Source organism: Camelina sativa, chromosome 15 (genome assembly GCF_000633955.1).
Source record: "Camelina sativa cultivar DH55 chromosome 15, Cs, whole genome shotgun sequence".
NCBI classification, from domain to species: domain Eukaryota; kingdom Viridiplantae; phylum Streptophyta; class Magnoliopsida; order Brassicales; family Brassicaceae; genus Camelina; species Camelina sativa.
Window position 1 is genome coordinate 23,051,006 of NC_025699.1, and position 57,497 is coordinate 23,108,502.

The window sequence follows — 57,497 nt, forward strand, 5'->3', positions numbered from 1 at the left end:
TCTACACAAGCAGGAATTAAGCAATACATCTCATACCAAACAAGACCTCTAATCTATTAGCTAGCCTAATGGTAAGCTCTAGATCTAGCCTTATCTATGCTCCTTAAACATTGGTGTGATGCTAAGATGCTTGAAATCAAACCCTAACCTCTCAGTTCAGGATTAGCATTAAGAACATCTAGCCTAGAAGAGATTCTACCACAATCAAGCTTGACCAAAGCAAACAAACCTCAAACACAGCCCAGCCTAACCCATCCCCAATATCCTAAGCTACTACTCACAAGAACACATGATGAACATCAAAGTCATAAACCCAGAAAATACTGAAACTTGCATCAATTGAAAGATAAAACAAAGATCCATAACATTCAAGAAGGAACCAAACACGAATTCTTAATATCTTGAAAGTTATGAAACCAACAAAATCCAAGAATCTTATGTTTTCTCTCTTAAAAGAGTACAGGATCTAAGGAAAATAAAAGTGCAAAAAGAATAATTCCCCAAAAGGGTAAAAACTAGGTTTCTGACCATTCTAAAAAGTTGGACTCTTTGGTGGCTGCAGGTACAAGGCTTTATATAGGAGAGGGGGTGGAAGCCCTAAAAATACTAAAAGACAAAATAGTCAACGAGTTGGTCAACTCGACCCTGTGCTCGGTCGAGTGGCTGGTCGAGTTGGCTTTTCTTCTGTTTCCTCCACTCGGTCGAGTCCTCCTCTGCACACGGTCGAGTTTCTGGTCGAGTGTGGGGTCGAGTTGGACTCTGGACCTTGGTTCTTCAGCCTTAACTTTCTTGCTTTCCCTTCATGATTGCCTCACTTCTCCTTAGCATTGCTTTCATGATCCTTAAGCTCCAAAATCACCTGATTATGCATGAAAAGATGCAAATGCAATGCAACTAAACTCTAATGCAAGATTAGTCCTAAAGCTATGCAATAATGGTATAAATGGATAGCAAAAGATGCAAAAGATGTGAATAAACTAAGGGAAAACATGGTAAAATATATGAACATCAGTATTGTTATCCATTGACTACGTATGAAACTCTTGGAGCTCGGCCCTCTAAGATATCATCAAACACCGGTGAGCGGTCAAAAACATTGATATCATTTAACGTACCCGGTGGTCCGAAAAATGCGTGCCAAATCCATAAATCTTGGGATGCCACTGCCTCTAGTACGATTGTCGGTTTTCCAAATCCACGTGAATATTGTCCTTTCCATGCAGTTAGACAATTCTTCCACTCCCAATGCATACAATTCATGCTACCCACCATTCCGGGGAAACAGCAATGTTCTCCAATATTCAGTAATCTTTGGAGGTCTTCCACTGTAGGTCGTCTGAGATAGACGTCTCCAAATAGATTGATGACTTCGTCTACAAAATTTTCAAGGCATTTGTGTGCGATTGTTTCAGCTAGTCATAAATATTCATCCATCGCATCTGTCGAACATCCGTATGCCATCATACGGATAGCTGCAGAACATTTTTAAAGTGCAGAAAGACCGAGCCTTCCAGTAGCATCTCGTCTTTGTCTGAAGTACGGGACTCCATTTTTAATAGTACTGACTATGCGTTCGAACAATGGTTTGTTCATTCTAAAGTGACGGCGGAACATAGCAGGAGTGTAAGTCGGATTCTCACCAAAATAATCATTCCATAGTCGACTGTGGCCTTCTTCGCGGTTTCTATTTATGTGCACTCTTCGGAATATTGGAGCTGGTGGTTCTTCCTCTTGAGTGTAGTTGTACTGAATCCCTTCCACTATACTATCAACTTCCTCTTCTACCATTTCATCAACTTCATGATCAGAACTCCAATTAGACATTATTAGTCAAATTGGTTTAGTTGTGAGGCTTATTGGAAGTTGGGTTTTTTTTTTTAAGGTTTATGGTTTTGAGTATTTAACAAGAAGAAATGAGAACAAGAAATGAGAAGAAGAAATGAGAACAAGAAATTAGAAGAAGAAATGATAAGATAAATGATCAGAAGCGGATAATAAGATAAATGTTTGTTTTGTTTTAAGGAGGAAGAAATGAAAAGAAGAAATGAGAACGAAGCGGATGAAGTCGCAAATGAAATTGAACATGAACCTTTAATATATAGACCTTACAAACACAATCAATACCCATCCACGGGTTACAAACATAAATACAACAACCCAAAACACATTCACGGGTTGCAAACAGTCTGTTCAACAAACAAAAGCCGACCACACTTAAACAAAAGAGACACCCGTGAATGGCACTAAAAAACAACCAACACATTCACGGGTTCCAAACAGAACACATCAATACAAAAAAAAGACAGCTTCCATTCGCTTGACTACCAACATGATTCACTTTAGATGGCAACAAGACAGCTTCATATGTCATCCCAAAACCTAAAACAAAAGAAGAACACAAGTTAAACAATAGTTAAACAATTGTTAAACAATAGTTAAAACAAAACCTGCCAACCAAGACTTAAACGGGTGTTAGTTCTGAAACATAAATGTTTGTCAACATTTGATCAACAAGTTTGTCTCTAAGTAGGACTTCAGCAGGTGTTAGTTCATTCTTGTTAAGCAGGCTGTCTAGCAATCTCATTTTGCCGTGCCTCTCTTTAGCCGCCTGTTCTTGATCCTTCATTGCTACTATATTATCCAACTTACTGACAGAACCATCATCCACATCAATACTAACTGCATGTTTGTTTCCTTTTTTCTTGGCAGCTTTAACCCTCGGAGGCCTCATCTCGTCTCCACCATTGCTCGAAGGAGCTGAGAAATCTCCTTTAGAAGCAAGCTTAGTCCGCTTATTGCTACATTCTTCATGTTGTTCTGTGATCCATTTCTGATCATTCTTCAGTTCTCTCCAACAATGTCCAAGCATAAACGGCTTGTTCATGTCATTCTTGTAAAAATCATACGCCATGCTCACAATATCATCTTCTGATTCTCCACTCTTCCTTCTTGTACTCGCTTGTGAGTAACACCCAACAAACTTGTTGACTTGGTGGTTTATCTTACTCCACCTTGCCTTACATTGTGAAGGCCCTCTTGCGTTTGAATCGGTTCCTCCATCATGAGCTTTGTAATAGTCTGCAACCCTCTTCCAGAAACTTTGTTTCTGCTGCTCGTTGCTCACCACTGGATCTTTGCTTGTGTTTAACCAAGCGCTTATGAGATGAACATCCTCCTCTGCACTCCACCGCTTCCTAATTCCTCTGATCTCATCTGCTGTAACCTCGATACAATCTTCAAATTCAGATGTCGGGGTTATGTTAAGAGGCTGATAAGAGAATCCAGGGCTAAAGTTTGAAGGCTGAGAAGAGAATGGATTACTAAACTCAATAGGCTGAGAGGATTGGGTGGAAATAGGAGGAATAGGATTATCTGAACAGTTGGGTTTTTGAGAATTCAAAAGACCAACAAAATTTTGATCCCAAAAACGATAAGGGTTTCTAGGATCCATTGCTTGTGTGAGTGTAAGCTGAGAGTTTAGGTTAGTGAAAGCTGAGAGTTTAGATTTGTGAAAACGAAAGGGTTTGGAGAGATAAACGTTAAGAGTTTGGGTTAGTGTTAACAATGGTCGTTTATATTGACATCAAGGTTTATGTGAGCTTTAATACTAAAGGTTAGACAAAGAGAAATAAAGGTTTATTTAGGTAAAGACTAATGAGTGTTTTAGTACTAAAGAGATATACTTTTCAGTATATCTCTATGAATAGACCGATTGAAACACTTTTCAGTAAATCTTCTTGGGTAAAAGTTTTCAGAAAGCTGATCTTTAAAGTCAATACTAAATTCAAACTCAATCATATAGGTTTTGGATAATTTTACACACAAACTCAAACTTAAACAATTGATCAAATAAGACAACAGCACATGGAGAAAATATAAAACCGAAAATCAAACTCAACCACTTGATCAACAGCATAACAACACTTGAGTAAATTTAAGACACACACGGTTTTGGAAAATTTTAAACCCTTGAGCAAATTTTTAAACACACATGGTTCATCACTTATCAAATACAAAAACACACGATTTGATGTATAATTATTTTTACCGAACCTCAAACATTCTCATCATCAAATACAAACATAACACATCAAGAGAAAGACAAACATAACACTTCAATCATTCTTACAATCTATAACACATAGACAAACATAACACTTAAAGAATATAAAAAAGCTACACATCCATCACAAACACAAACTCAAACAAAACCAAACAACAACAAAATAAAAGCTAGAGTATCATACCTTTACAAGTAAGAGAATCCAACCGTGTGTCCACTTCACCTTAACCAATCTTCACCATTTAACAGCTACACACAGTTTATGAAGCACCACGCACAAAACATGACAACCGGATCAACATTGATCACACAATTACTTATACAAGACATAAACTAAAACATTGTACTCCTAATATTGAGAACAAAACAAGGATTCAATCAACAATCTATAACAAAACAGACAAACATAAGATAACAAGAACATAAAAATGTATTAATTCTTGAAAAAACTATCAGACAATAACTCGATTAAAACATAAACCCGATCACCCTCCAAAAAAATTCTCAAAACCGATTGAACATCCAACTAATCTCATAATCTACGACTAATAAGTCAAATCGAAATAAAACATTTACCAATCTAACAATCAATCAATTAATCTGAAACCCTAACTATTATAGACAACCAAAGATTAATTTCAAATACATGCAATAAATCGGAAAGGAGAAGACGAACCTTCTATCTCCGATTCGGTAGCCAATGGACCTCACTGTTCCTTGTAGGCCACCAGAAGAATCCTCCGCCGTTGTTATCCCATTAAAAGGAACCACCGCCGTCGGTTGCCGTGAGAACCGAACCGTCAACTCTTACGATTGAGCCGATCTGGAAGCCATCGCCTCTGGGTGACCAACTATCCTCCAGTTTAAGTCGGAAAAATCAAAGGATTCGACCTGAAGCCATTGAGTTTTCCGATTCGGGATGAATCGCCTCTTCAATCGCCTGACTTCTACGAAATAGAAGAGAGAGAGACAGTCGGGAGAAAGAGAGAAGAAATGGGAAAGAAAAAAAAAACATTTTATATTTTCGCTCCAACCTACCACAGGATGCCACGTAGCATTCTTAACCTGTTGCTAAAATTGCTTCCCACAACAACGATCCTCACCTTCGTGACCCAGAATTGGTTTTTTTAATATTGTTTTGGGGCCCAAAAACATGAGTACCCATGAGAGTAGTACCCATGAGTGGAGACGCTCTAATAGTGAGCAGCAAAAAGGTTTGTGAGTGGCTAAGAGGAGACTTGTAATTATTAAGAGGATTTTGATATACGATCATTGTCCCTTGTCTTCCTATTAACACTTAACATCTTGCATGAATTTTGGATATGGTGCAAAACAGTGTCAAGACATTGATAGTTTATTTGTTCCTTCTTGTTCTTGTTTTTCTCGTTCCTTCACATGTTCTGCAGTTTTTGATATGTTCTTTGTCCATTTGTAACAGTTGATAATAAGGATTAAGTAAATGCATAGTTTACAAACCTTATCACAAAAGAATGGGTCTCCTCTTGATCTAATGTTGTCGAAGATGATTGTTATTTTTTGACAAATACAAATGCTCTGATGAGATCATATAAATTGCTGCTATGTCGTGGATCGAGCCTTCTATTTATCATATCAATTACTCCTCTTTGCAATCTCACTGTTTATTGATGTCTTTAATTTAATGTTTTGTGAAAGATTTACAATTCGTAAAAGGATTAAGAAACTACTTCACACTTGTTAATGCTCTCATGTTTTATAAACCAAAACACATAATTTTCAAATATTTAAACTTTAAGAACCCTACCATTGGAGTAAGTAAAAAATAATTACTCATAAGGGTATCTTAACTTTTGATTTTGCAATATTTAAATTATAAATATGGTTAAGAAGAACTCATGGACTCTTAACCAATGGAGATGCAATTACGGTCTTGGGCTAGTGCTAAACACTATTGAATAATTTCCTTTACATTACCTCGGAGAAAATTAAGTTCCAAAATAATATTAGAAGTTGTATTAAAATTAATCCATGTTGAGAAAATTATGCGAATGCAAGTACTAAACTTGAGAAGCCTAAAAAGAAGAAGAATCTCTCTCGACGTCTCTCTCTGCCTCCCTCCGCTCTTTGCTCCACTAGTTAGGGTTCTTCTTCTGATCTACAAAAACTTATGTAGCTGCACGAGAAAGCACACGAAAGTGGAGCCTCGAAGCAAAACGATCCCAAAATAGTCCAATTTCGTCTCCTTTTCTCAAACCTCTCCTACGGACAAAGTACATACGCCATCCACCGTTTAAAACATAACTATGCAACGTGGTCCATCTCTTTAGAAGCAGCTCGTACGTAGAGTCAGTGTCGTGGTCATACACATCGACCGTGATTCCTAACCCTTCCTGCACGTTAATCTTGTCACCCTTGTTGAGATATTTGATGATGTGGTCCTCAATGGGGACAGTGTGAAGAAGAAGACGGCTAAGCTGGCCAAGATCGCTAGTGGTTAATACCTTCTTGATGATCCATGGATCTTTGAAGAGTGTCAGTTCTGTTGAAACATCGCACCAGTCGTCCTTTGCCCTTTCTTCATTCGTGATTGTGACGTTCCTCAATTGCTTAATCTTTCTTTCTTCTTTAGTTAATCTGTTTTCGCTTGGTGTGCAAGAAACCATGGCTGAATCATCAGGGTTCCTCTTCTTGGAGTTTTCACAAGACGACAAACACAGAATCGTGGAGACCGTAGGATTTTCCGATGAATTACCGTAGACCAAGTATTGAGTATTCGAAGCAGCAGAGGGAAGAACCATCTTCATTGCCGATGATTGAAGGTCTTGTGGTGTTTTTTCCTGATTTTGCATCATTCTCGTTCGACTCAATTTGAGACTGTAACGTAGATGTATATAATGTATGTTAAACCCACCTTTGCCTTAACTTTTTCCCTTTTTTTTTTTCAGGTATTTTCCTGTTTCAAAAAAGGATATTTATGTGTTATAGGAAAAGGAAAGATTTATATTTTAGTTTTGCAGATTTATGTAAAACGTACATTTTAATTTATTCATTAATTTTCAATTTCTGCGTCGGAATTTTGAGTGTAAAAAAAAAAAAAAAAAAAATTGCAGAACTCTACCTGTCATCTCTAAAATTAAAATCAGTCATACTGAATAAAAAAAAAATTTAGAAAATGTTTAAAAAATAATATCAAATTGAAGGTTGCCATGAAAACATTTAAAACATACGTATAAAATTTATGTTTTGTATTATTTTGAATTTTGTAGGATTAGTTTGCATTTTTTAAGATATAAAAGGTAAAATTGCAAAAATTGGTGATTTCGACTTTTCGAGTGTTTTATTTTTATTTTTGCACTTTTTTTTTTTTTTACTTTTAGAGAAATATATTATACCATTAATTATAGTAACAGTGAGATTGGTTTTTTTCCTTGTTTTTTTGTTGTGTGTAAAAAACAAAAAGAGAGTGAATGGTAAAATATCAATATTCATAGGGCATAAGAAAAAGACGAGTGCTCCCTTGAGGAAACATCAAAGAGAGCAAAAACGGAAAAAAAATCTCTCTGAATCGCTTCTGCTTTGGTAGGTTCTCTTCTCTCTTTCGTTTTCTTCAATCTAGGTTTCGAATTTTGGGATTCAATTGTTCCTTCCAGAGAGCTCCAATTTCGGATCCTCTCAGTTTCTTCTTCTTCTTAGTCCCCTGATCTGATTATTGAATCCCAGAATATCTTCCGACGAGCTCAGCTTTTCTCCGATCTCTAATTTCTCTCCGTCTTCTTATTCTGTGTGATCCTTAATCAACAGCCGAGGACCTTAAGCTTGTTTCGATTGCGGGAGTGCGATCTAATCCTCTGAGCTCTCTCTCTCAGCCGGGGATCATTGTCCCTTCGCAATGGTGGTCTGCAAATGCAGAAAGGTATTTTTCATCTACTGATTTCTTAGACTGGATAGCTTATCAATTGATGATCTGTGGGATGCGTTTCTTGTCGAATGATGACTGTTAGCGATTTCTGATCTTGCATCTGAGTTTTTCGAATTTTATGTTTGCATGTGATTTTCCCCAACATTGTCGCATTTGGTTTGATCTGGATTTGTGTTTTCTTTGGTGGAAAGAAATTGGTTGTTTCTGTTTGGATTCTCTTGTAAAGCTCGTTAATGTTTCCGTTTCTCTTTGTGTTGTTTTGTTTTCAGGCTACGAAGCTGTATTGCTTTGTTCACAAGGTCCCTGTTTGCGGAGAATGTATTTGCTTCCCGGAGCATCAAACTTGTGTGGTATGATTTATCAAAATCATATACTATTTGGTGTTACATGGCGAGCTGATAGTTTTCTAGGAGAGTTAGTCTCTTGTTGTTTGGAATGTGGTATCCTCGTAGAAATAGAAGAAGAAAAAAACTATGTGGAAGATCTTCTACTATTGGAAATAATTGCTGCTTTTGGGAACAGAAGCGTTTGGTTTGGTCTGGTTTAGTTGTTGACTGTTTTTTCGTGAATTTGAATGGATAATCTGGATATATGGTGCCAAATTGGTTATCTAGTGATATGATTGTCATTTTAAAGAACTCCATACTTTCAAGAGTAGAAACTCCGTCTCTGATCTGTCTTTGGAGCTGTATAGACATTTTATTGATATTAATTTCACACTTGTCCGTCATGACCTACGCAAGATTAACGTTAGTGGCAGCAAGATCTATTTCTCGGGCATATCTAGCTTGTTTTTCCTGATCTGTGTGCACAAGCAGTCATCTGCTCTATTTTATAATCTCTCTACAGCCATTTTCCTCTCTCTTTGGTTGAGCAGTGTTCAGATTTTTTTTTTGTTTTCTTTATGCTGCTTTATGTTTGACATGGAGAAACGAGACTGAAAGATGTTTTTATCATGTTGTAATCGATAGGTCCGGACTTATTCAGAATGGGTGATAGATGGAGAGTATGATCAGCCAAAGTGTTGTCAATGCCAAGCAACATTTGATGAGGGGGCAGGTCATCAAGTCACTCGGTTGGGTTGCTTGCGTATGTTATCTGAATTTTACCACTGTTGGATTCGATTTTTATTTCTGAGTGTCTTCTGCAACTAAATAATTGGAATTATCTCTATCTTCTATTTGTATCAGATGCTTTACATACAAATTGCTTGGTTTCGCATATCAAGAGTTTTCCTCCTCATACTGCACCTGCTGGTTATGTGTGTCCATCATGTAACACGCCTGTAAGTCCAATTGATACATATGAATGTAGTAGAAAAGGTTCTTTTGTGCTCTTCCTGTTTTTTTATTGCATTGTTTTTCTTGAGTATAACTCCTCACGGGAGCTATTGGTTGGTGTCTCATATTGATACCTGGATTTAGAGAAATATTTGAGTTAGAGTGATCTCCAGTGATTCTTTTTAGCAATAATGAGCACTTGATAAGTGCTGTTCTGGCTTTCTATCAATGTGTTCGTTTTTTGTGGATACTTGGGTGACTTGTTTTGGACCTAACGTTGTATACTAAATGTTGTATTTTTTTTATTATTAGGGGATTGGTAGTCCATGATTTTCTGTTTTAGTTAACTTCTTCAAGTCAGTAGCAACCTTTGTTTGTAATGTAGCAGATGAGTGCCAATCAATCAATATTACGCCTAGACACACAAATCTTCGAAAAGTAATTAAAATTAGAGTAATTAATGATAGATAATTCATGTTCTCTTGACTCTTTTCTATCAAATATCGGATGACTTTTAGCTGCTTCCTGTGTTCTGGTATGTAATACTTTACTCTATGATGTGATATACTGGAGGTAGTTATCTTGATTAATTTGGTCCACCAAGGTTTGAGCTAATAGAGTAATAGCCATCCCGATTGTATGACATTCCTGTCTGTCCTTTTTTTTTTTTACTTTAAAAACAATTTGTATGGGAGAGTGCCATATTATAGTTCTCATATGGTTTTATCTTACGTCGACGTGTTGTTTCGTTCTTGGGAGAGTGCCATATTATAGTTCTCATATGGTTTCAATTGCAGATATGGCCTCCCAAGATGGTAAAAGATGCAGGATCTCGGCTTCATGCACTCTTAAGGGAAGTGATTACGCAGGTCAGTTTTATCTTTTAGCTCAATTGTTATTGTTGATTATCCAACTTTTCATCTTGAAAGAAGTTAAGATCTCCAAAGTATTACCTTTTTGAGTGTTACCCTCACTTCAGACATCTCTCAATGTGAGCATATATTATCCCCCAGTAATATGGCAGAGTATCGTATTGTCACATAGTTTTGTGTTGACTAGTGAACACTATAACATGTCGTGAAATGATTACTGGTTTAGTTTGATATAATTCTCCGCTTTCTATATGGCAGACTGGTCTTGAGAAGAATTTACTTGGGAACCATCCGGTTTCTCGATCCACTGAATCTCGTAGCCCACCCCCTGCATTTGCTTCAGATGCATTAATTAATTTATCATCATCTTCTCATGCACAAGAAGGAAAAAAGCTGCCTGATAGTTATTCAGTAGCCGGAAATGGAGAATATTCCAAACCTGCGGTTTCAGAGATAGTTGAGATAGATGTTCCTGCTTCAGCTGGGAATTACATGAAAAGCTCAAGCCCTGGAGTAAGATTCTCTTTGTTTTTTCGCAAAAACTAGTAGCAATATCTGTTTCCCCTCTTATCAATTGTCACAAATTTATGTATTTGTTGATATTGTATATAGCTTGCTGCTGCTGCACGGAAAGGAGTACCCGCTGTGGACAGGCAGAACTCCGAGACTCTATATTATGCGGACGATGAAGACGGAGATCGTAAAAAGTACTCAAGAAGAGGTGGGAGAAAGACCGTATCTTTTTTACCGCTCTTGTCTGAAATGATGTTTTGGTTTTGCGTTAGTAGAAGACTTAGGCTGAGGATATGCATCTGGTTTTTGTTTCTGAGATGCATAGTATTTACTTCAAGCTGCAAGTGTCTGCCTTCCAGTAGACGAACTCCATTTTCATTACGAATCAGTGACGATGACTTTGACTGATTTTCATTTTCTTTATCCATGTAAGGTCCTCTTCGTCACAAGTTTCTACGGGCTTTACTACCTTTCTGGTCTACTGCATTACCAACTCTGCCCGTGACAGCACCACCTCGTAAGGATGCAACGAAAGCAGATGATGGTTCTGAAGGTCGTGTAAGGCATCAACGATCATCAAGAATGGATATAAGGAAAATACTAATTCTCATAGCTCTCATGTAAGACCTTGTTTACGGTGTAACTCTTTCTTCACCTGCTCGTTATATGTCAAATATCTGGTGCAAAATAAGTTAGTATTATCAGTTGTGGCCTAAATCTGTGTGACCAATGTGCAGAGCCTGTATGGCAACAATGGGGATTTTATACTACAGACTTGCGCTACAGGCAATTGGTCAAGAAATACCCGATGAGGAGCAGCGATGAGGTAAAATCCTATCAGACAGGGGAATAAGGCTGGCTCAACATATATCATATACATTGCTGGCTTAACCAAATCAATTTGCCCCTGGTGTAGATCCTTTTGGACGACTAGAAAATGTTTTTTCATGATTCTGAGAATTGTGGCCTGCGGTTTATTTGTTAGAACGTTACAAATCATGTTCCTTGTGTCAGTATCCTTGGTTTGTTGCTGGTCAAAAGTATCTGTTTCAGATCGACATGTTTTAGTTGTAGCTATTGTTTTTTGGTAGACGAAAACACATTTTATGGACGCTTCAATGTTCAACATTTCATGGCCTGTTGAGTAGTTTCTCTCGTTATTTCGGGGTAAAATAGATGGTTCTAAATGTTTAGATATCGATCTGAATCTTTTATATATTGATTAAGAAGGAAATTACGTTTTTGCTCATGTGTCTGTCTATTGAAATGGAAGGAATTTATTAGGGAAAATTATTAATTATTTTGCTCAGAGACCAAAAATAACTGTAAGTTTCTAAAAAAAAAAATAACTGCATTATTGCACTCTTGTAATCTTATATTATGAAGGAGTTTTAGTTTCATTTTGCAAAGGTTCTCATTTTCACATTCTCCTTCTTTCTCACACATCCTCTCTCTCTACCATATTCTCTCGTCTCTTGTAATCCTAAAACATTGTTACCACTTACAATTATCTATGTTCTTATTGGGGTAAGATTATTATGGTATCTATGTTCTTATTGGGGTAAGATTATTACTGAAGCAGAAATTATCGAGAACACTAGCTTCACTTTTCATAAAGACTATTGTGTCCTGCAAAAACTATTTATAAAATTGCGAGTACTAATTTGTAAAATTTATTTATCGGACCATAACTTTAAAAGATTATTAAAATCATAATTTTTAACCACAAAAAAAATTTTGTTTCTTCCTTGCTATTAGTTTATTAATAAGGATAAGTAGTTGAATCTAAATCTATAGGACATACTCGAATACATACTTATACTTCACAAGCAATGCAAAATGGATTCGACCGCGGAAACGTTCTGATATTATTAATTGAAAAATTGCTCAAATACCTGTGAGTAAGGCTTATTTTTTCTTTAGGTTAACTAATCTATTATGAAACGGAAAAAGGGTAAAGTAACTTGACGTTAATTGTTCTCCCACAACCGGCCCAAAAGGGAAGGACTTTTCCCTCCGGAGGAAAAAAAGAATTTTAAGACACTATTGCTGATTTTCAGAGTATCCATTCACGCTAAACTGATCCGCTTCCGTTTCTAATAATAGTTATGGACCTTATGGTTACAAATTTGTTAACCATAAGTGCATCAAAACCATCGGTTCACCCATTTAGAAATTTAAAATGTTTAATTAACGGCATTACACACGAACTAATGTTACTGATTTATGTTGTTGTCGCTATTCATATTTAAATTTCGTATGTCATATGCTCTTAACCAAATAAAACAAAAATTTACATATATTTTCTATCTGCATTTATAATAAGTTTTATTTTCCGCATTTAACAAAAGTCATTCATAACTTTGACTATAATTTATTACTAGATTTTAACTCGTGATGCTAGAATTTAATCCGCGGTAAACCATGGGACAATTTTTAAAAATTTAATAACATTCTAATTTTTATTTGTTTTTTATATTTAGTTTATTTTGTTTAGTTAAAAATATCTTTTTTTGGATTGTCAATTATTAAAAAAATAATAGGGGAAATAAATACATAAATATGTAATTTATAAGCTATTGTCGGATTAAGTCATAATTTTACCAGTGATTTAACTGTTTTACAAAATTTTAGTTAAATTACCCTGATTTAATATGTCTAAAATTCTAATATTAGTGGTATTGATCAAATAATTAAATGAATATTTAATCCGTGCTTCAAAACCGAATTAATAATATTTTATATTTATACTAATGTTAATTCAAACCGTCATGTTAATTACAACATGTCCCGCCATATAACAACAAACCGTCATATTAGTGGTTTAACCTGTATTTCAAAACCGTCATATTAGTGGTTTTGGTTGTGGGTGTTGTGTTTCGTTTGTGAAGTTAATATATATACATGGAAAATGCTTGATGAGCAAGGAGTTTACGATCTGTAGCAATAAAAGAGAGATTTTAGTGTTTTCCTATTTGAGTTGATAACATTATCGCAAAATAATATTTAGTTTCTTAACGTGATATATACTATATTAAATGTATTTCTTGATGCTAAATTTATAAATACCCGATTATTGAGTTTCTAAATTTGGGTTTCCGTTTTTATGAACTTTATTAACGTTATGATAATTACTGCAATTTTAATAATTTGTTACTCAAATTCGGCTGTGTCATTTAAATTTAAGAGATCATAGAGTCTCTAAAGATCTATTCAAATAGTTTTGAAGATTTTTATGGGATTAAAAATTTAATGCGTAGAGTTGTTTTTGGAAAAATCGAAATGTATAGATGTTGTCAATTTATTTATGGCAATAAACATATCAAATTAGGTCAATTTAAATAGTTCCATTAATTGATTTTCTACGAAATATTATTTTAGGAAAATCATTAGGGGTTACTGTTGTAAATAAAACAAATTAAATAAGCAAAACTTAAAGGGCGTAAACCAAAATATACTTCAAAAATATTAATATAGATTTTATAGCTTAATAAATATAGCTTAATAGATATTCGTCCAAGACCAGCGAATGGTTGGGGGAGGGTGTGGTTGCCAGTTTGATGGTTAAATCATTTAATTAATCCAATAACGAAGGAATGGCATTTGCCTACTCTTGAGGAGTTTTTTGACCCAGTGGATATTACTCTCATTCAGAGTATGCCGGTTAGTAAAACTTCTCAACCGGATAGATTATTATGGCATTTTACTAAGTCAGAGAAGTATACGGTCAAATCAGGACATCGGTTGGCCCGTGAACTAATTGAGGATGTTGAGTATGGGCCGACCTGTGTGTCCTTGCGGGCGCAGACGTGGAAATTGGATGTACCCTCGAGGATTCAACATTTTTTCTGGCAGATTGGGTCGAGTACCCTCCCCGTGTTAGAACGGCTTGCGTATCGAGGTGTTCAGTGTGAGGCTTTTTGTAAGCGGTGTGATTCTGCAATAGAGACTATAAACCATGCGCTCTTTGAGTGTCCACGGTCGCGATGCATTTGGGAAATGTCCCCAGTGGCACTAGATCCGGGAGGCTTTCCATATAACTCGATCTATGCGAATCTAGACTTCATATTCTGGCGAGCATCTTCCCAATCCGGGGTTTCTGATATAGCGCTTCATCTCCCATGGATTATCTGGTTAATTTGGAAAGATAGGAACAAAAAGGTTTTCCAAGGTATCGAGGTAGAGCCAACTGAAATCTTGAATCAAGCGGCCAATGATAAAATATTGTGGCATGAGGCCAAATCATTCTCGGCCAGTTTTCTGGATTCTCCGCCTTTATTGGAGGACATGGATTTCTTTTCCACGCTGTCAGATTGATGATTCTTGGAAAAGTACAGATCCTTTACAGGGTTTGGGTTGGTGGTGCTGCAGTGGAGAAGATTCAACGCTCCTTTTGGGAGCATGGAGTCAACGACGAGGGTTTACTCCCTTACATGCGGAATTACAAGCACTGATCTAGGCTATGGATGCTTTACTGGCGGCTGGAGTTGTTTGTCAGGCTTTTGAGATGGACTGTGCTGAGTTAGTTGCGATGGTGCAGACGCCGGACGATTGGCCTGCTTTCTCGAATTTGCTGGAGGATTTTGCATTACTCCGATCTTCTTACCCCTCCTTCACTCTAATCAGGATCCCTCGAGACGTCAACGGTAGGGCGGATTGTCTGGCTCGATCTTCAAGATGTTTAATTTCTGAATATACTTTTGTAAACTCTTTTCCTCCGGTTTGGGCAACCAATCTTGGAGTTCTTTTTTAATTATTAATGTTTGGTTGAAAAAAAAAATATATATACTATTTTGTTTGTTTATTTACTTTCCAAAACCATTATATTAGTAACTAATCTTTGAATAATTACACTTGCATATTGCAAACATTACTCCATCTATTCTACATATCTAGCTTTGTGACCCTAAATATCTCAAAATCAAAATCAAAATCAAAATCAAAATCAAAATCAAAATCAAAATCAAAATCAAAATCAAAATCAAAATCAAAATCAAAATCAAAATCAAAATCAAAATCAAAATCAAAATCAAAATCAAAATCAAAATCAAAATCAAAATCAAAATCAAAATCAAAATCAAAATCAAAATCAAAATCAAAATCAAAATCAAAATCAAAATCAAAATCAAAATCAAAATCAAAATCAAAATCAAAATCAAAATCAAAATCAAAATCAAAATCAAAATCAAAATCAAAATCAAAATCAAAATCAAAATCAAAATCAAAATCAAAATCAAAATCAAAATCAAAATCAAAATCAAAATCAAAATCAAAATCAAAATCAAAATCAAAATCAAAATCACAATCACAATCACAATCACAATCACAATCCCAATCCCAATCACAATCACAATCAAAATCAAAAATCAAAAATCAAAAGCACTATAACGGAAAAATACGGTATTAGAATTAAATAGGAGCTTGACCGGCCATGAGTTCTTCTAGCTTTTCATGTGCCGTCGCAATTCGCTGCTGGCTATTCTGATGGTGCTTTAGAGGATGATGATGGACATGCGAGGTATGAAGAAGATCAAATCTTAGATACCATCACGGACTACTACCGCAACCTCTTTAAATCTACTGGAACCGTTAATACTGCAACTGTTGATGAAGCCATAAACCATCGAATTTCAGAGGAAACAAATGCAGATCTAATCACCATACATTTGCCTGAGGAAATCAGATCAGCCTGCTTCTCTATCCACCCGGACAAAGCACCAGGCCTAGATGCTTCTCAGCCAGTTTCTTTCAATCCAACTGGAGCACAGTAGGCCCTCAGATCATCTCAGAAATTCAAAGTTTCTTTATCTTGGGTATCCTGCCGAACAACATCAATAACACTCATGTTAGATTGATACCAAAGATAAAGAGCCCTAAGAGGATGGCAGACTACAGACCAATAGCCCTATGCACAGTCTACTACAAAATCATATCTAAAATCCTCACCAAAAGATTACAACCCATCCTGCATACAATGGTTGCAGAGAATCAATCGGCCTTTGTTCCCCAACGAGTGATCTCTGACAATGACCTCATTACGCATGAAGTACTCCACTACCTTCACTCCTCGTCTGCAAAACAAAGATGCTACATGGATGTGAAAACAGACATAAGTAAAGCATATGACAGAATCGAATGGCAGTTTATCAATGCAGTCCTCGAAAGGATGGGTTTTCATGCAACGTGGATTAACTGGATCCTACAATGTGTCACAACTGTAAGATATTCCTACCTCATGAATGAATCTGCTCAAGGACTGGTGACCCCTCAGAGAGGAATACGACAGGGAGATCCACTCTCCCCGTATCTATTCATTCTCTGCAGTGAAATATTGATGGGACTCTGCCAAAAAGCACAAAGAGAGAATAAACTCACAGGTATAAAGGTTGGGAAACAGAGCCTGAGAATCAACCACTTACTTTTTGCTGATGACACCATGTTCTTCTGCAAGACCGATGAGCTTAACTGCCATATGCTGATGCAAATCCTTCAACAGTACGAAGCAGCCTCAAGACAGAAGATCAATGCCGATAAGTCAGCCATAACATTCTCTGTAAAAACTCCAATGGAGACAAAAGAGAGCATCAAAACCCAACTGGGCATCCAAAGGAAGGTGGTTTAGGTAAATATCTTGGATTACCTGAACTCTTTGACAGGAAGAAGAAAGATCTATTCACTAGCATAGTGGATAGAATTCGACAACAAGCTTGCAGTTGGTCAACCCATTATCTCTCAGCAGCTGGGAAGACAACCTTACTAAAATATGTCCTAGCAGCCCTGCCAATCTATTCAATGTCGTGTTTCAAACTCCCCAATTCCCTGTACAGGCGTATACAGTCGGTGTGAGAACTGAAACCAGAACTCTCCTTCCGAAGTGTTTTTCGAGTGGAGGAGCTCACCACCGTTAAAGTTCCGAACTTAAACTGAGAGTTTCTGAGTGATAAAAGTGTATATTATTACTTGAGTGTAAAAGTTTTTGACCCCCATACAATGACTCCCCCTTTACGTATTTATACTAGTTTATTATACACAATCAATGCCTAATTAATTATTTACGCTAATCTCGCACCCTAATCAATCTGATTGAATGCGGAAATCTTTGACCGAGCCCGAACTGCGAGCTGATTCGTGGGACACCTCTCCGCATTCCAGCCTTTTCTTTGGGCCTGATGGGCCGACCAATACTACGCCCTTGGCCCGTTTAGCTTGTCTGGCCTAGGCCCCTTGCTTGTTATCCGAGCTGACGAATTGTGGGTACAACAGTTGCCCCCCAAGTCTCCCGAACTGATTAGCTTGGGGCACTTTTTGATTTCCAAACGACCAATTTCGAGAAACTGAATATTCCCCATATCTCATGATTTGATCGTGGTAATGATGGGATTTTCCTTCCCGAACAAACTCTGGGGCCCACTAGGTAGCTTACACGCTACAAGAGAGAAGACAAGCGGACCGAGACCTCTCGCTTCCCTAGGCAATCATTACTTCCTGGTTCTGTGTCTAAAGGTAAACTTATCCGACTTCTCCCTTCTACTCTTAAACTTTAGTTTGCTTTTTGTTGTCTTCCGTGTTTTTCTCTCGTTTCCTATGTTCCTTGCTATTCGCTAGAAATTTCTTCAACTCTCCTTTGTCTAGATCAATCCCTTTCACTTTTACCCAGAAAGCATGTCACCTCCGAAATCTACACCGGGTAAAGCCGCAAAACTTCTTATTCCGGGCGTTTACGTTCCCCATCAGCCGTCGATTCTCTCTGCGGAGAACATGGCTGAGATTTTGGGATCCACCGAGATTCTGCCGGAAATCAAGATCAGATTCCCAGAAGCTCATGAGTCCCTAGAGAATCCTCCTCCTGGCTACTGTTGCGCGTTTGAAATCTTTTTCTCTGCGTGCGGATTGTCATTCCCCCTTCCTGAACTAATTGTAAAGATGATGTTCGAGTTGGGCTTCGCACTTCCCCAGATGTGCCCGAATTCTGTTTGGACCGTCCTTTGTCTTCAGACTTTGGGAGAGGAGTTCGATTACAAGCTGTCCTTGGTCGACTTCCTTCAAATTTACACAGTGAAAACAGGTCGCACCAAGGGCACTCATTACGTAAGTCCGCTCTCTGCACTGAAGGTCTTTGACGACTTCCCCGAGAAGGATGAGAAATGGCGAAAGTCTTATTTCTATTTTCCAGTTAACAAGCTCACCTTCGGACACCTCTCAAGTTCGCTTCTTACCTTTTTCTTGTTTCTATTTCAGATTACTTCGAGCGCGGTCTGCTTTGCCCCACGTTCGCGGAGTTCTTCTCGCGGTTCTGTAGCTAAGGTCAGATTGCCTGGGATTCCTTTTCGTGTGAAAGGATTAGAGAGTCCGGAGTCAGACTTAGAGGACGTTCTCTCGTTTGCTCCGACCCTATAAGCACCTCGGAGATGAACTACAGAGAAGAAAGAGCTTGCAGGGCTGCTGAGAAGGAAGCGAAGAGGCAAATGGCTGCAGCTCTTGCTGAAGGCAAAGCTCGCATCCCTGCCAAGAACTCCGGCTCTTCAGTTCCTGAGATGAGCGAGATTTCCGTGTCCCCAGCTTGCCCTTCGAGCTCCCTGCTGATTCTTTCGGACCTTCATTCGGTCCATCCGAGCCTCCTAAGATTGTCATTGCTGATTCTAGCGATGAACCACGGGAGGTCATGGCTCCCCCTCCACCAACAAGAAAAACCTCCGTCGAGGTCAGCTCCCAGCGGGTTGATTCATCTAAGAAGAGGAAGGAACATGAGACTTCCACCTCTTCCCGCGAGAAGAGCCGTGCCCGGACTAGTTCGTCGGGAGACAAGCGAAGTAGATCCAGTTCGAAAGATGGGGGTCCCTCCTCGGAGAAGAGATCTAGGGAGTTTCCTCCCACTAAAGAGTCTGGGGGTTCCTCCGTGAAGCTACCTTCGAAGGAACAGCGTCCTTCTCCTCGAGGTAAGAATGACCTGAGGTGTTTTCGCTTCAAGTTTTTATTATTCCAAATATTTAGAGTAAAATAACATTGCTCATACCATGCAGCTCCCCCCGCTTCTCCAGCTGATCTGATGAGGAGCTACACACGGCCTGGAGTTCGGATTCCGGCGTTCGCCGACATGTCCGAAGTCAACCGTGCGAACTTTTTCTGCTTCGCGGATAAGATTGACGAGGTTAGCGACATATACATCTTTGTTTCTCTTTTACTTTATTATTATCTTTTTCGTCTTTAACAAGCCAACTTTCCCAGCTGATGATCGAGTTTAACACCTTGGTGGCATCCTACGAGGATCAGCTGTTTGCTTCCCCCTCGTCCTCCGAGGTGAGCCTTCTCAAAGAGAGAGTTGCTGACCTAGAAGCCCAAGTGGCAGAATATTCTAGGCTGGAGGCCGAGAATGCCAAAACCATGGAGAAGGCCGAACAGATCCGAGCTCGGATGAAGAAAGCAGAGGTAGAGGTGCTTGATCTCGGGGTTGCCAATGAGGACCTCCGAAACAAACTGAAGAGAGCGGGTGACCTTTACTATGAGGCCACAGAGAGTGAGAAGGTGGCAAAGAATAAGTTGCACGAGGTCGAACTCTGCAATCAGCTTCTGGAAGCCGGTAACAGCTGCGAGATCAAGAAGGTGCGGAGGGAGGAGAGACAAACAATGATGCGGACTCTCCGTCCGTTGATCGAGGAGGTGAAGGTTCAATTTGAGGAAAGGGAGAAGTTAGTTCCAGCCGAGATTAGGGCTAACCGGATGCTGATTGAAGAAATCTCAAGGGGGGAGATTCAGGATATCGAAGCTGAGCTTGGAATTTTGCGAGCTGATGAAGAGAAAGCCAACGAGGAGGTCTCCAAGATAACCCTCCGCGATTTCGACCCCTCTGCCTTTTCAGACCTTTTGATAGATACGCCAGAGCTGTTATGCAACGAGCACCCCTTGAGTATTACCATTGATGAGTCTGGAACTAACTTCGAGCGACTGTCGAACCATGGGATGGACGCCTTTCAAACGAATACCAGATCGGAAGTGGAGATCGCAGAGATGAGCCTGGTCATTCCCGAAGTGGCATCGGATCCTACCCTCCCTTCTGATACTCAGTAGAACTTTCTCGGAGTTGTTTGGCACGAGCTGCCCCCCAGTTGTTGTTTTTTTTTTCTTTTTGAACCTAATTCGGAGTTTTTTTTTTTTTTTTGGTCGCGGTGACCACTCCGTACGCGAATATTTCCCTTGAAATCGAAAAACTCTTTTATCTTTATATCTCCCCAACTTCCGTGATACGAAGTAAGACTTCGGTTTAACCGACTACGAAGTAAGACTTCGGTTTTGTTTGAAAGTTGCGAAGTTAGGCTTTGGCCTTAACTGAAATTTGCGAAGCTAAACTTCGGCCCTTTCTTTTAAAATAGGAAGTAAAGATATTTTTACTTGCTGAATACGAAGTGAGACTTCGGTTTTAATTGAAATATGCGAAGTTAAACTTCGGCTTTTTAGTAATTTGCGAAGTTAGACTTTGGCTTGTTTGTTTGTAAATAGGAAGTAATGAAACTTTTATTTACTGAATACGAAGTGAGACTTCGGTTTTAATTGAAATATGCGAAGTTAGACTTTGGCTTTTTAGTAATTTGCGAAGTTAGACTTCGGCTTGTTTGTTTGTTTTGCTGGTCAACCATTATTAATAAAAAATTGAGAACTTTTGATTTTATTAAAATGGATAGCTGGACCCTAAGTGGGCTGCCTACGTACCCTTATCTGGATCAAGCCAACCGTAGTTCGATACAAGAATATTAACTATAGAATAGTTTGAGATGCAAGGAATTCCAGGACCTCGGGACTGGTTTCCCCTTCGAATCTTCCAGCTGGTAAACTCCATTGCGCACTTCGCGAGTGATTATGTGCGGTCCTTCCTAGTTAATTACGACCTTCCCTGCATTGAGCTCCTCGGTGTTCTCATAGACTTTTCTCAAGACCAAGTCCCCAACTGCAAGCGGCCTACCTCGGACTTTCGAATTGTAGTAGCGAGCTACGGCATTCTGGTAATTCTGCATCCTAACCAAGGCTTGATCCCGGCGCTCATTAATGACATCCAGTGTATCCTGCATAACTTCTTCGTTCTCCGCAGCTCGGAGAGGATTCAAGGTCATACGGACTCCGGGTAGTTCGAGGCTGGCTGGGACTACGGCGTCAACTCCATAAACTAAGGAAAAGGTGTTTTGTTTGTAGCTCGTCGAGGCGTGGTTCGGATTGCCCAAAGTACTCCTTGGAGTTCGTCTGGCCAGCGCCCTTTGCGAGAATCCAACCGTTTTTTTAGGTTCGCCAATATAACCTTGTTCATTGCCTCGGCTTGTCTGTTCCATTGCGGGTAACGAGGAGTTGACTTGTTAAGCCGTATTTTCCATTTCGCATAGAAACCTTCGAACTTCGAAGAGATGAACTACGGGCCATTGTCCGTAACAATTTTGTGTGGAATACAGTACCGGTAGATTATGCTCTTTAATATGAACTGTTCTACTTCCTCGCTTGTCACCTTAGCGTAAGCCGCTGCCTCAACCCACTTAGAAAAGTAATCAGTAAGAGCAAGTACATACTGAACTCCTCCTGGTCGCCGATGTAACGGACCAATGATATCCATAGACCATCTCATGAACGGGTAAGGTGCGGACACCGAAGACAGGAGTTCGGTTGGCTGATGGATTGATGGAGTATGCTTTTGACACTTCTCGCAGGTTCGGGAATATTTCTCGCAGTCGGCGACCAGAGTAGGCCAAAAATACCCTTGTCTTTTGATTTTGAAGGCCAGAGTTCGCCTTCCGGAGTGGTTTCCATTGGGACCGTCGTGAACAGCTCGCATCAATGCCGCGGGCTCCTCACCAGTAACCCATGTCAGATAGGGACCTGCTGTACTCTGGCGCAAGAGTGTTCCGTTATAGACGCAATACCGTGCACTGACAATTTTAAGTTTTCTTGCCGCCCATTTGTCAGCAGGGAGTTTACCTTGCTCCAAGTAAGCCGAGATCGGACTCCGCCAATCTCGTGCTCCCCAATTGTTAGTGTTCGTGTTGCTTGGGGGTTTATCGGGTAGGACAATTTTGTCCGGGCTCGGAGGCCTAGGAATTACTGGAGGTTGGACATCCGAACTGGTTTCCTGCTCGTCAGAAACAGGTGTGACTACCGCAGCTGGAAGAGTATCCATGGGTGAGGGACTGGAAGTAGTCGCGCGAGCTGCTGCTTCGTCGGCCGCCTTCTTTTTTATTGCTCTAGTGATGACGTTCGAGCTTTCCAACCGTATGCTCGGGTATTCGTTAATTTTGACCAGGATAATTCTTGTCGCTGTTGGGTCCGAAGTCGATGATAATGATGCCAGGGCATCTGCAGCTGAGTTTTCACCTTGCAGGATCTTAGTGATTTCAAATTCGACAAATTTTGCTGCTAATTCTTTGGCCGCGGCTAAGTATGCTTCCATGCGCCCGTCTTTAGTTTTGTACTCCCCCAGGAATTGGTTGGTAACTAACTGTGAATTGCAGAAAGTTTGTAGTCTCCGAACTCCAATTCCTACAGCGAGTCTGAGTCTGGCTAAGAAAAACTCGTACTCGGCCTCATTGTTGGATGCATTGAAGGCCAGATGGAATGATTGCTCGATTACTTCGCCGGTGGGAGAAACAAGGCGAACTCCAATTCCAGCGTCTGTTTTGGATGACACACCGTCCACGTGTAGAGTCCATGGGACATCTACACTGCTTTCAACCGAACTAGCAAGTGGAAGTTCTATCAAGAAATCTGCAAGGACCTGTGCCTTTGCGCAAGTTCGAGTTCGGAACTCGATGTCGTACTCACTAAGCTCCACTTACCATTTCGCCAATCTGCCAGACTGGTTCGGACTGTGAAGCACCATCCAAAGTGGTTGCATCGTTAAGACAACAATCAAATGCGACTGGAAGTACGGACGTAACTTCCTCGCAGAAATTAGTACTGCTAAAGCCAATTTTTCCATCATCGAGTACCTCGATTCGGCTCCTGTGAAAGACTTACTGATGTAGAAAATTGGCTTCTGCTCCCATCTTTCCTCATAAACTAAAACTCCGCTCACCGCGCTTGCCGACACGGCTACATAGAGGAATAGTGGTTCACTGAGCTCAGGCTTTGCTAGAACTTGTGGTTCAAACAAGTAGGTTTTTCAACTGGGAGAACGCTGCTTCGCAGTTCTCGTCCCATGCGAATTGCCTCCCTCCTTTTTTTAACAACTGGTAGAATGGGAGACATTGATCAGTTGATCGGGAAATGAAGCGGTTAAGTGCAGCTATCCGTCCGTTTAGGCATTGAACTTCTCGCAAGGTTTTCGGGGAACTCATGGACAAAAAAGCGTTAATCTGCCTCGGGTTCGCTTCAATTCCTCTTTCAGTTACGATATAACCCAGGAACTCCCCTGACGGAACGGCAAATGTACACTTCGTGGGATTGAGCTTCATCCCAAACTTGTTCAGGATCTCGAAACACTCTTTCAGATCCGCGAGGTGCGAGCTTGACTCCATCGATTTTACCAACATGTCGTCAATATAAACTTTCATGGTTCTCCCGAGCTGTTTCTCAAACATCCGATTTACCAGCCGCTGGTAGGTTGCTCAGGCATTCTTCAAGCCGAATGGCATCACTTTGTAACTATAGGTTATGCGGTCTGTGATAAATGCGGTCTTCTCTTGATCGTCGGGGTTCATGAGGATCTGATTGTACCCGGAGAAAGCATCCATAAAGGACATCAGCTCTTGTCCGGAAGTGTATTCGACTAACCTATCGATGTTTGGAAGAGCAAAGCTATCCTTAGGGCAAGCCTTGTTCAGGTCGGTGAAATCAACGCAGACTCGTGATTTCCCATTTTTCTTTTTGACAACTAAAGTATTGGCGAGCCACTCTGGGTATTTGACCTCGCGTATCTGTCCAGCCTTCTGTAGCCGCTCTACCTCTTTGTGGACAATTTCAGCCCGCTCGGGGCCGAGCTTCCGTCGCTTCTGCTTCACGGGTCTAAATGTCAGATCTACATTAAGCTCGTGAGAGATGATCTCGGGTATTATCCCCTGCATTTCGTCGACTGACCAGGCAAAAGTAGTAATGTTTTCCTTGAGAAAATAAATCAAACTAGTTCGGAGCTCGCTTCTTAAAACTGCCCCTATCTTGATTTCTTGATTCGGAAACTTTGAGTTAATGAATATATCCTCTGTGAGGTCACCTTGCAACTGCTTCCGAACTGGATTCTTTGTGACCTCCAGCTGTGGTTGCTATTGGATTAGGAGTTTGTGGCTTGCGAGGTAGCAGCTTCTCGCAACTGTTTGGCTCCCTAGGATTTCCCCTTAAGGAATTGGGAACTTGACGCACTGATGGTACGTAGATGGGACCGCTTTCATCTGAAACAGCCAAGGTGTCCCTACTATAGCGTTGTAGGCCGCAGGTCAGTCGAAGACCGTGAACTCCACCATTTTAGCTATTCCCTGAGTGGAAACAGGTAAAGTTATCGTTCCTAGGTACATTGAAGTTTCGCTGGTGAACGAGACCAGTGGAGATGGAGGTCCTGCGATGTGCTCTCTCCCGATGCCCATCCTTGTGAGGGTTTCCAGAAAGATTAAATCGACCGAGCTCCCAGTGTCTACCAAGATTCGGCACACTTCGTAGTTCGCTACATTAAGTGAAATAACGAGTGCATCATCGTGAGGAGTATCTAGGTCCGGACTTCGGGGTCGAAGGCGGAGTCTTTTTAGCAGGTGCTTCGAATCGGGGTTTGCCTACTGGTGCAACTTTATGCTTTAGTGCAGCAGCAGCCCTTTCTTCCTCTGCAATTATCCAGTTTGAAGCTCGGTGTAGTGCGTCCTGGATGGTAGGGAACTGATTTACAGTCAGCTCCTCGCGGAAACAAGATTCGTGCCAAAGGCCATTTTTCAGTGCGGCCAAAGCAGTTGAGTCTGAGAGCCCCGGAATCTGGACCTGAATTTCTTTGAATTTTGTTATATAGGATCGGAGAGATTCTCCGGCAGCTTGGTTCATATTCCAAAGCTGAGCGCCTGTTACCGCGGTTTCGATTAAGCTAGAATAGTGCTTAATGAAAGAAGTTGACAGCTCCGTGAAGTTGTTAATGGAGCCAGCTGTCAAAGATACAAACCAGAGCAGAGCTGGTCCGCAGAATGTTTCTGCAAACAACTTGCATTACCTGGCGTCTGCTTCATGAGGCTCGAGGTCAACACGGCTAGCTATTAACAAGAAGGTCTTGAGATGACTGGTCGGATCTTCTTTTCCCTTCGTAGCTCGAGAATTTTATTTTGTCAGTATCTTTGACGCGGACTCGGGCTACTTGATCAGAGAAAGGAGTTCGCTTCGATTCTTCAATCACCCGAGAAATATCCGGTGCCGAAGTGGTTGCACTGTGCATCATAGATCGCATGTCGCGGATCTCATTCTGCATTTTGTGGAACTCGGGTATTGAAGAGTAACCCGGAGTCAAGTTCTCTTGCCGAACACTTCCTCCCACTGGAGGAGGGATCTGAACTGGAATCCCAGAGGACCCAGCAACTTCATCTTGAACCGGAGCGTTACTAACCCCAGCCAATGGTGGTGCTGACTGAGGAATTACCTGTGGTGGGAAAGTATTCCCTGGGGTTGCTGGTATCGCTGTCGGCTGCAAAGTGACAAATGGAATGGTTTCGGCTAAGTCTAAAGCACGTCGCCGTGGGTTTTGGTCGAAGGACAGGAGGTCGACCCGATCGGCATACGCCTGGTGAGAGGCAGAAAGAAAGATCAGCAATCGAAATTGAGACCGCTTCCAGCCAGGTGGAAACCTGACCTTCCAAGCCGTCGAACACTCGGACAGAGCAGCAGATGCAGCTTGCTGGCGATCGGACTATTCTGTTAGATCCTACAAATGCTTTTGGATTGTTTCCAGAGTTACCTGATTAGCAGATGCTTGGGCCATTGCAGAATCTGTTCGATAGGGATTTGCGAAAAGCGTCAGAACTATATGAGTATAGGTGATGACCCCCATCCTTCTAGCGCCAAATGTGAGAACTGAAACCAGAACTCTCCTTCCGAAGTGTTTTTCGAGTGGAGGAGCTCACCACCGTTAAAGTTCATAACTAAAACTGAGAGTTTTTGAGTGATAAAAGGGTATATTATTACTTGAGTGTATAAGTTTTCGACCCCCATACAATGACTCCCCCCTATCGTATTTATACTAGTTTATTATACACAATCAATGCCTAATTAATTATTTACGTAAATCTCGCACCCTAATCAATCCGATTGAATGCTGGAGTCTTTGATCGAGCCCGAACTGCGAGCTGATTCGTGGGACGCCTCTCCGCGTTCCAGCCTTTTCATTGGGCCTGATGGGCCGACCAATACTACGCCTTTGGCCTGTTTAGCTTGTCTGGCCCAGGCCCCTTGCTTGTTATCCGAACTGACGAATCGTGGGTACAACAGTCGGTGTTAACACGCTTCTGGTGGGACAAAAATATGGAGAAAAAGAAGATGTGTTGGGTAGCTTGGAAAAAACTTACAAGAGCAAAAGGAGAAGGGGGACTCGGGTTTAGAGACCTACAGAGCTTTAACAATGCCCTCCTGGCTAAGATCAGCTGGAGAATCCTCACCAACCCTGAGTGTCTCTTGGCAAGAGTGCTCCTAGGAAAATATTGCCACTCCACTCCGTTTCTAGATAGTGTGGCTCCCGCCTCCTCCTCTCATGGCTGGAGGAGTATACTAATTGAGAAAGATCTCGTGAAATCACAATTAGGGAAGATTTTTGGTAATGGGGAGGATACTCTTATCTGGACAGAACCGTGGCTCTCCCTTACCTCCCCAATAACCCCAATGGGACCACCTCCATAGGACAGAGCGAATCTCACTATTGCAAGTCTGATATCTCCCATCACCATGGACTGGGATAGAGAAAAACTTCAGGAAACCCTCCCAGGATATGTTGATCAAATCCTGGAGATCAAACCATGTACACTAGGGGCAAAAGATACTTACGCCTGGCTCCCAACGACCTCTGGTATCTACTCTGCTAAATCTGGTTACTATGAGAGTATTTTCCACGACCCAGAGAGTGGCTCCCTGCATGACTTAACTAGCGGATTTAGCTGGAACACCCACATCTGGAAGTNATAACTAAAACTGAGAGTTTTTGAGTGATAAAAGGGTATATTATTACTTGAGTGTATAAGTTTTCGACCCCCATACAATGACTCCCCCCTATCGTATTTATACTAGTTTATTATACACAATCAATGCCTAATTAATTATTTACGTAAATCTCGCACCCTAATCAATCCGATTGAATGCTGGAGTCTTTGATCGAGCCCGAACTGCGAGCTGATTCGTGGGACGCCTCTCCGCGTTCCAGCCTTTTCATTGGGCCTGATGGGCCGACCAATACTACGCCTTTGGCCTGTTTAGCTTGTCTGGCCCAGGCCCCTTGCTTGTTATCCGAACTGACGAATCGTGGGTACAACAGTCGGTGTTAACACGCTTCTGGTGGGACAAAAATATGGAGAAAAAGAAGATGTGTTGGGTAGCTTGGAAAAAACTTACAAGAGCAAAAGGAGAAGGGGGACTCGGGTTTAGAGACCTACAGAGCTTTAACAATGCCCTCCTGGCTAAGATCAGCTGGAGAATCCTCACCAACCCTGAGTGTCTCTTGGCAAGAGTGCTCCTAGGAAAATATTGCCACTCCACTCCGTTTCTAGATAGTGTGGCTCCCGCCTCCTCCTCTCATGGCTGGAGGAGTATACTAATTGAGAAAGATCTCGTGAAATCACAATTAGGGAAGATTTTTGGTAATGGGGAGGATACTCTTATCTGGACAGAACCGTGGCTCTCCCTTACCTCCCCAATAACCCCAATGGGACCACCTCCATAGGACAGAGCGAATCTCACTATTGCAAGTCTGATATCTCCCATCACCATGGACTGGGATAGAGAAAAACTTCAGGAAACCCTCCCAGGATATGTTGATCAAATCCTGGAGATCAAACCATGTACACTAGGGGCAAAAGATACTTACGCCTGGCTCCCAACGACCTCTGGTATCTACTCTGCTAAATCTGGTTACTATGAGAGTATTTTCCACGACCCAGAGAGTGGCTCCCTGCATGACTTAACTAGCGGATTTAGCTGGAACACCCACATCTGGAAGTCACATTGTTCACCAAAACTAAAATTATTCATGTGGAAGTTGATGAGAGAAGCTTTACTGGTGGGAGAGAATCTGGAGAGACGAAGGATAAACGTTGAGGCGAAATGTCCATTTTGTGGCAACCTCGAATCCACCCTCCACCTTTTCTTTTCATGTGATTTTGCAAAGAAGTCTGGAAACTTGCTTCTCTGAAGGAACCGTTGAACCCGCACCTATTCGCGACCGTTAGTGTGACAACCCGTCCCGCGGACCCCACTAGCCCACCGCTAGCCGCCCCAATGGACCGTCCGTGGACCCCACTAGCCCACCGCTAGCCGGCCCAACATACCCCAAGCTGGCCCTGCAGGGCATCGATCCTAACCCCTCACTGGGCAAATGGAACTATTCATCCAAATCCACAGTAGGTTATTGGTGTACCAGGCGTTCCTCGAACCCTGGTCCCCACCCTTTAACAACCTTCCCACAGGACAAGCTGTAACCAATTGATATGCAGCTCATAAGTTGGTTGCAAATAGGTTATAGATTAATTGATAAATAATTGGTTACAAGTTAAATAGTGGTGCAACTTTAAATTATTTCCATAAATCTTAAAGAGAATATTCTAAAGAATCATTTGATATCATCAAAATTACCATATTAATTTCCATTATTAAATTATTCATCCATATTAAATTTTTTTGATATATAACTTAACATATTAATTTATTAATTATCATTATACTTCATCCCTCATTTTTATATATAGGTCTATTTGCTGAAATAAATAAATTATCATATTATTTATTATAATTAAAAAATAGTTTTATTTCCGGATATATCATAAGTTGAATTTTTAAAAACTAATATAAATTGTTTAATCTATAAAATATTCAAACTTTAGTAATATTATTCTTTAAAAATAATATCCCTTTATAATAAAAGGGAAGTATACAACATTGTTTTGTAATCTATATAATTTTAATAAGTTGGTTACAAATAGGTTATAGATTAATTGATAAATAATTGGTTACAAGTTAAATAGTGGTGCAACTTTAAATTATTTCCATAAATCTTAAAAAGAATATTCTAAAGAATCACTTGATATCATCCAACTTATCATATTAATTTCCATTATTAAATTATTCATCCATATTAAAATCTTTTGATATCTAACTTAACATATTAATTTATTAATTATCATTATACTTCATCCCTCATTTTTATATATAGGTCTATTTGCTGAAATAAATAAATTATCATATTATTTATTATAATTAAAAAATAGTTTTATTTCCGGATATATCATAAGTTGAATTTTTAAAAACTAATATAAATTGTTTAATCTATAAAATATTCAAACTTTAGTAATATTATTCTTTAAAAATAATATCCCTTTATAATAAAAGGGAAGTATACAACATTGTTTTGTAATCTATATAATTTTAATAAGTTGGTTACAAATAGGTTATAGATTAATTGATAAATAATTGGTTACAAGTTAAATAGTGGTGCAACTTTAAATTATTTCCATAAATCTTAAAAAGAATATTCTAAAGAATCACTTGATATCATCCAACTTATCATATTAATTTCCATTATTAAATTATTCATCCATATTAAAATCTTTTGATATCTAACTTAACATATTAATTTATTAATTATCATTATACTTCATCCCTCATTTTTATATATAGGTCTATTTGCTGAAATAAATAAATTATCATATTATTTATTATAATTAAAAAATAGTTTTATTTCCGGATATATCATAAGTTGAATTTTTAAAAACTAATATAAATTGTTTAATCTATAAAATATTCAAACTTTAGTAATATTATTCTTTAAAAATAATATCCCTTTATAATAAAAGGGAAGTATACAACATTGTTTTGTAATCTATATAATTTTAATAAGTTGGTTACAAATAGGTTATAGATTAATTGATAAATAATTGGTTACAAGTTAAATAGTGGTGCAACTTTAAATTATTTCCATAAATCTTAAAAAGAATATTCTAAAGAATCACTTGATATCATCCAACTTATCATATTAATTTCCATTATTAAATTATTCATCCATATTAAAATTTTTTGATATCTAACTTAACATATTAATTTATTAATTATCATTATACTTCATCCCTCATTTTTATATATAGGTCTATTTGCTGAAATAAATAAATTATCATATTATTTATTATAATTAAAAATAGTTTTATTTTTGGATATATCATAAGTTGAATTTTTAAAAACAAATATAAATTGTTTAATCTATAAAATATTCAAACTTTAGTAATATTATTCTTTAAAAATAATATCTATTGAATTAAAAAAATTTCCTGAGTAACGGGTCAAAATTTGAATATTTGAATTCAATTTCATATTTTTGTTGAATTTTATAATTTTATATAATATAATAAACTTTAAATAATTTATTTTGAAATATTTTTAAAATATTGAAACTTGATATAAAAGTTAGAAACTATAAACGCATTAAACTGATTTGTTATAGCAATGTCAATAATATGTCATTATAATATGAAAGAATTTCAAGAAACCAAGTATATTAAAACAAAAAGTATAACGATATATTAAATTACTAATAATATAAGAACTCACTTTTTAAAAACCAAATTTACAAAATTATGTCTTATAATGAAATTCAAGTTATGATATAGAATATACATTGTTGAAATAACTTCACATACATAAACGAATACAATATATTAAAAAAAATTTAAAAATATAAAATATACAAATTTTTGTATAAAATAAAATTTAACTAGTGTTATAGCACGAGTACTTTTCTAGAATCATTAATAATATAAAACTTACAAAATATGTGTCTTTTTCAAGCAATCATATTTAGCATATGATTTTATTGCATAATGTTTTATCCAATTTTTTTTTTAAAACAATCACATAAATTATATTTTATATAAAAATTACAATGTAACAAAAAAATTTCAACCCGTGCTCTAACACGGGTCTTAATCTAGTTAAAAGTTAATTAATATGTCATAGTTAACCTCATCCATTAGAAGTTTATATATAACTATGCAAGAGTTTGGGCGCACCAACTGCGTCTCAAATTACATAAGTCTAAAAACCCCTCATTTAACTACGACTTAAAAAAAATTTTATTTTTAAAACTTTTTTTGTGAAACACCTAAAATAATGGTATTTGAACCAAAATAACAAAAACAAATTTTTTAAAAGAAACAGAAAAAGTTTATTTTTTTACTAAAACTAAAAAATTACGTGTTTTCGCCAAACCGAAAAAGCATTATAAAGATCACATATTTTTTGTTGTGTATTTTTATATTATAAAAAGATGAATTCATTTCTAAATTTTTATTCATATTTAATATGATAACGATTTAGTTATAAGCATAATTAAAACCATTAAAATAGCTTCAACTCAAACTAAAGGTTTATTTGATCATTTTACGTATATTGTATCCAGATATAAATATCAAAAAAACAAAACAAACATAATTGCATCGAAATATAATTTTTTGGACACATGAACTAAAAACAGTTGTTTTAGAAAATTATTTGATAAAATTAATATTTTATACTATTAAGGGCTTGACTGGTAGAGCATATGATGGGTCTAAGGTCTTTTAACATCTAATCATGTTTTATTAGTTGATCATATAAGAGAGCATAGAAAACTTTTAAATGTTCTTATATGTTCAACATCTCAATGCTTTTTCATGGAGTTTTTTTCATAAGTATAAGGCTTTTAAAGTAGTAAAAAAATAATTTTACCCTAACCAATTTAATTATTATTGTACAATAATCTCAATGCTTTTTTTTTCCTTTAATTTTACAAACTTTAAATTGTTGTGTCCTCCACTATTTAATGCTTTGACCTTTTATCACATTTAACAATACTTTTCAAAAGACTATGGGATTATTTGACCTTTTATGAGATTTTAAATGATTTTAATGATTTTAAGGAAGTTGATATGATTCCAAGTAAAATTCTTTCAAATCTCATCTAAAACCATAAGATTTGGATTTCTGTATTTTTAACTAAAGAAACTCTTTCAAATCCTCCATAATCCCAAAAAATCATTAAAAGTCTAAATCCACAAAATGTTTTGAATAACAGTCGATTTTAAAGTAGATTTTTAAATCATTAGTTCAATAACAGTGAATTTCATTAGACTTTTTAAAATTCATTATTAAATAACAAAGGATTTGTAAATTTTACACAAATCACTTAAAATGTCATGTTGAATACATCTCCCCTATGAGTCTTTATACTGTATTAATTAGAAAATTCATTTATTAACAAAACCATCATATAATATCATAAATTAGCCCACATTGAAGTTAAAGATCATAATCTAAAACTCTGTTATTATTCTCTTCAGCATGATACAACAATACCAAGATTGTACATAATTTTTGAAATTGTTTTTCAGAATTTTATTAAAGTTATGAATCAAATTCTGATTCACTTGTAGGTGCACCGACCGGAGCGATCTCTCTTTGTTTTGTTGGAATATCCCATCCATACCTGAAATACTCTCTTAGAAATTTGGTGTGACGGACATATACTCCTTGTTCTTTTGCAATCCACAGACACACATTAGGGTTCATTCCATTATATGTACCATCTATACAATTTAGGCTCGGAAAGAAAGCTTCAAAAAACACATGATGTTTATAGTTTGGTCCCTAAAACACAAAGACAAAAATTGTTTAACTCTATTGTACAGTCAATAATGTATATCTTTTTTTTTTGAACAGTCAGCAATGTCTTGAGTGAATAGTTAAATCTGTTTTGAGTATATTCTATATAAAACAAAATGCATTAAAGCGAAAAAACAAATATTTTCAGAATCCAGTTAACCTTTTAAAATACATGAAAAGTTATAATATTACTTACATGTGGCATAAGTTTTTTTAGATTGAACTAAAAAAACAAAAACAGGATTCATTCCATAAGATATTTGAATTTTTCAAGAATACAACAAGACTCATCCCTAGTTTAATGTACCTAAAAATATGTAAAGATATATATATATATATATATATATATATATGTATATATAAACTTAAAATTTAATTTTTACCTGCCATAAGTTACACCGATATAAAACATTTGGAAAAATTATAAATTTGAATTGAAAACTCTCGCCTATGTTAAGATATGTAATTGGAAAACCATGTGTGTTACTCTCGCATTGGACTTTCAGTTTCTTGTTAAACTGAAGCTGATTTACAATTTGGAGATGAAAAGTTCTGAAGAAAGGAGGCAACAATGAATCTATAGAATCAAAGGAAAAGAGGACTAGAAGAAAAAAAACCAAATATTTTCCCATTCTTAATTCTCTGTAATAAACATTTCTTATATGATTAAAGATATATACACATACACAGGAGGCTAGTAACACATATTTGAAGTAATATATCTAAAGATATGGTAATTAGTAATTACTAATTGTGCTAAAGTTGACTAAATCAAAGTGTCCATATGGTAACATTTGACCAAAATCAAAGTGTCCATAAAGTAACATTTGAATAATTTAGATAGTAAATAAATAATTTACCTAATATAAGAATATTATATTATTATTCACGTATACAATAATTTATCAGGATCCTGTTATAATAGCTAACTAGATTTGGACCTGCACGTATGTGCGGGGTTGATTTTAGAAACTAAGTTTACTAACATATTTATAAACAATTTTTTAGAAATGTTATTAATATTCAAGATCTAAACTCTAATTTGGTTTAGACAAAAAGAAATATCAAATTTGTTTTTGTTATCAATAAAGAAAATACATTAAAAAAAAGTAGTAAGAGAAAACGGTATGTTTATTTTGGGACAGAAAATGCGTCTTGTTCCGTACATGTTAAGATTTTTCTATCGTATAACTAAGATTTTAATAATAATTTAACTATTTGAGATTTTATATTCTATCGCATAACTAAGGTTTTAATAATAATTTAAATATTTGAGATCTTATGCTAGTCTTTACGACCCAAAAAAACAAAATTACCTTTTTGATTTTTTCTCTTCCAATCAAAAATAATCTACCCCTAAAATGTAAAACAAAACAAATGTGAAGTTACAATTTATGTAATATATTAAAAGCAATTTATCTTTTATACCACACATATATATATATATATATATATATATATATATATATATATATCTTACGCTATTTGTAGATAGATGCATAAGTCTAGTACATAATTACATGTTGTTTTCATCTATATAATTCTAAATATAGTAAAATCAATCACAAGTAAATTATACTACACATCAAGAAGTTCCTTGATTTTTCTCCTCCCTATTTTTTTTTTCAACCAAACATTAATAAATTAAAAGAGCACTCCAAGATTGGTTGCCCAAACAGAAGGATAAGAGTTTACAACTTCTCCTCCCTGTTTTACCGCAGAAAATACAGACATTACAATCGTAAACATTTTTAAAAGTCTTTTAATCATGCAATTTCAAAACTTTGAGTAGACCATGGGCTAGTTCGTTTAATCATGCAAGTTTTTCTTAATCTGTCTCTGCTTTAGTTTTAGCGACACTAATTACGGAATTCATTACTTTTAAGTCGCTCACTTGTAATTTGAGGGTTAAAACGAACAGACCTTATAATATATTATTGAAAACTTGAGAGTTACAACTACAGTAACGTTATATTCTATTATAACATATATAAGTTATAATAAAATTTAAAACCTGTAGAGTTGTGCAAAAGGTGCGGTGTAGCAGTTTAAAACCTGTAGAGTTGTGCAAAACCTGTATTCTGAATTTTTTTTATTGAAAACATTGTAACAGTTTTTCCTATGATTTTGGCTTTACATGTCACTCTGTATAAACCACCAAAAAACAATGTGAGAAAACATAGGCTTAAGAAAACAATCCAATTTTAAATTAAGAATCTTAATATGTTACTGATGATGCCAAATTTATTCAAAAATGGCATATTCGTTGTCCTGTTAACCGCTCAGAGTCAAACTCTCATTAATACATGTATATATACATGGGAATGGAATTATCATAACCTTTCATCCTAATGTTCACGTGTACTTAATCTTATATACTTGCTTTTAGAAGTACAAAAAGCAAAATAATAATTTTAGTTTACATGTAATTTTGAGACTATAATACATGAATTTAATATATTATTAGTTTAGTGAATTAACTTAATAGTTTTTTTCCCTAGTTTTTTTTTGCTTCATACTCAAGATGTCACTGGGTCAATCTCCGAGGGAAAAAATCTGAAACAAATAAATAACTTGAGGTTAGAAAAAACACCAAAAGAACTATTTTGATTTTATAGAACCAAAAAAAAAAACACCAAAAGAACACCAAAAAAACACCAAAAAATATTTTAATAGAACTACAGCGATGAATCTGAGTGATCAGCTTGTCAATAGAAGCACTATTTATACAAAAACAAATAAGCTGTCATTTAGGGTTATAGAAAAATCTTTCATCATTAAAAATATATTTTTTCTTAATAGTTATGGTTCCTAAAATTACTCCAAATGGTTAGGAAAATAATAATTCTAAATTTTCAAAAATACATTTACAACTGTGATCGATAAAGGAAAAACATTTGTTATATTGGTAAATATTTTAAGAAACAATCAATTAGTTTGTTATTAAAATGGTATATTGTTGACTGTTTTGATTTTTAATTGCGATTTTTTATGGCAAGTACAAATTAGTATTAGGGATATTTAATTATGATTTCCTTATTATCTATGTTTAATTGTTTTTTTCGAGATTTTGGTATTAATTTCTGAGATTTTCCTAGTTTAAGTTGCTAAGATTATATAAACTTCCTTATAAATTAAGCGTTAATTAGTTTTAATTAGTTGTTTAAATTCTAGCTAATTTTGTGGGTTGATTTATTTTGGATTTTATAGTAGGTTTTAATTGTTTCCGATTTTATAGTAGGTCTTAATAGTTTCCGATTTTATGTGTTATTATCATTTAATACTAGATTCGGACCCGCACGTACGTGCGGGATTGATTTCAAGAATTAATGTTATTTATCAGGTCTACAATATATTATGTATGTGTGAAATTATGTTTATAAACATATTTTTAACAAATATTATTAATATTTATAATCTAAACTCATATCAGTACAATATTCTATTTGTTTTAGTCAAAAAGTAGGATCAGATCTGTTTTGTTATTAGTAGAAACAACTACAGTTAAAAAATAGCAAAAATAATATGTTTATTTCTGGACAGAAAAATTCGTCATGTCCCATACATATCATGTTTTTTCTATCTGAGAATTGTGGTTTTGGATCAAAACTGATTTCACAATAACATTTGGATCGACACGACGATGCATCCAAATCAAATGCGAACTGAAGTGATCGGTTATAAAGATTAACCAAATTGGATTACCTAAATTGTCTAGCTGGGGGAACCCACATTGATAGGCCTACCTTGTAACGATTTTGCTATTTTTTACTCTTAGAAAACCGGTTCTCTAAAAACAACATGAGCAATATATGTATTCATACTGCTGAATTTGCAAAACCTATGGGTAACAGGCATTTCAAAAACAAAATTCTAATCTATAAAATATGTCTTTTTATTAACCAAATATTAATTAAAATATAACTCCAAGTTATTTGTCCAAACTTGATAGAAGTTGTTTACAAACATAATTTGTGACACTAATGATCTATAAAATATGTTTTAAGAGATCGGGTAAAAAATTATTTTCTGTTTTGATAGTCTCAAACTCTGTAATTTTTAAAAGTACCCAAATTTTTGAAATAATTGTCCTAAAATAGATATTTATCCATTCGAAACTCTATAAAATCGCATTATATGGTTCACGAAGATTAGAGAGATTCTTTCTTTTTAGTTGGTATGATAAGTTCTACTTATGCGGTAGAATTAAATTTGATTTCCTTATATTATTTGAATTTAGAATTATCTTTCCAAAATTTGATTGAAGATTACTTGTTCCTATCAGTTTGGATAGACAATTATAGCCATATGTTTTGTTTTGTTTGATCACCCCAATTTAAATAGCACACAAATTAAATGAAAAGAAACGAAAATGTGAATTTACAATTCGAATTTTTTTATAAAATATATTAGTAACATTTTGATTTTATTATACCACACATATATATACCTACACTATATGTGGGGATGGATAAACAAATCTAATATATAATTACATGTTTTTTTTCTATATATAAAATCTAAACCAATGTTTTGAAATCCAGACCGAACCGGCCGATCGAACTGGTTTAACTGTGAATCAGAAGGTATCCCAGTCCGGGTTATGCTAAAAAACCCAAGCATTTAAAAACATTGATCTAAACACAATCAATTAGTGAAATTGATTAGAATCAATAACTTCTTCATGTTTCTCTTTCACATCATATGTAGTAACAACATTTGTTCTTTTTACCACCTGCAAACATATATATATATATACATATAATTATTATTAAATCATGTGTGGCTAAAAAATATTAAATTCATTAATATTTTGGTACCTTCATATATCTATTGTCTTCTTATTCCACCAACCTTTATGTTCTTAACCTATATTTAGAAAGTTCAGATAACCATTAGAATATTTTGTGAAAATTAACATCTATTATACTCTCTAAATAATAAAGTTTAAACTTCTGACCTTGTATTAGCTGGAGGCAATACCTTATGGTTCTCCAGTAATGTGAACTTCAAGCCCTACATAAACACATCGTCGCTATTAGTCAATGTTTTTAAACCCGGATTGGACCGGCCGGTCGGACCGGTCCAACCGTGACTCGGTAGACATTCCGGTCCGGATTACTTCTAAAAACTGGGTAAATAAAAACTCGTAAAAAACCAGAAAAATCCGCTAAAAACCCGTGAACCGGTGGTTGAACCGGCAGGTTGGACCGACGAGTCGATATCAAATTAAAATATTTTATTTTTATCACATTTAAAACTCAAACCAAATTAAAAATAAATATTGTTATTTATAAAAAAATCATTTAGTTATTTTATCTAATCATTTAAAAGTTTAATTTTAGCTGTTTAGTACTTAATTACATATGTTTTGTTCATATATTTATAGAAAAGTAGATGTTATATTCATAAAATGTAAATAAATCAATAAACTAATTGACCCGTAGTTCAACCGGTCCGACCGGTTGACCCAATGATCCGAAAGACTTCCGGTTCACCTTTGGTCCGGTTTTAAAAACATTGCTATTAGTCAAAAGAACAGACAATTATATACTAAAAGAGAGATTAAACTGGAAAAAAAATGTTTTAACAAAGAAACAAAATAAAGAACATCCTGTTTTATTTTTTCGATTTGATATTTTGTAGTAAATCAAAGTTCTCTTTCCTTTGAAAATAAGTTTCTGTTTCGGAGTAAAAGAGATTTGAGAGTTTTTTTTTTAAATTGAAGATGATTACTGCAATATTTATACAAAAATTTTTTTTGGCCGATTCATAGATATTTTTTTTAGTTTTGATAAGAATAAATATTTTTACAATCTTGTTATTACTTAACATTTAGTTTCACTAATGAATTCTCCTAAGATTATGAGTATTATCTAAAATATATTATTAATATAAATATGAAAATTTGTTTGAAAAACACAGGTTTTCTCATAATTTGGTAATATTACCTTGTTATTAGTTTGCAAATTATACTGATTTGGAAAGAATACATGAATTTCACATATCTTAAATGTTGCAATTTGAATTATCGATGATAAAAAGAATATATTTAGTATTGTGATCTTGTAGTTATAGTAGATATTAAATATATGAGATTTTGAATTTATTATAATTTCCTTATGTTTTGGTTTATTATATAACTATATTATTTTCGGCTAAGAAAGATATTAATCACGTTTGGATTATTTCCTTATTCAAGATTTGAAGACTGATGATTTGAATTTAATTATTTAGATATTAATTAAGGTAGTTTGTAATTTTTAGGGATGTTGATTTTATTCTGTTTTTCCTAATCTAATAAATCATTCTGTTTTTTATCGTAGGATTTAATTACACCCAATTGTTATGTACTAACATCATTTAATTTTTGTTTGGCTATTACACAACTAAGGACTATCAATCTGTTTGGTTCCAATTAATATCAATCTGTTTGGTTTCAAGAATTACATATCCTTATTTTAATTTAAGTGGCATTTTATTGTAATAATCTCTAACCCTATGTATCTTTATTAAAGATGCTTCCCTTTTAATAGTATAGATTTGTTCGGCTAGTATAATTATTATCAGTCTGTTTGGTTCCAATTTGATTTCAATCTGTTTGGCTCCTTATTTATATTTATTCCTATTCAGTTTTCAGTAGCATTTCATTGTAATAATATCTTAATTTATGTCTACTTATTAAAAATGCTTTCCTTTTAATAGTATAGATTTTGAAAATCAAACTTTATATAATAAGATATGTTATAATGTTAGGTCATTGAAAATTTATTAATACTTGCAAAAGAAGAATACAAAGCCTCATTAACCTAGTGGTAAGAGAGTACAAAAGTGTTGTGGAGATCTAATGTTCGATCCTTTCCACCATAAGTTTTTATTCCTTTGCCTCACTAAAAAATCGGCCAAATTCGTATTTTCTTTTGCTTTGTGGCGGCTCCGGCTCGGATAGTGAAAAACAAATACGAGGTAATGAGGGTAGTGCAAGTTACGAGGTCATCCTTCCTAATGGGCATTGTGCTTGTCACCAATGGAACATCACATGAATACCTTGTCCACATGCAAATCATGTCGTAACTCTGATTCAGAAGAGTAAGTGTAATTGTTTCATTTAATCCTCTTACACTTTTTTCTCATTTGATTGATTTAACTATGTTATACTATGTTAATTGGAGGTATGTGTGGATTATGAAGCTTCGGTCTCCTAATCTGAGTGGTAGTCTTGTTTTGGTATAGAAGGTTTCATTTATCTATGGATTGTCCTCGTTTTATGATTTAGCTTTCTCTCCGTTTAAATTTTTGATCCCTTGCAGTTCGTAGTTTTCTCAATAATTATAAATCTTGCTGTTTTTTCTCGATTTTGTTTTGAAAAAATATAAATATCCGGATATGTGTCTAATCCAAAGTTCTAATAAGAAAAATTCTGAAAGAGAAAAAAAAAAGAGTATAACAAACGTGCTTGTAATACAATCATCCAAGAACATAGATCTAATTTGCAAAAGAAAATTTATAAAAAGTATATATATAATTCAAGAAATGTGAAGGATAAAGTCGCACGCGTGTGTTTGTCCGACTCCGAACTACGAACGGGAAAGAGTTATAACTGAGTAACAAAGGTTCTTATGTTTGGTCATCGCACGTACCGAAACATAAAACACAAAGCGAACTCAGATAATAATAACAACTCGTTTCACCCCCAAAAGAAAAAGAAAAAAAAAACAAAAAGAAAAAAAAAAAACAAAAAATCCCTTTAGGGCACACAACAAAGCGAAGAGAACCACTTGTGTTCTGTAACAAATTTCGCGGCTAACTCTGGTTCGTCGTACTCATTCTCTTTAGAATTCTCAATTCATTCTTCGATTTCATCATTCTGGGTTTTTTGCTTTCCCCTCAGTTCAATTTCGATTGATTTGACTCTTTCTTTAAAAAAAAAAAAATAATAAGTTCGATACTTTGCAAAGTTGGGATCTTCTCAAATTCGTCTTTGTTTTCTCTGTTTTCGATAGTTTCTTACCTCGAATCTGTCTGCAAAAACCCGAAATTTGTGTTTGATTTTACTTTCTTAGTTAGTCAATCTGTTGTAACATTTTTGCCTGAGCTCAGGTTCTATATGAACTTCTTCTTCTTATCGTACTTCGATCTAAAGAATTAATGTATGTGTTTTGATTTTTCAGTTCAGGTGTATAAAGAATTGGGGTTTTTTATTTAGGTCTTGGGATCAACTTTGCTGCAAAGCTTGGATCTTTGGATGAAGCTGGATTTGGGAATTTGGGTTTAGTTTCAGTTGAGGTGGTTTGAAGGTTTTTGGTTGAAAAAGATGGGGTCAGATCAATGTTTCTCAAGATTGAACACACTTGAGATAAAAGCCCTAATTTATCAGAAAATTGGGCATCAGAGAGCAGATACTTACTTCGATCAGCTCGGCAAATTCCTTACCTCGAGGATAAGCAAGTCCGAATTCGACAAGCTATGTATTAAGACTGTTGGTAGGGAATGCATATCTCTTCACAACCGTCTTGTGCGTTCCATTTTGAAGAATGCAAGTGTTGCTAAATCCCCACCACCGAGATATCCGAAGAAACCAGGGAGTCAGTCTCTTTATGTGGATTCTTCTGCGTTCCCTCCTTCGCCTAGAAAGTGCAGGTCGAGGAAGTTTAGAGACCGGCCTAGTCCGCTTGGTCCACTTGGGAAGCCTCAAAGTCTCACTACTACGAATGATGAGTCAATGTCAAAGGCAAGAAGACTTCCAGCTTCTGTTGAAGATGGAGAAGAAGTTGAGCAAATGACGGCAAGTCCGAGTGTGCAGAGCAGAAGTCCCTTGACAGCTCCACTTGGTGTTTCTTTCAACAATCTCAAGCGCGGGATTAGAAAGTCTGTTTTGAGTTCACACAGTGGTATCAATCGTGAGAGTTGTCAAAGCAGGGGGGAGCTACCTGATACGATAACATTGAGAGCTAGGTTGGAGAGGAAACTTGAGATGGAAGGGATAAAGCTATCTATGGACTCTGCTAACCTTCTTAATAGTGGATTGGATGCATATATGAGAAAGCTGATCGAGCCTTGTTTGAGTTTATCCGCTTCTCGGGTGAGAGATATGAACAGTCAACGAAAGCGAGCGGTGTCTAACGTATCAATGTTGGATTTCCGTGCTGCCATGGAGTTGAATCCACGGGTTCTTGGAGAGGACTGGCCTATACATCTTGAGAAGATCTGTTGCCGTGCCTCAGAAGAGCAAAGGTTGTAGAAAAAACGCCGTAATTTTTAGCAATACAGCAATATCATATTTGATTTGACAGATTTGGTACATTTACCTGAGATTCTTGCCTTTGGAATTTGGGTCGCATTGCATGCAATTAGAGAGATACTTGAAGAAGCTTTGAAGGGGAAACAAAAGAGGCTTGGGGGTTTGTACAAGTTCTGATAGATATATATAGTTTTAAATACCATTTGTTTAGCAGAGATATCTTTACTTTTTTTTTCTGGAATCTTTCCTCATGTCTGATGTAACAAATTTTCCATGAAAGCAAAAGAAAATTTTAGCAATTCCATGTCTCCTCCTTTCTCTAACGAAACAGACAAATAAGAGGAAACATAACTACTTCATGAAATCATATATGTCTGGCATGTGTAGTTCTTACAAGCTCTTAGATTTACCAACCTAAATCTACAGACATAACAGAAAAATCTTGAAGAATGCTAATCGCAGTTTGATGCCGGCGAAAACTGAGTGAGCACAAAATAGGGAGGTAATGCCCGAGACAATGTAGAACATATTTGAGTGTTTTAGCTTGAAATCACGTCTGGTTTTTTACGGTTTGCCATGTAAGTCATGTAGATTGTCCATACATACGAAAACGAGTTGCTTACAAGAGGCTGCATGGAAATAAAAACAAGAGCAGAGTTAGAGTGAGTGCATCCTGAGATAAGTCCTAAAACAGAAATTGATAGTCAAAAGGATTACCTGTAAATGAACGGGGAAGAATCTGAATGTAATAAAATCACATACAGGCCAATACATGACACCGTTAAACAGCGCAGGGAGTAAGTCTCTTTTCAATCTGGCAAGTATATCTGAACCGCTTTCCCCTGAACAAATCAGGAAAGCAAAATAACTTCAAAACAAGGTTTAGTGTAATCAAACCACTGAGAGAAAGATAAAGTAAAACCCCATCACTAAAAATCAATGATATTTTGTATTAGTAAGACACATCCAAGATCAAACAAATTCGACACAAGAATTGAACCAAAGAATTCTCAAGTTCAAGTAGCAGAGAGGCAACTTGTTTCTGAAATCTATGTGGTGACTAAGAGTATACTAAGAACTTCAAGACTGCGAGTTTCTGCTTATGTAAATAACCAATCAATCTCCATTTATCATTCTCACCACGACACATACTAGCCACAAGCAAAAATGACTGTAATTCCAGTTAAACTGATCTAGTTCACAAAATTTTCATGTACATAAGAATCAGAGTTAGATAGTCTCGCAATTTTATAATGAATTTACCACTAAATTTGAGGCAAAAAAGAAGAGCAGCAAAGAATGCAAACAGGTTGGTATGTTACTTCCTTTCCGAGCACATTTCTGGTTTCAGATATATACAAACACAAGAAGCTTACCTTGCAGGGATGCATTCAATGAGAAGAAAATAACGGTCATGGTAGGCCCGTAGATCGCCTGTCCCATGGCCATTTTCTTAAACGTTGTGATCAAATCTCGCGTAGGAAATAGTCTTGACATGAAATTGAACCAATAGTGAAGTGTTGGACCCAAGACAAATAGACCATATCCACCCATCCTTGCTGTTCTCACCAAGTCATATGACTCAGACGATTTTTTCGCAATTGTCTGTCAAAAGATCAAGACAGGGTGAACCAATGTCAGCTGTAAAAGTCAATTCTCACAGAATGGAGTGCTACAAAAACAGTAACTACAAGGAAATGTAACAGAGGAAATCTCCATTTCAAGAATGACCAAGTCATACGACTTAGAAGAACTTTTCACAATCGTTTAATGAAAGAGTAAGACAAAATGAACCAAATGTGACCTCTTGAAGTCAGTTCTTATACAGTGGAAAAGGCACAAGAAATTCGATACAGACACATTACTCTAATCTCTTTGGGTTGCAGACACATTACTCCAATAAAGAATCAAACTTTTTACTTCTCCTAATCAAATGATATGTTCTCTTCCTATCTGTTCTAGTTTTACTTGATATTAGGAGGAAAGACCTAGAAACATCTCCCGCAAAATTAAGCCTTTTTGTATTTTTGAATCTCTCATAACTAACACATAAATGTCACAAAAAGGCATAGTTTTTAGCTACCATACTTGTAAAAGGAAACACATTTTGTCCAGTAACATTGAAAGAGTACCTGAGAAGACAAGTCGGCGGCAATGTAAATAAGAGAGGAAGTGACACTTTTGGTCAAAACTGGGCGTGATTTCACCATACCAAGGTACCATCCAACGAACCCAACTTTCGAAATCGACGCAGATGATGAAGTAGAAGAAGAACAAACACCCAAAGAAGGAGAAGGTGAGACACCTGTTTCTTTTGCTCTTCCGAGAAGCTGACGCGACCGGAAATAAGGTCTCGATTGAGCAAGACCGGTCTTAGCAAATGGGTATGTCTCCGCCGCCGCGCTCCGCCGTATGAGACGGGCGGTGTTCGCGGCTGCGTTTCTGAACAATGCTCCGCTCATTCTGGCTTCCGAGATTTTAGGTGTTGTTTGTTGTTTGCTAATCAGGAAGCTTTTGAGTTTTTGATGATGACTGCAAAAAGTTCGATGGATTTTTCCAGTTTCTTCCTAAAAATCAAAAAGCTATTCTTTTTAGTCGGTTAAGCTAAACCGTATCTGGACCGAGTTACCCAAAATTTCCAGTATCTATGGCCAAAAAGTCAACTTTATGAATAAGGCCTTGAATAGAGACATCAAAAGTCCAACAGCCTAAATTAGCAAGTTTTTGTGAAAGTTGATTTATGAGTTTTTTAACAAATGTGCCACAATGTGAAACTAAACTTGTGGGTTCTACCACATTAGTGTACTTCTTTCAACAAATATCACAAGCCACAAGTAAAATAACAAAATTATCCCTCATGATATTTGATTTTTTATTTTTTTATTTTTCTAAATGAGACATATTCTTTTTCTTTTTTTTTTCCTCCTTTATAGTGTTTTAATTTGTTGTGTTGTCTTTTCATCTTCTCTGTCCAATCTTATTATATAAAGTTGGGTTTTGAAAGTTAGTCATTAGTAAGATTTTGACATGTGTCAAGTTATCAATCTCAGATTTTGACATGTGTAAAAGTTAATATTTAATAAGAGAAATATAATTACAACAGAAATAAAATATCTTATTTTAAAAAATATTAATAATGTAAAAAGATAATTATCAAAAGTTACAGAATTTATAAAAAAAAATACAAAGGTTTTTTAAATAATAATAAGGAGATTATATATATATATTTCATAAAATTCGAAATTATAATATTATTTACTTATTTTAATTTTAAATTATTAATTCTACAAAAATAAAGGGATTAAGGATTATATACAGTTAATTATTAATTCTAAAATTTTGTAAATACTCACTTTTATATAAACATAGTTCGTCTCATAATTAAATAATTTATTTAAAAACACTGCTTTCAACTTTATTTAATTAGAAAAAAAAAATTTATGGGAGAGTAATTTACCAAAATTTCTCCTACTTTCTCCTTTTTCAGTTGGGAATAGCTAAGATTAATATGTTAACCCAAGAAAATATTGATAGATGCATCTTCTTTTCCTAATATTGTAGTTTAAAATTTATTTTAGTATTATTAGATTTTTATTTAGTTTATATTTTCATCTTTGAATTATTTAAAATTCATATATTACCATGCTTATAATATTCTATTGTTTCTTTAATTACGTCAAATTAATTTTCTTCTAATTTATCAATCTTGATTGGTTGGTCATAAACTCCTTTTTTTTTTTGCAAACATAATTGTTAGCATTATTCATTCAATCCCAAAGGGAGATAACGAGTAGAAGCTTATCAACCTAATGGATGGATAAAATAGGTTAATCAAACACAAGCTTACAACAAACATAGATAGATAGATTGAAAAAACATAAATCGTTGTTGATAGATCCATAGGAGCTCAAAGACTATGACATCCTGATTTGCGGAAAAAGTATAAAAGAATTGATTTTGCCACATATGTCACCAAAATGCACTTATTTTTTCGGTCAAGGGTCCTGAGAGAATTTCATGAATGGTGACCTTCGTAGAAGTGAATGTCGGAACTGTGCGAGTAATTAAGGACAAATTACAGGAAAATGTCATTTGTAGATTTGTAGGGTCGGAAAACAAGTTTTTAAAGTCTCTCAGACGTAACAAACCAGCCATCGAATATGGTTAGGTCCACGGACCGGGGATAGATGTAGGGCCCACTTAGGAAGGTGGGCCTATGTACCGAGAGTGGACATGAACTCACTAAGCAAAGTAGCGGTTAAGGCGTTGTAGAGAGCTACATCATGGGAAATTTAACATTAGTTACTATCAAAAGATTTTGTGACGTTATAAAAAGGTTTTTACTACATTGGTTGTTGGAGTAAGCCATTTTGAGATAGCAAAAAGACGTAAACATGTTCTCTCCATACAGGAGAAGGGCAGAGCCAATGTTCTTTCTATAGTGGAGAAGGTTGCACACAAGGTTATCTCCCCAAGGGAGGAAGGTGGAGGAGGTTGGACGCAAGGTTATCTCCCCAAAGGAGGAAGGCGGAGCCAAGGTTTTCTCCATGGTGGAGGAGGTTGGACGCAAGGTTCTCTCTATAAGGGATGAGGGCGGAGCCAAGGTTTTCTCCATGGTGGTCATATATTATTGTGATGGTACATAATTGATTAGTATATTATGTAATATTTTTTATTCAAAATATTTTTTGAGCTGACAATTTTTGTAATAAAAAAACTATGCAGAAGTGAAAATAAAATAGTTGGCTTAATGTGTTCATATAGACATTTTATAGGTGGTGATAAAGAATATATTTGTAGCATAGAATATATTTAGGTTTTAAAAAATACACTTTTAATAGTAACATACCTAAAATATTTGTAAATGGATATAAATCAGTGTATTATAACAAAAATAAAATTTATAAATAACGTACAATAAATTTTAATATATTTTTGTTAAATTTAAGAGAAATACCTTAAAATAGCACTAAAACAAGTTTTATGGACAACTATAGCACACATTACATAAATTTCCAAAAATAACACTATTTAACACATTAAAATATTTAAAATTAATTTTTAGAATTTTTTTTTTTACGTTTGGGTTCTCAATTTCACATTTAGGGTTTAGTTTTGAGGGGTAGGGTTTAGTATTTTGAATTTAGAATTTAATTTTGAAAGATTAATTTGTGCTATTTTTGGAATTTTAGAGATGTTGTGCTAAGTTTGGAATAAAAACTTATTTTGGTGCTATTTTTGAGAATTTCTCTAAATTTAATTTAATTTATAGAATTTTAAACCCGCACATCGGGCGGGTCCTCATCTAGTTTCTAATTAAAACGAAGAACTTTTTTTTTTCTTGTTTCGTTATTGTCTAAACTAACTGAACCAGAACAAATCCACACCAAATCTGACTCAGTAAGCCAATAGCGAGTCGCGGAGTGAATCTCTGCCGTCCTAGACCGCCGTGATGTTCCTTTCCGTGAGATGCCTCGGTGGCGTCTCGGTGATGTTTTCGTGGCAAAGACGATCGCTTTCGGCGGGGCTGATGTAACGCTCCAGAACGCCTCTGATTGGAATCTTCTGCACGAGGCTTTGTGTTGTCAGAACTCAGAGATCGCGGAAGCTGTTCTCCGGAGCCACCACTGTTCGGCGTGGTGCAAATGGAGACGGAGACTTCATCATCTGATCTTCTTGCTCAGCCGCATGAGAGATTTCTACATGGAGATATTGTTTCACTTCGAGAGCTTCGTGATACCGTTTAATAGACAACTATTTTAGGACAAGATGTTGCCAGTTGTAGACATTCAACGTTTAATGGACAACTATCCTTTTGTTTCAGTTTGACAAGATGTTTCAGTTTGTCTATCAGTGTTTCAAAATGTCCTCCAAACTATCCTTTTGTTATGTAATTCAATTTCTCAATTTTTAACAGATACGTTCTTTGCATTTTCAGTATATCCACACACTTGTCAACCAATGAACATGTCTACAGTCAGTTTTTATGTCCACACAGATGTAAACCAATCAATTACTTGTCCACACTATACTTATTTGTCCACAATCACTTGACAACCAATTAAGTAGTTGTCTCCAGTATAATTTTATGTTTACAGTCTATTTTATGTCCACACCCACTTGTCAACCAATGAACATGTCTACTACATATGTCATATTGTCCTCCACATGCTTGATAGTTCCAAGGAAATTTTAGTGAATTCTATTGTCCACAACTTGTATTTAATTGTTGGCACATACAACATCAAAATTAGTATCTCTGACAATTTATGTCCACAAATATCTCTCTTCGTCTCCCTTCCTTTTAATCCATTTATTCTTATTTTATGCATTAACATCTCTTTTTTTTTCTTTTTTTTTTCAACCAAACATTAATAATTAATTAAAAGAGAACTCCAAGATTGGTTGCCCAAACAGGAGGATAAGAGTTTACAAATAACGATTCGGAAGGTAAAGATCTTGAAGACCAAGCAAGACAATCTGCTCTTACGTTGACGTTGCGGGGAATCTTGACGAGGGAGAAGGATGGATAGAAGGAGCGAAGCTGCGAGAAATCCTCCAATAAATTCGTGAAAGCGGGCCAATCATCTGGCGACTACACCATCGCAACAAGCTCTGCACAATCCGTCTCGAAGGCCTGACAACTCACTCCTGCCGCCAGTAAAGACTCCATAGCCCAGATCAGCGCTTGCAATTCTGTATGTAGGGGAGAAAGGCCACGTCTGAGGCTCCGAGCTCTTAAAAGAAGCGTAATATCATGACCATTACAGCACCACCAACCCAAACCCTGAAAAGGGTCGGTCCCTTTCCATGAACCATCAACCTGACAGAAAATAGAAGAATCCCTCACCTCCACTACGGGTGGAGGGAGGGGATTGTTCACTGAAAAAGATTTGGCATCCTCCCAAATTAGCTTATCAGTTGCCGCTTGATTTATAATCTCAATTGGCTCTAACTCAATACGCTGGAAAACCTTTTTATTCTTGTCTTTCCAAAGTGACCATAAAATCCAGGGGAGAGAAGAGATGATATCAGAAGCCCCGCCTTGAGAAGACGCCCTCCAAAATATGAAATCTAAATTCGCATAAATCGAGGCAAATGGGAAACCTCCCGGTTCCAACAGCATCGGGACCAACTCCCAAATACTGCACGACCAGGAGCAAACAAACAGTGCGTGGTTAATAGTTTCCATTTCCGTCGCCAAACCGCACCGCTTACACAAAACATCACAACGATCTCCCCGATACGCGAGCCGTTCTAACACTGGAAGGGTACCCGAGGCAATTTGCCAGAAAAAATGTTGAATCTTTGGAGGTACATCTAATTTCCATGACTGAGCCCGCAGAGAACTGCATGATGGCCCATACTCCACTTCCGCTATTAATTCCCGGGCTAACCGATAACCTGACTTTACCGAATACCTGCCTGACTTAGTATAATGCCATAACAATCTATCGGGTTGAAAAGTTTTACTAACCGGCAAACTCCGAATAAGTGGTATATCCACCGGATCAAAGAACTCCTCTAGAATAGGCAAATGCCAATCCTTTGTAACTGGATTAATTAAATGATTAACCATCAAACTCGGGAGCAAAAACCTCCCCCTACCATTTGCAGATCTTGGATGAATATCCGGTAACCATGGATCCCGCCAAACCGAAATGGAACAACCAGAACCTACAGTCCATTGCGCACCCTGTTCCACCAATCCCTTAGTTGAAAAAATGCTCCGCCAGGCAAAAGAAGGATTATTCGGTTTCTTTGCCATAAGAGGATGTTTGTTCCTGAAATACCGTCCTCTCATCACCCGGGCCATTAAAGATGACGGATTGTGAATTAATCGCCAAAACTGTTTGGCCAGCATAGCGTCATTAAATTGTTCCAAAACATCTCTTTTCTTTTACCCAGTGATCCTTCCTTTTATCCACATTAATTGTCAATTTAGTCAAATGATGCAATAAATGCTAAGTCAGAAGCTGTACTATGTCACCGCATCGTCTGTTGAGTATGTGTTTTTATCATATAAATAACATATTTCTTTATATTTCCACCTAATAAACATATGGGTATTTTTGTCATTTGCAATGGTCCTTGTGGTAGAATGGAAAAGGGTTTGTGATTATGGTAGATTGGAAAAGTTTTATATCAAATGTGGTAGATCTGACTAAAATCCCTTGCTTTATACATCAATCACCAAAATATTTTTTTAAAAAACAATTATAACAATATATGAATAAATATTGTTAATAAATTTAAAAATATCTAAATTTATTCTATCATAAAAAATACTACACAATAAAAATAACTATTAAAAGTTTTCAAAAGAAATCTATTTATTATAAGATTAACTGGAGTTATTAATGGTTATAGGTACATAGTACTAAATTTTTAATATCTATTTTGATTGAAATTCATTAAATTTGTAAAAAATGTAAAAAAGATAAAAGGTATTATGAAAATAACTTAAACATAAGTGAGAAAAAGTACAGAGAGATAAGTTTTTAATTTTTATTTTGTATATACATAGTTTAAACAAAAGATCTCTAATTAAGGGTGAGTTACTAGAATATTACATAAAAGCTTCCTTTTTACAAAAGTAACACACAATTGTTTGTAATTACTAGAATAAACTCTGTACCCATACTACCCCTGAAACTAGTGTTGAGAAAAAACGTAATTACGGGTAATGCCATTAGTAGAAAAAAATTTTTTGGGAACTGGGATAAAGTCTACCGATTCTTTGATGGTAGACTTATGTAGGTGACTGATTAAAGGTGTACGTTAGATATTTTTAGTACACTTAGTTGTCGTGTTGGTACACTTATCGGTGAACGTATATGGTACACTTAGTTGTAGTGTTAGTACACTTATCGGTCGATGTAGATGAATCGATAGATATATGATTTTGTTAGATTAAGTTGATAGAGGTATTGCCCTTTGATGATAGACTTATGTTTTTAGCTGGTATAGTGGTAAACGTAAAAGAGTGGAAAGATATTTATGGTAGACTAATGGCCTGTTGCGACAGATTTATGCGATAGGCTTCTCTTGTTTAAGATATTTTTGGTATACTTGTTTGTTTTTTCGAAATAGTTTTCGGAGTGTGATGGTAGGTTTCTTGTCCGTGGTAGATTTAGTAAGCACTTTTGACAGCTGTAAAGTCTTACCAGAATAACACGAATTTGTTTGAGCTGTCAAAGATAGTCTAGCGTTGCGATAGACTTATTGGAGGTAGATCGTAACACGTTTGCTGTTCTTCCGATCTATGGTGTTCATGTAATAAAGTTTGTAGCAGATTCATAAATCGTGTTCTGTTTGTCCGCCGGATAAAACGTCTTTTTCCTACTCAGTTTCGTAAATCTTTTCTCTCGGTTCATCCATGGAAGAGCAAGATATCGTTTTGGCGTGTGGGAGGTGGAGGGTAGACATAAAGCGATGGTTGTTTGATGTTGATACTAGCAAAAGGTGCAGGATTATAGTTGCCGATAAAGAAACGACGTTTGAAGACTTTACTGCTATGGTGTACGATGACTTTGGTTCTGTGAAGGAACTTTGGCCATAAAGTTGAGCTATATGTTAGATAGATATAAAAAAAGCAGATGTTATATGCCACCGGTGATTGTTTCGAATGGTCGGCAGTTTCAAAACTTTCTCAAACGGCATAGGAGTGAACTCATCCGGCTATGCGTTGAGATTGAAGCTAAATCTGGTGAAACCTTGTTCGAGGAAGTTAAACCGAAAACCCCAGAACCAACACCCAAGACCCCTGAAGTCGTTGTAGATGATTTCGTAGGCGTGGCAGAGGAAATGGGACAGAAAGATGATGAGTACGAGAGTCGGAAGGTAGACGGTGAAGATAATGTAGGAAATGATGTAGATGAAGATGAAGTAGATGACAAGGACAACCGTAGATTTGATTACTGTGACGACAGCGATGGTGCAAGTTCAGGGGACGAAGACTACCTGCTGTACTCCAACTTCACCCCAGATGTAGCAGAGGAATCATTGGACGACGGACCTGGGGGTGGGTCTTGTATAGAGGAAAATGTGTGTAACACAGAATCAAATAACTGTACCCGCAAGACTAACTCTGCAGCTGATGCAATTGAGAGGGAGGTTCGCAAAATAGAAAACGGAGGTGGTGATATTGCTGTGGGGGATAAGTTTGATAGCAAAGAAACGTTGGTGGCAAGGTTGAGGGTGCTGAGTGTATTAGATAAATATGATTACAATGTTCGATATTCAACGCCCGTTTTGTTAATCGTTGAGTGTTGGGTAAAAGGTTGTAAATGGAGAATACGGGCTTCAACCATGGGTGATTCGCCGGTGTTTCATATTCGCAGATATTGTCGTGAACATACTTGCTCTGTTACGGAACGATATGGCCGTAGCCGTAATGCTAAACCACCAATCCTAGCTCAATTATACAAGGATTATGTTGGTGGTGTGGGAAGTTCTGTTGTGCCAAATCTTGTTGGGGATGGGCTCAACCTACGATATGGTGTACAGGTTGGCTACTGGAATACTTTAATATGTTTGTTTTATGGTTGGCTCTGTGAGTGTACTTGTTTATAGGGTGTACAAACAGATCGTAGCTTAAGTTTGTTGAGTTTGTCAGAAATTAGTTGATTCTATGGCCTGCACTGCACATATATATAATTCGATCTAGTTGATATTGTTTAGTGCTGATGTCTTTTACTGACCATTTTCATATAATAGCTTGGCTACTGGAAGGCACATCGTACACTTATAAAGGCGCGGGAGTATGTTAGGGGTACACCTGAAAGTGGATACGCTGAATTACCGGCATATTTATACAGGCTGAGGTCCTCTAATCCGGGGACCCTTACTAGACTGGTCGTTGATGCAGAAGACAGATTCAAGTATGTTTTCATTGCGATTGCTGGATGCATTAAGGGTTTCAGGTATATGCGGAAAGTTGTAGTTGTAGATGGAACCTTTTTGAAAGGTGAATTCAAAGGGACTCTTCTGATAGCGACAACACAAGATGGGAATTTTAATATTTTCCCTCTGGCGTATGCGGTTGTTGATACAGAGAACGACGTGTCGTGGGAATGGTTCTTTACTCAATTAAGTAGTGTAATTCCTGATGATGAAGAGCTTGCACTGAAATCTGACCGGCATAAATCTATTGGTAAAGCTATCGCTAAAGTGTACCCCCTGGCAAGTCGAGGAATCTGCACTTATCATCTTCACAAGAATATTATCCTGAGATTTAGTGGGAGCGAAACATTCCGGCTGGTAAAAAAAGCAGCTGCAGCGTACCGTGTAGTTGATTTTGAAGAAATCTTCCAGCAAATTCAAGAAACGAATCCGCAACTGCATGCTTACTTGGTGCGTGCAGATGTATCCAAGTGGAGCAGGGCGCACTTTCCTGGTGATAGGTACAACTTCACCACGAGCAACATTGCAGAATCGCTAAACAAAGTATTGAATCCTGCGAGAGCCTATCCCATTGTAGAGTTATTAGAAGCTGTTCGGAATATGTTGACACGTTGGTTTGCTACAAGGAGAAAATAAGCTGCCGCAATGCCAACTTTACTCACCAAAGGAGTGGAGAGAACCTGTTACAGGTGTGAGATTCATTAACATATCCATCGATATATATGTTAACGAAAGGCCTGGAAAATGTTAGTGGATATGTTGTGTTGCTTTGGTTATATAAACTTACGCTTTCATTTACTCATAGGCACGTATTGAACATTCAAGACATCTAAAGGTTCAAGAAATTGATAAAGATCAATTTCAAGTAAGTGGTGGTACCTCAACGCATGTTGTCAATCTGAGGTATAAGAGGTGTTCATGTAGGCGTTTTGATCTAGAGAGGATGCCATGCGTACATGCTATCGCAGCCGCATATACGGCCAACCAATCAGTTATAAACCAGAACCATCCATACTTCCGCAGAGACAGCCTCTGCAGTGGGTATGCGGAGACAATAATGCCGATAGATACATCCTGCATCGTTCCTACTGATATTACACCGTCCAGATGTAAACCGCCTTTTGTTAGGAATCCTCCAGGAAGGCCAAAGATGTCGAGGAAGTCTTTTGTCGAGGTTGCATTGGAGACTAAGCGGCCCCGCAAACAGCATGCTTGTTCTCAGTGTCAACAGGTTGGCCACAACCGTACAACATGTCCAGCTAATACGTAGTGCAGGGGCGACAATAGATGTGTTATCTTTTCTTGGCGTGTGATGATAATACTCTTTTTTCCTAAGTGCCAACATAGCTTTTGGTAACATGTTTATGATGGACCTTTTTAATTTGTAAGCCCACATTTTTGTTTAACTATAATTGTTGGAGAAATTGTTCCCGGCTGCCCTAGTTGGGCCTAGAGAGGACATATTGCGATGGAAGGATAGTGTTGACATGTACACTTATCGTAGATAACTATTGTTGTGTACGTACATATATTACGGAGTACTAAATTTTATATTTTGTTGACAAAACATAACCATATATTATCCAGAATCAGCGTAACATTAGGTTCACTCAAAAGTACAAACACACCGGGAAAAAAAAAGTTAATAAAATGCATAGATCTGTGCTGGTTCTTTCAATATGCTAAACTCCCTGAGCTCTCCCTTTCGCCCATCTAGTTCCTTTCTTCTCAAGGTAATGCATTCTCCCCTACGTGCTCCATTATATGTTCTATATAGTAACGTCCAGCGAATTCAGATCTGCGGACAAAATATAGAAAGTGTATTAACGTATTTGACATTAGCAACATATACAATTAGATATTTTAATAGGAAAACAAACAGCTTACATCACCTTGTGATGTTCCATTCCCTCGAAATCTGGTTTTATATAGATTTGCGAAGAGGCGGTTATGTTGATGAGGTAAGGAGCACCTACACAACATTTACAAAATTAGATGTATATGGTTTCACAAGGCTAGTTTCTTTATCTGATCTATCAAATCGAACGTACCTTCGTAGCTTCCAAACTTCCAGAACCGCAAAATACAAAAGATGGGTTCGGATGTAAAAGTAAGATGACACCGAGTGCTTCCCAAGCATTTATGAAGCGAGCAACATAGTCATCTTGGGCACGACACTTGAGGGTTTCATTCCTACGATTTTCTCATGTTAATATAGAACGGGAATTGGAAAAAACTTTAAATGTAAATGTATTGAAAAGGTAGCACAAATCTCCTTTACCTCCCATTCAGTAGGGCGAGGACAACTTCATTGGCCGCATTTGCCCCCTCGAGCAATCTTCTGTCTTCCACTCCAACTACACACCCACAGACATCTGATTTGGGGTAGACACATACTTTAAACGTTACGACCTATGTATTTTGATATGAAATTGTCTACTAACTTACTTATTTAGTATCAGGCCTAAAAACTAGTAATGTGCACAAATATATCATTTAGCAAACGTTTATTAACGTTGTTTCAAACGATTTGTGTAATTGAAAATTGAAGATAAGCGTACCGAATGATATGGGATGGGTAATTCTCCCTCGAGATATATCACCCAAATCCTTGAAACGGAAGTAGAGTTTTTGATTCACCGGTGAGAGCAGACCCATCGTCAACTGATCAGTAAATTTGATTTGGAAAGGATGATGTGTATTCCTCTCCCTAAGTGTTGGCTGGATGACCTTGAAATTCCTAATATCATACCAATCACCATCATAGATATACTTCCTCATTTTCTTGTAGGTCCCTGGTAAAAACGCCACCTCGATTGTGTCACCCTATAAATTGCATATCAATTGTGTTTAAGGCCACTGGTAGGTTAACAACTTTGTGCAAATATTTTACAAAGTAAAATAGACTAACTCGTGTATCAGCAAGGAGCAGAACCCGCTTTTGAAAGAACTCAGTAACAAACCACGAATTCAAGACCTTCGCTTGGATACACCAATTCGTTCTTCCTGGTCTAAGATCAGCGATAGCATCAACTCTAAACTCCATGGTTTTCTCTGATAATTTCCAATTAATAGTTTTTTCCACTGGGTTTGGAAAGGAGACTGGGAGATGCTACTTAAATAAAACAAAGCGTCACCACTGGTAGTTGCGTCTTACTAGCGACTCCCTCTCTCCCCTTCTCTAATAAGCGCGACTCTTTGCTTTCTTTTTTTGGACGGGTTTATATTTCAAATTTACTTAATTCCGGCTCGATCGATGCGGTTACGTATCTTATATTACATCAATAACGTTATGTACTTACATGTAACATGGTATTGGAGACGTTATTATATTGTAAATGCAATCTTGTGTTGGAGGCCAGTTAATCGTTATGTACTGTATACTGTATAGGTAAACATATGCTGACAAGTAACAATCTTGTGTACGTTCAGTCATACTTTAATTCGTAGTGTACGTACAGACAACTAATTTACGTTTTGTAAGTGGTTTTATTTTATTTTCTTGTTGATGTATGCTTTTTCCCCCTTATACTTTCTTAATTACGTTATGGCGCCCACCCACTTCGACAAAATTGATTCAATGGTTGAAAAATAGAGTTATCTTAGTCACAATTTGGTTGAAACAACCCAAATCACAAACGACTTCACCAACCGAATGCATAGTTGTAACAAAACAATACATTACTCGTACCAAACGTAAGCACCCATGTACCCAAACACACTTTGTTGTACATACACAATAGGCAGATATATCAATTGTGTATAGTTGTTTTGCAAGATAGAACAGTAAAAAAGGAAAAGATACAACATCAAGTGGTACATGATTAAAAATAACTAGAAGAGAAAACCATGGAAACAAAAGGCCGGATTCAGTGCGCGTACACCCTATGACGTAGATATTAGTACGACG

General features: G+C 36.6%; 7 protein-coding genes across 9 annotated transcripts; 4 read left to right on the forward strand and 3 right to left on the reverse strand.

Moving 5' to 3' along the window:
• On the forward strand, positions 7,534 to 11,773 carry LOC104747340 (zinc finger protein-like 1 homolog). 2 transcript variants are annotated; one of them, XM_010468964.1, is made up of 10 exons: positions 7,534 to 7,621; positions 7,844 to 7,955; positions 8,231 to 8,311; positions 8,933 to 9,050; positions 9,152 to 9,246; positions 10,039 to 10,110; positions 10,372 to 10,626; positions 10,726 to 10,834; positions 11,060 to 11,246; positions 11,364 to 11,773. In XM_010468964.1, exons 2-10 carry the CDS (start codon positions 7,932 to 7,934, stop codon positions 11,449 to 11,451), a joined length of 1,029 nt encoding a protein of 342 aa, XP_010467266.1. In that variant the 5' UTR covers positions 7,534 to 7,621; positions 7,844 to 7,931; the 3' UTR covers positions 11,452 to 11,773. The 2 variants fall into 2 exon arrangements, with proteins under 2 accessions (XP_010467266.1, XP_010467267.1); XM_010468965.2 differs by having other exon boundaries at positions 7,544 to 7,621; positions 7,763 to 7,955.
• Positions 27,076 to 27,447, forward strand: LOC109129151 (uncharacterized mitochondrial protein AtMg00310-like). The gene has a single exon (XM_019236797.1). The coding sequence runs from the start codon at positions 27,076 to 27,078 to the stop codon at positions 27,445 to 27,447; it is 372 nt and encodes a 123-aa protein (XP_019092342.1).
• On the forward strand, positions 28,109 to 28,480 carry LOC109129152 (uncharacterized mitochondrial protein AtMg00310-like). The gene has a single exon (XM_019236798.1). It carries the CDS (start codon positions 28,109 to 28,111, stop codon positions 28,478 to 28,480), a length of 372 nt encoding a protein of 123 aa, XP_019092343.1.
• On the reverse strand, positions 33,111 to 34,079 carry LOC109129190. Its single transcript, XM_019236892.1, has 2 exons — positions 33,825 to 34,079; positions 33,111 to 33,426 (listed from the first exon to the last, which is right to left on the reverse strand). The coding sequence occupies exons 1-2, from the start codon at positions 34,071 to 34,073 to the stop codon at positions 33,184 to 33,186; spliced, it is 492 nt and encodes a 163-aa protein (XP_019092437.1). The 5' UTR covers positions 34,074 to 34,079; the 3' UTR covers positions 33,111 to 33,183.
• Positions 41,097 to 42,981, forward strand: LOC104747342. 2 transcript variants are annotated; one of them, XM_010468968.2, is made up of 2 exons: positions 41,097 to 41,253; positions 41,648 to 42,981. In XM_010468968.2, the coding sequence occupies exon 2, from the start codon at positions 41,756 to 41,758 to the stop codon at positions 42,680 to 42,682; it is 927 nt and encodes a 308-aa protein (XP_010467270.1). In that variant the 5' UTR covers positions 41,097 to 41,253; positions 41,648 to 41,755; the 3' UTR covers positions 42,683 to 42,981. The 2 variants fall into 2 exon arrangements, with proteins under 2 accessions (XP_010467270.1, XP_010467268.1); XM_010468966.2 differs by having other exon boundaries at positions 41,099 to 41,253; positions 41,613 to 42,981.
• On the reverse strand, positions 43,019 to 45,233 carry LOC104747343 (protein SYM1-like). Its single transcript, XM_010468969.2, has 4 exons — positions 44,815 to 45,233; positions 44,059 to 44,287; positions 43,400 to 43,524; positions 43,019 to 43,311 (listed from the first exon to the last, which is right to left on the reverse strand). Exons 1-4 carry the CDS (start codon positions 45,142 to 45,144, stop codon positions 43,222 to 43,224), a joined length of 774 nt encoding a protein of 257 aa, XP_010467271.1. The 5' UTR covers positions 45,145 to 45,233; the 3' UTR covers positions 43,019 to 43,221.
• On the reverse strand, positions 49,278 to 50,498 carry LOC104748702. The gene has a single exon (XM_010470304.1). It carries the CDS (start codon positions 50,496 to 50,498, stop codon positions 49,278 to 49,280), a length of 1,221 nt encoding a protein of 406 aa, XP_010468606.1.

Excerpts from the sequence above, each read along its gene's own strand:
- LOC104747340 (XM_010468964.1), top strand. The coding sequence starts at position 7,932 with ATGGTGGTCTGCAAATGCAGAAAG. Across the intron at positions 10,627-10,725 it reads TGAAAAGCTCAAGCCCTGGA|CTTGCTGCTGCTGCACGGAA; the intron begins GTAAGATTCTCT and ends TATTGTATATAG. Across the intron at positions 11,247-11,363 it reads CTAATTCTCATAGCTCTCAT|AGCCTGTATGGCAACAATGG; the intron begins GTAAGACCTTGT and ends ACCAATGTGCAG.
- LOC109129151 (XM_019236797.1), top strand. The coding sequence starts at position 27,076 with ATGGAGAAAAAGAAGATGTGTTGGGTAGCTTGGAAAAAACTTACAAGA.
- LOC104748702 (XM_010470304.1), bottom strand. The coding sequence starts at position 50,498 with ATGGCCCGGGTGATGAGAGGACGGTATTTCAGGAACAAACATCCTCTT.
- LOC109129152 (XM_019236798.1), top strand. The coding sequence starts at position 28,109 with ATGGAGAAAAAGAAGATGTGTTGGGTAGCTTGGAAAAAACTTACAAGA.
- LOC109129190 (XM_019236892.1), bottom strand. The coding sequence starts at position 34,073 with ATGGGAAAATATTTGGTTTTTTTTCTTCTAGTCCTCTTTTCCTTTGAT. Across the intron at positions 33,427-33,824 it reads ATCGGTGTAACTTATGGCAG|GGACCAAACTATAAACATCA; the intron begins GTAAAAATTAAA and ends TTTGTGTTTTAG.
- LOC104747342 (XM_010468968.2), top strand. The coding sequence starts at position 41,756 with ATGGGGTCAGATCAATGTTTCTCAAGATTGAACACACTTGAGATAAAA.
- LOC104747343 (XM_010468969.2), bottom strand. The coding sequence starts at position 45,144 with ATGAGCGGAGCATTGTTCAGAAACGCAGCCGCGAACACCGCCCGTCTC. Across the intron at positions 44,288-44,814 it reads CCGCCGACTTGTCTTCTCAG|ACAATTGCGAAAAAATCGTC; the intron begins GTACTCTTTCAA and ends ATCTTTTGACAG. Across the intron at positions 43,525-44,058 it reads ATTGAATGCATCCCTGCAAG|GGGAAAGCGGTTCAGATATA; the intron begins GTAAGCTTCTTG and ends TGATTTGTTCAG.